This window comes from Rhineura floridana, chromosome 9, assembly GCF_030035675.1.
Source record: "Rhineura floridana isolate rRhiFlo1 chromosome 9, rRhiFlo1.hap2, whole genome shotgun sequence".
NCBI classification, from domain to species: Eukaryota; Metazoa; Chordata; class Lepidosauria; order Squamata; family Rhineuridae; genus Rhineura; species Rhineura floridana.
The window spans coordinates 24,138,853-24,210,941 of record NC_084488.1 but is presented as its reverse complement, the minus strand read 5'-3'; the positions used below and the strand labels follow the sequence as shown (position 1 = coordinate 24,210,941).

Genomic DNA, 72,089 nt, shown 5'->3' with positions numbered 1-72,089 from the left:
CCAATGAACTAGCTGATCTGCCTGGATGTGGTCAGTTTAGAAGTCTGAGATTATTGAATATAGAAATGAACTCAGTTGTCTCACCATCTTCTGAATTCTACCAGACTTGTCAAGGCATCAAAGAGCTAAAAGCAGGACACAACCCATTTGCATGCACCTGTGAATTAAGACAATTCATTAATCTTGGAAAACAAGGACCTATGGAGTTGGTTGATTGGCCTGACTCTTATGTGTGTGAATATCCAGACTACTTAAGGGAAACATCTTTAAAGGATTTTCACATCTCTGAAGTTGTTTGTAACACAAGTCTTTTGGTTACTGTAGTTCTAATTAGTGCACTGGTCTTCATGGGTGTTGTTTCCTTCCTCTGCATCCGTTTTGACATTCCATGGTATTTGAAGATGCTGTGGCAGTGGACTAAAGTAAAACACCGGACTCGGAATAATAAGCCTGAAGACATGCTCAGCAATATACAATTCCATGCTTTTATCTCCTATAGTGAACGTGATTCCGACTGGGTGAAAAATGTCCTGATTCCAAACTTGGAGAAGGACAGGTCCGTACGGATCTGTCAACACGAGAGGAATTTTGTTGCGGGCAAGAGCATTGTTGAGAATATCATAGACTGCATTGAAAAGAGTTACAAGTCAATCTTTGTGTTGTCTCCCAATTTTGTGCAGAGCGAATGGTGTCATTATGAGCTCTACTTTGCCCATCACAAGTTATTAAGTGAAAACAGCAACAGTTTGATCCTCATTTTGTTAGACTCCATTCCTGCATACATCATTCCTGCCAGGTACCATAAGCTAAAAGCTCTCATGGCCAAGAGAACTTACTTGGAGTGGCCAAAGGAGAGAAGCAAGCATGGACTTTTCTGGATTAATCTGAGGGCAGCCATTCAGATTAAACTTCCAATCAGTGAAGAAGTGATATAGATAAAAAGTCAAGTTTTCAGTGAGCTCAATTTATATTCAAATAATTAGATAAAGATTTAATTATGTCAGTAACATACAAGTAGTATGGCTGAATATCGTATAATGTATTACAAGACTTTCAATGGAAATTGCTCACAATGATTAAAGGTCTTACATGAATTCAGGAAATGTTTGAAGAAGCTGAAAGCTGTGTAAGCTAACTGGAAAACAAATTATTCATGTTACATAAGAACATATGAAGGGCCTGTTTGAACAGGCCAGTGGCTCATGTAGTCCAGCATGCATTTCTCAAATACCCATGGGAAGGCCGCAAGCAGGACCTGAGTGCAAGAGCAACTGCTATTTGGAAGCATACTGCCTCCGACTGTGGAGGCAGAGCATAGCATAGCAGAGCCATTATGGCTATCCTTATGGTTATCTTCCATGAATTTGTCTAATCTTCTTTTAAATCCATCCAAGTTGGTGGCCATCACTTCCTCTTGTGGAAATGAATTCCATAGTTTAACCATACACTTTGTGAAGAGATACTTTATTTTGTCTGTTCTGAATCTTCCAACATTCAGCTTCATTGCATGGTAGTGAAGAGCTCTGTTTCTGCAATAATCAGATTTGCTATCGGATTGATTATTATTTCTCATATTCTCTATCTTTGCAGAGAGAGAGATAGGAACTCTCAGTGCCTGGTTTCTGATTCACTCTTTTTTTCTGATTCCTTTTTTTAAAAATTGCTTTGAAATCATCGCTAGTGTGAGTGATACTTTTATCAGTCTCCTTTCTATGTCAGCTCTTCAAATGTGTATTCCCTTTCACTGATGTCAATGAAGTGTTGATTATAACTGACAGACAGAAAGCATCAGGGGGAATGAGGTGTTGGTTATAAGCAGCAGGAGGAATGAGGTGTTGGTTGTAACTGACAGAAAGCAGCAGGGTGGAATGAGGTATTGATTGTAAGTAGCAGGGGGAAGACACTGACTTGATTATCTGCCTTAATCTGCTCTGCAATGCACTTGAAAAGGAATGTAGACAGGCAATAATTACAGTTCAGAATAAAGATGGATACCAGGGAGACTGGTAAATAAATACCTATAATAATATTGATGATTCTCTCTCTCTCTCTCTCTCAAGGAAGATCAGAAAAAATAAAAAGATAGGAGAGAAATAAGGAATCTGATCTTTAATGACCTCTAGGGGGCCACACTTAAAAATGAAACATAAAAAAGGAGAGGATTCCATCCCTGTAGCATGTCCATGAGCTCTAGTGTTATCAAACAGGGAGAACAACTTTTCTTTATCCTCTTTTTCCATGCCATGAATAATTTTATACATTTCTATCATGTCACCTCTTATCTTTTCTCTAAGCTAAAAAAAACCAACCCAAATGCTGCAACCTTTCCTCATAGCGGAGTCGCTCCATCTCGATAATTTTGGTTGCCTTTTTCTGAACTTTTTCGAACACTTCAATATCCTTTTGAAGTGAGGCGAACAGAATTATACACAATATTCCAAATGCAGCTGCACCATAGATTTGTTTGGTGGCATTATGATTTCAGCAGTTTTATTTTCAATACCTTTATTAATGATTCCTAGCATGGAATTTGCCTTTTTCACAGCTGCAGTACACTGGGTTGACATCTTCATCAAGCTATCCATTATGACTCCAAGGTCTCGTTCCTGGTCAGTCACCACCAGTTCAGACCCCGTGAGCATATATGTGAAATTAAGATTTTTTGCTCCAATATTTCTAGAGAAAGGACAAGTGTGATTCAAAACTATCTGTTCATTTTATATAAAACACATGAAAACATGCATTAGAAAGAAAACAAAGATTGATGGCATCTTGATTAATACAGTCAAACTGGCCATTATAATCTTTGTGTGGTATACTCAGGTTGGCAGTGTGTGGCCAAGGCATTCCAAGCACCTTGGCTATACAGCTGACACACAACCTCCAGCCTTCGTCCCAACCTTAGAACTGGGAAAAAGGCAGGGATTGCGACACACTCCCAGGACAATCTCTGCCCTCCTCTGCAGCTTCAAAGGTGGACAGCTGATAGCTCATCATAATTGCCAGAAGATGGTGCTACACTTGCCACAGTGAGTGGTATTGTTGATGCCTGTGTACGTTGGGCTCGCCTTAAAATCTTTTATAACTTAGGCTTTAAGTTTTAAAACATTTCTATCGCATCTTTTGTCCAAAATAAAGCAGCTGGGCTGTTGGTGGTCTTGGCCCTGTGACCATAAATCAATTCTGAAAGAACTTTATTGGCTCCCAGTTTTTCAGGCACATTTTCAAGAACCTTTTTTGTTGGTTGCACCCTGGCTTTGCAATTTCCTCTCCAGCAAGATCTGCTTTGTACCATTCTTGTTACTTTTTAGGTACCAAGCAAAATCCTTCCTGTTTCAATAGGCTTTTGGTTCTTCATTTTGGTATTTGGACTCAAGCTGCTTTGACTAAGCCAATGCAATATCTGGGATGTTGTGTTTTTGACTCTGCTCTTTTATTCAGCATTGTTTTAGTTGAGTTGTATGTGTACAGGCGGGACCCACTTATACGGCAGGTTCCGTTCTGGACTGCCGCCATAAAGCGGAAATCGCCGTAAAGCAGAACCCATTGGTATAATGGGGCGCGTCGCACGAAAATGCCGCAAAACTGGCTTTAAAATGGGGAATTTCCCGCCGCTGCATTAGCGGAACGCCGGAAATCTAAGCGCTGGTAAGTGGGGCCCTACTGTAATTTGTATTTTTAAATGGTTTATTGTATTTTTACATTAGTTTTATTTGACATTTGCCTTGAGTACAATTTGTAGAAAGGCAGCATGTAAGTTTTTAAAGGAAAGAAGCAAAGTCTTTGCAGTTGAATCACTCTGCTGCAATAAATGTGTTCTGTCTTTTCAAAGGCATGTTTAGAAGATGCACCTCTTTCTCCATATCGTTGGGGAGGGGTAAGGTGCATTTGTGACCAGTTTTTGCTGGTTGTAGCTTTTATTTTTCTCCCTGCTGCTGTTTGATTTGACTGTTGATTATGATTTAATATTGTGTTGGTTTTATTTTATATCTTGTTTATTGGGATTTGAAAATGTGTGTTGTACTCCACCTTGAGACCGTTGGGTGAAGGCCGGGGTTATGAATATGTGAAATAAACAAATGAACGAATGAATAAATACAAGGTTGCTGAGGTCCAATTCATATATCACTATGGCAGTGGGGTAGCTTCTAAAAAGTACTCTTGTGGTTTAAGCAATAACATATAGAATGCTTTAGCACAATGGTTCCCACCCTTTATGAGTACGGGACCCCCTCTGTAAGCTCAAAAAATTTAATGACCCCAACATGCTTCTTTTGTTGTAATTTTGGACTCTGTTAATTAATTATTTTATTTTATTTATTATTTGATTTATATCCTGCCCTTCCAGCAGGAGCCCAATATATTGAAAATATACATACTGAAGCGCTAGATAGTGTCACTTTTTATACACCACCACCACAAATATGACCAGAAGGTCCTAGGGCAGGTTACAGCAATATAAAGAACTTTTAACAAATTTTGAAAGACTAGGGGCCTTGTGTGCTACCTCCCCCCACCCAGGGACTGCCGCCCAACCCCAGGAATACTCCTCTCTCTCTCTCTCTCTCTCTCTCTCACTCACTCACTCACACACACACACACACACAGAGGATACTGAGCTGCATGTGCTAATCTTCTATTTGCAGAGAGATGTTGTTTTCTTATGCAAGGCTCCAAATGAAACTGCTATCCCACACACATGCATAGTCTCAAGATATACAGTCCTGTCTCCCAGACCAGTCACAGTTTTTCAGCCTGACCTGCCTAACAGGGTTGGTGTGAGGATAAAATGGAAATGGGGAAAATCATGTGCACCACCTTGAGTTCCTTGGAGGAAAGGTGGAATATAAATGCAATAATAATTAAACAAATAAGTAACTTCAGCTGCAGTGCCTTGACCCCAGCCTCAGCCAACCTTCTGACCTTTAAAAAAAAAAATAATAATCCAGAAGCAGGAATATGGTGGCAGTGGGAATGCTAGATTGTAAAGACAACAGGATGGATAGATTGAGGAAGAGATGCTTTTAGACCTTGGGATCATCAGAACTGATGACTTGGTTAGCATGCACTTGGGGAATGAGAGGAGGAAACAGATCAGCATGCATGTGTGTACACACACCTGCCCCTCCTGCAAGCACTTGCAGCCATCCATGCATTTGGGGACATGGGAGGGGGGTGCCCTCAACTGCCACAGCTTCTTTGAAAGAGAGATGGGGGGCAGGGTGTAGTTGGAAGGGGGGGACACTGGCACACCAACTTAGCTTCAGAGATGGGGGCGAGTCAATTGTGAGCTTTGGTAGGCTGGCCTGAGATAAGATCTGGGTGGCCTCGTGAATAAGAATAATTTTTAAAAGGAGAAAGCAGAAGCCAAGAAAGGCAGACAGGCTGGCTGCCAGGAAAGAGGGAAGCAGTTTTTGCTCACAGCCTCACTTCTCTTTGCTTCCGCAAAAGTCTTCCCCTCTCATTCTGAGAAATGGGGAGCGGGGTTTGTCAGCAGCGGAAGCAGACAATTTAAAAAAATTAAGAAGTAATTCATGTCTTTGCTGTTCACAACCCTGTCTGGACTACTTCCCAATCACCCTGGGGATCACGGCCCCTAGGTTGGGAACCACTGCTTTAGCATATGGGGTCACACAATCAAGACTCAAGCCTACAGCGTGTCCTGGACCTTTGACCCCAAGGTTTCAAAATGTAGTCTTGCCTGTAAGCTTCCTTGAGAATAATTAGATTGAAAGGTAGTGGAGTATAAATCTTCAAAATAAAAATTAAATACTGAACTCTCCTGATTAGGTCACCCATCTGAGCACATTCTCACATTCCCTATGTCATTTAAATTAACCACAATAGTATTATGTAGCACACAGCTAAGAGGTTGGGTACCCCTTTCCAACAATGCTGTGTATGTTAGACTAATACAAGAAATCTTTTAATGGAAAGTTGGTGCCATCTAGTGGTGCATGGTATACATGGCCGCAAAATAGAAGGACCTAATGCTAATACAGAAATTAAACATTTGCAGGGTGGGGGTGAGAAAAGCTTATTTAACTTAAGCTTAATATGGGGCATATGTTTATTGTGAACATGTGCAAAATAATTATGGGTTTAGAAGGGAACAAGTAAGGGTAGGCTCACTGAAATGAAGGTGTCACATGGTACTGCATCCCCCATCCAAAGCCTTGTTGCCTCCTAGCATACGTAGTGAAAGAACATAAGGGATGCTACTAGGAATGGGTGAATATGTCAATTTTGGATTCTCTGTCTTAAGTTTAGTTCTCCACATTTCCATATACGTTTGTGATTTTTTTTTAAAAGGCCTCATGAAAATTAATCAGCATTTTAGTGTGAATTTCTCGTAATATACACATTTTATATTCAATTTTGCCTAGCATACACATTTTTGCAAAGTAATTCCCCCTAATTGATTTTTGTACGCTATTTTTTGTTTTTATCAATATATGCATTTACAGGAATACCTCATTTAACAAAGTAGATGCATTCCTGGACATTACTTCTTTAACAGAAACTTTGATACTAGAGGTAGAAATACAAAGGAAAGAATAGAGACAGATTCCTACACCCACTCATAGATGGTGGGAGCATCTTAAACAGGGGCTTTAAAAGGTGCCTATCCGGCACTCGCTCCCACTCCTTCCCACTCCCTTCCTTCTCCTCCTCTGAATCATATGGGATTCTTCCCTCCCCAGCCTTAGATCTCTTTAATGCAAAGCAAACACACAGGCTTGTCAGTTTCACCCCAGCAAAGCAAAGGCACAGGCTTGAAAGTTTATCCATAGCAAAGCAAAGCTGGTCAATTTCACCTTTAAAAAAGCCTTTGTTAAAAGGAGCTTCATTCCTGGAGGATCCCTTAACTGAGGTATTACTGTATGTGCACACTTGATTCTAACATATACATTTTCGCACATTACTTGACCAGAGAACTGCATTGCAAAATTCGGAGAAGTGTTCAGTTCACATTGTTTCAGAAAGTGTGAATGAGTAAGTGTGAAAATCTCCCGCATCCCTACATTACTATTGGGCTCCTATAACGGCTAAAGATTTAGGATGGGATATTTTGTGCAAAGACTGAAACTTCAGTGGCTGAGTAGTCAGCCAGAGCTTGGAAAAGTTACTTTTTTGAACTACAACTCCCATCAGCCCAATCCAGTGGCCATGCTGGCTGGGGCTGATGGGAGTTGTAGTTCAAAAAAAGTAACTTTTCCAAGCTCTGGATAGTACCCTACACTGTACATCATGCTCAAAAGCTACTACTTACATTTCACCACTACATGTCACCACTGGGTGACATTTTCTGTCTAATTTGGTTGCTGGAAGAGCAGTAGGTGACAATAAAGGCTTTGTCGAATCTGAGAAAAGCTGGCTAGCCAGAAGGGAAACCATTCCAAGAGCTGGACATGCAGACAAGATGCCTTCCTCAGAACAGAAGGCATGAATATTTCTGATTGGACTTCTATTTCTCAGTAAACTCCAACAATTTCTGTTCAGAGTTGCTATTTAAGGATCAATCAAAATCGGTTGCTGCGTCTTCATCACAGTTCTGGTGACAGAATCAATAGTTTGTTCTTCACTACTGAAGTCATAGGCAGCTGCTAGGGATTATTTGTAGGGCTGCATCATTTAGCCATTCATCAGACCTTGATTGAAAACCACGTGTCTCCAATGAATCACGTAGATACTGTTTTTAAATTAAAACTATAGAATAATAGAAGTTTTTAATATTAGTACTTTAAAAACTCACAGGTGGTAGGCAGCATCTTAGGCTGTGAACATGCTAGTTGCTGGATCAAAGTGTTTCCATTTCCCACACCTGGAGGAAATGGGTTGATCAGTTGTGAAATCTCTTTGAAGCTGATTTTTTTTAAAAAAAACAAACCCTCAAGCTGCTTCCACCAGGTTTTACAATAAAAAGGGACAGGGTTTATGCCCTGGGGTAGAAAATGTGCCCCCATTTTCAGAAGAGAGATGCATTGGAACTGCCAAAAAGTGTGTTTCTACCCTTAGAAGAGGCATCCTGGTTTCTCTCATTTTGCATTCTGAGTCAAAAAAGAACTTGGGAAATGATTCTCAAGGTGGAGTACAGGAAAGCCTTATGAACTGGACAAATGTATCTATGAAACAAACAGAACTGTGTGTAAACAGTTTCTTGACATTCTGTTTGTGGGTAGAGAAATTGAGTAGATCATTTTCACCAAATTTCTGCAGGGGGACTGGAAAATTCTTCAGCAGTTTCTTAGGAGTAGGGCTCCTACTCCTTAGCTGTGGCAGTAGTGCAGCTTCTCCCCCAGCAAGATCCCCCTCTCCCCCACCACTGCCACAAGTGGCGGCAGCAGCAACTGTGATGGCAGCCTGGCAGCCATTTTGCATCCTTTCCAATACCCCAGAATTAGCATCATTCCAGGACTGTGTGTGTGTGAGCATGTCTCACCACAAACACATAGTGGAGAATATTCAGAGAAAATTCTGCAAAGTGGCATTCTTTTTCTGGAGGGAAAGAGTGTTAGAAATGTTTTGTCAGAAAAATGGCTTCTAAGAAATTTTGGCCTAGCTGTAGAAACAAGTCATTACAACTTTGATGACATGGCTACTTTCAGGTAAATGTCCATAGGTAAATTGTGACCAGACCCTGCAAGATTGTGAATTGCAATTAATTTTATCATATTGTTTTGATGTCTGCCACAGCTCTGTCACCAAGTAGTCTCATGTTAATATTTTTATATTGTATTGTGGTCGGTTGACTGAAATAAAATTATTCTCTCTATGCAGGTAAATGTGCATAGGATCAGGCTATATTTTTTTGTAAAAGCTTTCTTTTATTTTCCCTTATCCAACTCCTCTCTGTAAATCAAGAATCATCACAATGATGTTATCATTCCAGCACTAGTGCCCACTCACCATGCTACTTTCCCAAAATGTACAATAAACATATGAAGCATTTCTAATGCCTTTATGCTCATGAACTAGCACAACATCCACGTGCAACATATATTTTTTGAGGAAAAACATTTGGATTTAATATTGAAACACGTATTCAGTCTCCCTTATGGCTTTATATAACCTTGCTGGTTAGTGGTATAACTGCATTCTTCAGTGCTAGAATTAAGGTGATTTCAGTGAGCATGCAGCACAAATAATAGTTTATTATTGGGTAAAATTGCGTAACACTTCTTAAAGGAGACTAGTTACAAATTACTGGTTTAAGAGTTTGCATTTAAGGGCTCATCCAGATGACTGCAAAATGTGTGACACACCCGCTATGTGTGTTCATTATTTTTCGGTCGTCCAAATGACGTCTCGTGCTGTTATGCATTTTCGCCGGTTAAATCTGCTCCTTGCAATACCGGCCAAAATGTGATTTGCTGTTTAAAATCGGGAATCATCCACTGTGCCTTCAGGAGTTAGGATGCAATACAGCGGACTTTACAGCTGATGGGCGGTTCTTGGGCTTTTCCCCTTGCCCCTTCTACTCATTCCAGCCAATCACGTATCTGCACTTTTGCGCATGTGCAAGAATAAGCTGGGAAAATTGAGCCAATCATCGCAATGGTGGGGTGTTGGGGGGTGTCTGCAACTACTGCGCAGATGCATTTTATTTTTTGCCAGCCTGCAAACTGGGCAGCCGCTCTGTGCGAGATCTGCAATGCACAGCAAGCGAGAAAGGGGTGGTGGTCGGTTTCAGCCTGCCTCCGAAAGCTTTGTCAATTTCATTCTACTTGCAGGGGTTTTTTGCTTCAAATCAGAAAAGCATACATTCCTTTAAGTGTAATATTGCAAATATGGGCTTCTGGTCGGTTTCAAGCCTGCTCCGGAAAGCTTTGTCAATTTCATTCTCTGTGGGAAGGAAAGGGAGAAGGGGTGTGTGACACGTTTCTTGCTTTTTTGGAGAAATAAGTGCAATTGCCAGCGTATCTCCTTAAATATCAATAAAGGCAGAAAAGCACACATTCATTTAAGCATAATATCGCAAATACAAACAAGGCAGGCGTGAAACCGACCAGCAGCCTTTCCTTCCAAGGCGAGAACTCCTTTACAGCCATATTGTGCTTCGTTGCAAAGGGGGAGAGGAGCATATGTAATTTTTTTGCTGACCAATTGGTTGATAGGGGGAGGTTTTAGAGGCAGCGCTTGGAAAAAGCGAAAAGAATGTAGGGGTCTTACTGCTGCGTGTGTGGGTGCAAAAAAGTGTTTTTTTTTAATTGGGAAAGAGTGAACTAAAAGGCAAAGTGAGGACTATCAGATGACAAACCGAATATGGAAACCGTGAATTATCCTGTTCTGTTTGGATAAGCCCTAACACAGGGTGCGAATAGGTTATGATTTCAAACAGCTCCTGTTTGCCATTCAATTGTGAAAGTACAGGAGTGTCCAAGGATGCCTACAGGATCTTTGTTATGGTATATTTTTGTTTTTAGCAGTGCTGTTAACAAAAGACTAACAAATATCATCAGTATTCTAGATACCTTGTGGGGCACTAACCCTGTATGTCTGTCACCCAGTATGGGCTAAAATGACCATATGATACACTGCAAGGGCAGCAAAAAGGATCCCAGCATCTTTTTTTGAGTGGTGCTGGTGCCTTGGTCAGTAAATTTTTTGGCAGAAAGCAGGCCCATAGCCAATACTTTTGTAGAGAGAGGGAGCTTAAGGATTAACCAGGGAGGAATCTGTGCAGAACTGGAGCTGGTAGCCTAACATGTTTAATTGTATTAAATGAGTTGTATCCAACTAAGTTCCAGCATTCCATCCCTTCTGTGCTAGCATCCAACAGGCTAGTAGTTATTTTCTTTTTCTTTTTGCAGGCTAGTAATTTCTAGGGGGCTTATTTACAAGGCTAAGTGAACATGATAACTTTGGAATAGAAGCCGAAAATATGAAGTCATGCAAAAATGGGTATCTTTAGTTGTATATTATTATTATTATTATTATTTATTAAACTTATATACCGCCCGACTAGCAAGCAGCTCTCTGGGCGGTGAACATAAAAGCATATACAGTAAAATTACAGGATCTGATATAACAAATACATGAAAACACCATTTAAAATAAAATTACAACATTTACTTAAATTAACTAAATTAAAATGCCTCAGAGAAGAGAAAGGTTTTAACTTGGCGCCGAAAGGATAATAGTGTCGGTGCCAAGCGTACCTCCTCGGGGAGACTGTTCCACAATTCGGGGGCCACCACTGAGAAGGCCCTAGATCTTGTTACTACCCTCCGGGCCTCCCTATGGGTCGGGACCCGGAGGAGGGCCTTCGTAGTAGACCATAGTGTATGAGCTGGTTCGTATCGGAAGAGGTGTTCCAGCAGATATCGCAGTCCCGCGCCGTATAAGGCTTTATAGGTTAGTACCAACACTTTGAATCTAGCCTGGAAGCATATTGGAAGCCAGTGCAGGCGAGCCAGAACAGGTGTTATATGCTCAGACCGCTTGGTTCTTGTTAGCAGTCTGGCCGCCGCATTTTGCACTAGCTGTAGCTTCCGAACCGTCTTCAGAGGTAGCCCTACGTAGAGCGCATTGCAGTAGTCCAATTGTGAGGTTACCAGAGCATGTACCACTGATGTAAGGTCCTCCTTACTCAGATAGGGACGTAGCTGGGCTACCAACCGAAGTTGGTAGAACGCATTCTGTGCCACCGAGGCTACATGAGCCTCAAGTGACAGGGAAGAGTCTAAAACGACTCCCAGGCTACGAACCTGCTCCTTCAGGGGGAGTGTAACCCCGTCCAGGACAGGGTATGTATCCACCATCTGACCAGAAAACCATCCACCACCAGCATCTCAGTCTTATCAGGACTGAGTCTCAGCTTGTTAGTTCTCATCCAGCCCATTGTCGCGTCCAGGCAACGGTTCAGCACATCGACCGCCTCACCTGAAGAAGATGAAAAGGAGTAGAGCTGCGTGTCATCAGCGTACTGATGACAACGCACTCCAAAACTCCAGATGACCGCACCCAACGGCTTCATATAGATGTTAAAAAGCATGGGAGACAGAACTGAACCCTGCGGGACCCCATATTGGAGAACCCACAGTGTCGAGCAATGTTCCCCAAGTATTATCTTCTGAAGACGGCCCGCCAAGTAGGAGCGGAACCACTGCCAAGCAGTGCCTCCAACACCCAACTCCGCAAGCCTCTCCAGAAGGATACCATGGTCGATGGTATTAAAAGCCGCTGAGAGATCAAGGAGAATCAACAGAGTTATACTCCCTCTGTCTCTCTCCCGACATAGGTCATCAAACAGGGCGACCAAGGCCGTCTCAGTGCCGAAACCGGGCCTGAAACCCAACTGAAATGGGTCTAGATAATAGGTTTCATCCAATAGTGCCTGGAGCTGGTCAGCAACCACTCGTTCCAAGATCTTGCCCAAGAATGGAACATTCGCCACTGGTCTATAGCTGTTAAAGTCCTCTGGGTCCAAGGAAGGTTTTTTCAGAAGTGGTCTCACTGCCACTTCTTTCAGACAGCCAGGGACCACTCTCGCAAAGAGGCATTTATCACTTCCTTGGCCCAGCCAGCTGTTCCATCCTTGCTAGTTTTTATAAGCCAAGAGGGGCAAGGATCTAGTACCGAAGTGGTTGCACGTACCTGTCCAAGCACCTTGTCCACGTCCTCGAACTGAACCGACTGAAACTCATCCAACAAAACATGACTAGACTGTGCTCCAGACACCTCATTAGGACTAACTGTCATAAAATGGGAATCTAAGTCCCGGCGTATACTGGAGTGATTGCATGTTTACTCAAGTACAGAAGCGTATGGTGCATTTGGTAAAAGTATAGCTTAATAACTAAGAAGAGACAACATCCTTGAACTAATTCTGCTTGTGCATAAAACAGTATGCACACCTGACAAGTTACACCAGAATAGGAATAGGAATCCACAGTTAAATGTGTGTTCTTTTGACAGTAATGTAGTAGATAGGCAACATCCGCCTCTCCTTTAAAATCCACGATTCCTTAGCCAGCTAACGATGCATCTGCAGGAGCCATCTGTATGCACCATAGTGGGAATCTGTTGAATAAGATGATCTGCTGTGATCCAGTCAACCAAATTTCTTGGGTGAGTAGTCAAATAAATAAGCAGAAATTATTTATCACATTACACTAATTTCAGCTCTCTTAAAAGTTGTATCTAGTTAAGGGCAACTACCTTTTGGTGAATTAGAGTCTTCATTTTAAAAAGTTAGTGTAAGTTTTGAGGGATAGTTTTGACTACATTTTGACATTTAATATTTGTCTTGTTTTATTAACAAGTATAATACATATAGCATACTATATATAACATATGAGGACTATACAGTACAAATTATGTTCACAGTTTGACATGACAAAAAGTCATTACTGAATTCCCATTGGACTACCAAAAATAGAAACAGTGAAGTTACATTAAAACATTCACATCTTTAGTGAGAAAGATTACCAAAATGCTTCAGTATCTGCAAATGATAGGAATGCATGCTAGAAACCTTTAATTACCCAATTATTATTAGCTTATAAAATATATTACATTTTATTTTTAAAAATTCTGCATAGTTTTATACAAGTATTAAAGTAAATGTAATATCCCTGCTACATTTGCAGGTAAAGTTTTAAGAGATGCTAAGCAGGAAGATTATTTTGACCGTATAACATTTAAAATACATAAATAGCAAGAAAGTGCTAATATTTGTAAAACATAATGGGAATTATAGCCCTTTTCAAATATGTGTAAAATACTTCTGCAATTCTGTTTAAAAGGAAAGGATTTGCATTCAACTACACCTTGCTAAGCTTGAAAACAAAACACAAGATTCTGCCATTAGAGTTGTTTTTTTAGAAAAACAGAACTATAGTGCATAATTAAAACCACATTATAGAAAATCAGCTTCGCTCCAGACAATCCCTACGTTACTTAAATGAGACATTATCAACAAAGCAGTATCCTAAAAGTTGCATCCTGTACAGTGCAATACTACTAGTGCACATGGCTTATTTAGAAATGTAACTGTAATAAAACTTTTAATATTTGTGCTGCATACTGTTTCCCCAAATACAAGTGAGCCTTCCTTATTTGCTAACTCTATCCCCCTGTCAAAGTAGCTTGAGTCTCCTCTCTTGTAATTACATCTCTCTTCCCCCCATGTGGTACATTCAAACACATGCTAGAATCTGGGTTAGAAATCAGGAAATCTACACTGCTAAAACTGCCTACACTTGCTTAAAACAGGTTTGCTTTCCACCTTAAGAACCACAGAATTAAAGTAGTAGCAGAGCTGCTCTGCATTGTTGGAAACTGCCACTACCTGCAAGCCAGTGGGAGCCTGGGCATTTTTCCTGTAGTCTCAGAGCATGGATTCCTAGCTACAGATTTCAACAGATCTATTCCAGGGTAAGGGGTTTTAGGACTGCAGCTTGTATTTTTAGTCACATGCCAATATAAGATTAAATCCAAAAATTCCCTTCTCGTTGGAGGAAGGCTCCACCAGAAGGGAACCTTTGGATCCAACACATAAGTCTGTGGCCAAGACTCAAAATATATGACCAGTTTGATTTGCTTTGGACTTGTTTCCTAAACAGCAGCCCTTCCCCATCCCCAACGACAGAGAACAAAATTCTGGAAGCCGAGGGGAGTTACAAAAACAGTTTGGGTTACAATGGAATAGCTATTCCCAATTTAAACAACTACCAATAATCTAAAGCATAAAAAAAATCTCATCACACCTAAGCAAGTCTCTGGCCACACACACACACAAAATGTGGAGTCCTGTAACATTTGCCTGATGTAACACACAATATTTCTATGGTGTATTAATAAACCATCCTAAAGGGGGCATTTTTAAATTTGTATTGCAGGTCAGTTGTGTTCTTTTCTGCTTAGTCTGCTCAAACTTTTAAGAAACCAGAAGTATGATCAATACATGGCAGGGCATTACTCGCAATTTAAAAAATTGGGGATAGGTTTACTCCTTGCATTTTATAGTATAAACTCAAATGATGTTATACTGTACACTTAAAACTATTTTGATGTACTGTGAGAGAAAAATGAAACACACCAGAAAATATTTGTTATGAAAGATAATGTGTAGCACCACCACAAATGACTGACTCTTTAAAGACATATCTTAACAATGCATCTGAGGAGCTTAAAAAGTGGTAGCTCTCAGCATGTGGAATTGTAATCAAAGGCACTGGAAGCCAAGTACAGCTAAACATCTGGAATGTAACGGAAAAAATCCATTTCAGCACTGCTTAGACATAGCTGATACTCAGGACTGGTAAATTATGTTCATGTGCTGGTAATTTGTATCAGATATATTTTAATGTTTCAGAAAAATATATCTTATTTTTGGAGGGATCCAAAGGAATCTGTATGAAATCCTAGTATGACTCTGCTTTAGTTCCCACTTCCATGTTGCTGACACTTAGAAGCTCATTAAGCTTCCCCATTTAATTTTTTCCATGTTAGCAACAGAGTTTAAGTGTGTCAACAATGTACAATAATGTGTTTTTTCAGATTTACTTGGCAACACTATAGAAAGTGACAGAAATTTTTGCTCCACTATATTATGATGGAATGGGTTGCAGATGCTTCATTACAATTATTCTGGTTTAAACTGGTTATGAGCAAAGCAAAGTGTACCACAGTTTTAATAGGATTATTCCTTGGACTGAGCTGGTCTTGAACATTCCTAATTTTTTTAAGGTTTGATTGTGAAATAGCCATACATGCACACTTACTGATTACACTGAAGTAGGCAACAGTTCCTTTATCAGTTTAATTTCTACAGCAAAGACACACGTTTTTATGTGGCACCTATAAATCCAAATACGTGGTTTCAAATAACTGGGTTTGGCTTTAAAGTCTAGAGAACTGAAGAAATCATTTTAATCCATTCCTTCCCAAAATTGCCTTTATTCTTGTTTTTGCAATAGCAATCTACAATTAGCTAAATTCTACATCTGTCTGCAGAATATTCTATCAATGCATTGTTCAACATACGTATTGTCTCAACGGTCTGCTACACAGTTCCTCATGTTCCTGGCAATTCTTCCGTAAGTCTTCTGACATCTTGTGTGAATATTTTCTTGTCAGAAGTGGGCAAGTACATGCTTTCTTGAAGGGAAGTAAGTTTCACAGGACAATCCTATACATGTCTATTCAGAAATAAATCTGTTTTCAGTGGTGTTTACTCCCTGGTAAGTGGGCACAGGATTACCGCTTCAATCAATTTAAAGTTATCTGGGATTTATATAGTAAATTGAATTTTCAAAAACTTGACAAGGCCTGGGCTGGGGATGGGCAGATTATATGGCACCAACAATGATGGCCAGGATCCAGCCAAAGTTATTTTGTTACATTGCCTTCAATGGGAAAAAGCTAAGCTATACACCCAGCTGCGATTTATATATCTATGTATCAGGAAGAAAAGAGGAGACAGGACTACAAAAAGTGCTAGAAAATAGTTTATAGAAATGAACTACTGAAGCCCAACAGAGTTTATGGAACAATTTAAGTGCACTACAACTTTGACAGTCTTGAATAAGCCAAGTTACCCCTGAAGGGTGGTTTACCCAAAATGCATTTGATTACATCAGTTGATTTTGATATAGTGTTTCCTAGCACATTCCAAGTTCCTTTCCTCTGATGTTCATTCCCACTATTGTTGCTGGCCTCCCTTTTCTTTACACTTCTGTTTTAAAAAATACAAAAGTTGGAAGTCCCATGATTCTAACAAAAGCCCACAGACTGCAAAGTAAAGCACACTGGTGAACAGAGTAAATCATCTTTCCTTCAAATCATTCCATTTAGAGGATATTGAATCCATATCATATCCATCAACCATGCTGGATTTTGAAAGTATTGCCTTTCTTTGAGTATTGTATCACTCCAAGTATGACCGTAGCTTTTATTACAAAATACTTGAGGGACTTCATGAAGTTCTCCTGTTGAACTTGGCAATGAGAGGGAGATCAAAGTGTACCTTCTCTATTTGTGATATTCTTTGACAAATTTTGAGCTCTACAAAAGTGCTTCAATTAAGATGTTGTCTTCCTCAATTATCTTAATACGGTAGTGTTGTCGATGAAATTCATTTTTAACAGTGAGCAGTCCCGGTTCATTTTGCTGAAATGGTTGCTGTTTCTAAATTGTGCCAGACAAAGGACAGGGGCCTTCTAGACAACAGGAAATGCAGAGGAGTGACGAGAAAAGAATATACCTACCACACCTCCTCAGTGAGGTAGATTATTACATGTATCATTGAATGCCACATCATAGGAGTACCATGTGTGTTCCATTCATACAGTTGGACACAAAACACAGATAACTACATCACATGAAAGTGTTTGCTTAATAAATCTACTGAGGCACTATATCTGGGCAAACACAAGCTAGCATTCTACACAACGACAGACAAAAAGAGAGGCAATGTCGGTCAGGATGTACAACATTATGCATTGACAACATTTCTTCTCATAAACAGCCACTCATCAGCAAAGAATTTTTCATTCACTCCCAGGTTGAGGATTTTTTTTACACATCCAAAAAGTGTCTTGTGGAACATGCTTCTAGAACCAACCATGTTGGAAAGGATCCATTCATTGCATTGCTGAGCATAAAAAGGAGACGTGCATCCTTTACAGGGTACAGAGTCTCTGGCAAGGACTAGCAGGCTGGATTTCCAACAACAGTGACTATGATCAACACATGCTGGCTAATTAAATGGCAAAACTAACCAGCTTGATTACAAGATCTCTTAGTCTCACAAAAATTTATTTGCTGGCAAGCAGGGTTTGCTTAGCATCCCCAGGAAAAAAAAGTGTTCACATTCTTTAGGTCTGACCCGTGGCAAGAGCAAAGAAGGGTCAAGCAAACATCTCTTACTGACCACAGGGAAGGTTTCAAGGCTATAAATCCAGAGATTCAGGCCAGCTGAATCTAACTTAAAATGCACAGGTTAAAAATGAAAGGAAATATGAAGAGAGCTGAATGAAGAGAGATTCAGACTAGCATGTGGCGTTTCCTATGAAGGGCAAGATGGTCAGAGCGTGAAAAGCTACGATCGCAGTCTGGGCACTGGAATGGTTTGACTCCAGTGTGCTTCCGGAAATGCCGTGTCAGTTCATCAGATCGAGCAAACTTCCATGTGCAACCTTCCCAAGTACATTTGTAAGGCTTTTCACCTGAGGCCAAAAAAGAAGAGAAAGATAACTTTTAAAAAACGCATGCAACACTTTTTCATTTTATATAATAAACATACAAGACAAGCAAGCCTCACTTATAACAGTATCCTTACTTAAAAACTATAGGATATTTTTTATATTTACACAAGATGATCACAACTACATGCAAAAATTAATAAAATGTGTTTTTCTATATTCAAAGTATGTCTTAGATTTCCCCCCCTATTTGCTGCCTTCTTAACCTATCTACCACACCTACCTGTTGTTTTTTCATGTTGGGTTGCATCCAACTGCGCCCCTCTGCTCATGGAAAGCTCTTTAGTCCAGCAGATATTTCCATGAACAGATAGTAGTATTTTTTGTTGATTTTCCTATTCCCCGCCTCTGTCTGCTGTAGAAGTGGCATAGTAGTGGGATGGGAAAAAAGGGAAATTTGTAAAAATTGCCCCTTCTGTTTGCAAAAGCCTCCCTTGGAATAAAGAGCCTTCCTTGAACAGAGACGGACACAATTGGATAAGGCCCCTTCTTTAATCCAGAAAGCAGTAGAAATACTGGGACTGGTCTTGTGCAAGAGTAAACTTATGGATAGGAATAACATCCAAGATGCCAGATCTTGTTGAAAGCGATACATATATACGTACATGTGTGTGTATGTATGCATAATTAATTTATTTATAAAGGCTATGGTCCAAAGGCACATAAGGCTAGCTCCCTGCTGAAGCTAAGCAGGGTCAGGTCTGATCAGTGCCTGGATGGGAGACCGCCTGGGAACCATATGTAAGCTGCCTTGGGTTGCAATCATGAAAAGAAAAGCAGGGTAGAAATGTAATCAATAAACAAATAAATAAATAAACATTTGTTCATCACTATTTCATTTTTAAAAAGCATCAAAGTGATTTACAACAAATAAAAAAACCCCACACAGTAACAACCATTTAAAATACAGTAAATCATGATATAGCATTCCTTCACACACACACTCCCATGTGGGAGCCATGTCTCTCATGGTGCAATCCCACAGTGCAGTGATTATCATAACTACTTCAATGGTACTGTCTGTATATGTCTTTCCCACCGAACTGTCACATTCCTAGCTAGTGAGGTGGTAATCCAATATAAAATAGCATGCAACCAGCTCTGCCAACACTTAATCTGGTAGCTGCACTGGATCACACAATGGGGATGCAACTTCCATGCAGGTGTGTATGAATCATGCACACACATTATGTGGAAAGGGGCACATAATTAATTTCTAATCTAGAATCCTTTACCATAGTGGGTGCACCTTTTAGTGTTTCTCAGTTTTTCTAAAGATGCCTTAAAATAGCATCTTTAATGTGCAACTTTTTGAGAAGTATCAAAGCAAATATGTCAAGCTCATTTCTGAAAATAGTAATATTAAATCAGAGTATATGCAAGTAAGAAAAAAGTTAAGAAGCCCTCTACTCCCCCACCCCAGATCTTTCAAGATGACTCTATCCCCTTTAAAAAGAACACCCAGAAACAGGGATTTTTAGATATAACACAGTATATCTGGGGCAAATTTAGTGATGAAGCAGAAGGGTGCGGTAGTACTAATTCCATTGACTCACCATTCAGTATACAAGCAAAATAAGCCAACCACAACTCAGAGAGGCAAAAGAGTGTGCAAAAGAAAATCAACCAACCAAAGCTAAAATCTTACACCAACCAGGGCATAAGCCCCACTGAACCCAGCAAGACTTACTTCTGATCTGAATAAACATGCACAGAATTACACTGTAAATAATTTTAAATATAAGTAAGTATTTCATTTTATATATTTGAAGCCTCAGTCTCAAGAACTAGGAAGTTCAACTCTACTTTTCTTTTCCATCTAACGAAACTAAGGGAGCCGTCAAGGTTCTGAACCGTTGCCTGGTATCAGTGATGGATTGGATGGGAGCGAACAAGCTGAAATTAAATCCTGACAAGACAGAGGTGCTCCTTGTCAGTCAAAGGGCGGATCAGGGAATAGGGATCCAACTTGTGCTGGACGGGGTTACACTCCCCCTGAAATCACAGGTTCGCAGTTTGGGAGTTCTCCTGGACTCGGCCTTGAACCTGGAGGCACAGGTCTCGGCTGTGGCAAGGAGTGCCTTTGCTCAACTAAGATTGGTACGCCAACTGCACCCGTTCCTTGACCTGTCAGACTTGACTACGGTGACACATGCCTTAGTTACATCCCAATTGGACTACTGTAATGCGCTCTAGGTAGGGCTGCCCTTGAAGACTGCTCGGAAACTTAAACTGGTACAAAGAGCTGCAGCCAGGATGTTAACTGGCGCTGGGCTCAGAGAACATACAACCCCGCTGTTGTACCAGCTCCACTGGCTTCCAATCTGTTTCCGAGCACAATTCAAAGTGCTGGTTTTAACCTATAAAGCCCTATACGGCTTAGGTCCAGGCTATCTGTTAGGTCGTGCCTCTATGACCCTGTCTGAGCTTTGAGATCATCTGGTGAGGCCCTGCTCACTATTCCATCTTTCTCACAAGCTTGCTTTGTAAAAACACAGAATAGGGCCTTTTCAGTGGCTGCCCCTAGATTGTGGAATTCCCTCTCTAGCGAGGTTCGACTGGCTGCCTCACTTTCATCCTTTCGTGCCCAGGTGAAGACTATTTTATTCAGATGGGCTTTTAACTAATATTGTCATTTTTTAACTTTTACTGATTTAATCTATTTTTAATTGTTTTAAACTGTATATTACTTGTTTTTAATTGATTATGTTTTTTATTTGTAAGCCGCCCTGAGTTCCTTGGAAATAGGGCGGGGTATAAATATGTTAAATAAATAAATAAATATTTGACACACATTATAGAGTGGCAGGATGGGCTTAATTGGAGGCACTCTTATAGCCAAAGGAAAGACAAGCACCGATCATGTTAGTGGCTATGTACTGCATCAACTTTCCACCACCACAGGGACCACTGATGCTGCCTCGGCATGAAATTACAATAATCTGGGCAAACCACACGATACACTATGAATAGGATACGAGCACCACACTGGTGAAACAGCTTACATTGGAAGCAATAATGTTGCTTAGTTAATAAGTAGATGGGCCCACAGTTAGTTTGCTTTAATATTTTCTTTTATGGCTTCACTGCTTGAACAAAACCATTGTAGCCCAAATGAAATTATATCTATGCCCGAAGTACACGTTGGATTCCTATGGTTTGATTTAAGCTTTAGCAGCTCCAGTAGTGACTTGTGCTGATGCAGCAGCCACCCAGAACATCCCTAAACCTTTAATTACAATGGAAAGTGGCTCACACATACATGTATAGGAATTTGGAATTCCTTTGGGCTATAAAGACTTTGGAATTCCTATGGGCTATAAAGACTACATACTACGAATGGAGCTGGGCCACCCTGTTTCTTCCCCTTCTCTTCCTGAGTACTACAATGGTCCTTGCACGATACTAGTGTGTCATACACTACTATATCTACAGGGGAAGTGCCAACATACAAGAGATCTAGCACTCAGTTAGCATTTAGGTCCCAATGTATTCCTATGCATCAATGAACAACACTGTACAACAACAGAGCTAAAAGTTATCTTGTCACAACCCAATTTACAGTTGCTAAAATAAAAGCATTATTTGGATTTATGTCATACCTGTATGTGTTCTTCTGTGAGCTTTTAGATGTGAGCTTTTAGTGTAAACCTTGTTGCAGCCTTCGTAATCACACCGGTGTATCCTTCGCTTCCTTTGTGTGTCAGGAGATTCCACGGGTAAAGGCCTCTTTCCAGGCTGAACTATAACTGAAGGGTGATTCCTGCATGAAGTTAAGTTACAGGTCAGAAATGACATCTTAGCTAAATCACCCTTAATGTTATACCACATAGCTCCTTTATTCACTACCTCTCTGTCTTCTGGCAGCATGAATAGCAATACAGGCATGTGGAAAAATTCAAGCAAGCATAGCAAATTTCATGGACTTAAGTGGCAATATTTTGGCTCTCTTCCCTGTTGGGGGTTTTATTCATTCTGTGGAATGAACAAAACCAACAACAAAAATGTTCAGAGCATGCTAGGCTTTTTCATTTATTTTGAGATCAGGCTCTTGTTTCCCAGACAAGCATACTTGAAAATGAAAATGGACTGCCTTCAAGTCGACTCTGACTTATGGTGGCCCTAGGAATAGGGTTTTCATGCTAAGCGGTATTCAGAGGGGATTTACCATTGCCTTCCTCTGAGGCTAAGAGGCAGTGACTTGCCCAAGGTCACCCAGTGAGCTTCATGGCTATGTGGGGATTTGAACCCTGGTCTCCCAGGTCATAGTCTAACACCTTAACCACTATACCACACTGGCTCTCACAAGCATACTTAGATTTTCCAAATTCTCAGTTAATGCTTCCAGTGAACTTTTATTGTTTTTGTTTACATATTTTCCTTCTGTTTAGAAAATAAATTTTAAAAAATGAGTTGGCTTGCAGCCTTTTTATATTATTAAATCCATCACTTCTTTTGCCTTACAAAGCCAAGCTCAAGAGACTTTATTGTTCACCTACTCTTTTAGAGACTAATTAAGAATTTCCTGTTTAGGGCTGGCAAAAGGGTGTGGCCTCTTCACCACTGATGTCAATTCCTAAAACTAGGGTTTAGGCTGTATGTGCATGTATCACACTCGTGGAATATCTGAAATTGTCTCTCTGGCTTTCATAAATAAAGATTTCTTGCCTGTATCCTGAAAAATACTATGCAGGCGAGATGCACAATTAGTAAGCACAATACACCTAGAATACAGTCCTAAACACAAGTTTTGCACTGGATTCTATTATTAAAAATAAGACACTGAAAACTGATGAAAATTTGCTTTCAAAAGCAGTTAGAAAAGAACAAAGAATGCATGGTCAGGCTCATTTATATGCAGTAATTTTCAAACTTAACTCACATTTTCAGAAATGTTATAGCTTTATGAGAAATTTACAGTCCTATACATGTCTATTCAGAAGGAAGTTCCAGTGAGTTCAGTGGAGCTTACTCCCAGGCAAGTGTGTATAAGATTGCAGCCTCAAAGTGCCATGCGCAGATTCTTAGAAATTACTTGATGTTTTCAAAGGATGCAACTTAAAGGGATATTTGGAATATATGATATTTTGTTCTATAAGTAAATTTGGAGTCTTGACAGCTGCAAATCTAAAATCTCTCTGATCCTTGGAAACAGGAGATGGCAGAATCACCTATAAATAACAATCACTTTTATCTCTCTTGCAACAGCATGTATTTGGTCCCATATACATGACCAATTACCAATCCTAGGGTTGTAGTCAATTAAATCCTACTCAGAGCAGACCTGTTGAAATTAATGAACCCAAGTTAGTCACGTCTATTAATTTCACTGGGCCTATTCTGAATAGGACTAGCATTGAATACCACCCCTACTTTTTCCTATTAGTTATGTTGTCAGAGGAGTAAACTATATCAATTATAACTTCTCTTAACAGTAGTAAGACTAGAATTGCAGTTATACTACTGGTATCAAAGGCATATACTTACATGCAAATTAAAACTGATGGGTTACTGTTAATTAAAAAAAATATTTATTTGCAAAAAAACCCTACAGGACCACAGTGAAGGTGTACAAGAAGCCTTAGCAATTCGTATATATTTGCTGAGGTCACAACGACATATTGCATAAAATATAAGGTGGTAAGTGCCTATACTAATACTAAATGCTTGTCATTCCATGGGAGTTTGGTCTCGATTACATAGCTGTTTAAGAGTACAAGTATTCTTTTAACACATGGATGTCTTTCTGAAATATGTAACATTAATTTCCACAAAATCATTTCTGTTGTAGTTTGTTTAACCACTATTACGCTCCTACACTGAATGATTATGCTATGATGGTTGCCTATATTAAACTGAATTTCCTGTAAAACAAGACACTAAAAGATTTCCATCTGTGCTGGATGTTTGGGTTTTAATAGGAGAAATGTTTTTGTAGGGACATATAGGAGGGAACAAATTAGAGGTGTGGATCCTATGAGTACATATTATGAACATTAACAGGAGTAACCCTTAAATACAGGCAATAGCAGTTGTCTAGTTCTGTATCTGTAAACGTTTAGGAAAAAGAAAGACAGCTATCCCTTCACCACTTCTAATTAGTTAGCAAGCAGAAAATCCCACTTCTTATTTTCTGCATATCTTCTGCCCTTTATACAAAAAGGGGGATAAAAAACTAGACTTCAGTAAGTTATTGTGCAATTTTTACGAGATGGATTTTTTAAATGGGGCTGTCTGTGTGGAACAAGCACTGGTGTGGAAGAATGTAGATTAACTATCTACATATCAGAGCCTCCAAAGGTAACTGTTGTGTCAGGTGTAGAGAACCTTTGGCCTTCGAGATATTGCCGAACTACAACTCCCATATCCCTGGCTATTGGCCACGCTTGCTGGTGCTGATAGGAGTTGTAGTTCAGCAACATCTGGCCAAAAGTTCCCTACACCTGTGCTATCTCATCAAGCCTAATCAATAAGAAGTGGTTTTTTGGTAACCATCATGATGCAAAACAATTTGACTTTAAAAAATCCTTTCTGACCCCATGATTTTAAAATAACAACCACCACACAATGAATTCTTGAGTATAATCCATACCACCCAACATACTGTCTCTCACTGGAATAGGCACAGATCCCCCATGTGAAGACCTGAGATACTGCATCTGCATATTTTCGGGGTATATTACTGCACTAATGCAACACCACAATTATAATAATGCAAGCCATCTTAAATCCAATAGTGAAAGGTTGAAAGGCACCTCGCATAGGCAAGGGATGTGTGTAGAAGGCCTGAGGCAGGGAAGAAGAAAATTGTTCTGGGCTTAGGGGTGGCTGTGTCCATTAACATGACATCAGTAACATGTCAATAACTTTTAAGGTTCCTAGCCATATTTAAAATTTTTCTGAAGGTGTTTCCCAGGTAAACTTATCCTGTCTGCTTTGGCAACAGGAGCGAGCTGCAGCTTTTTATATGTACTTAACTATGCTGTGATATTATTTTGGATCTATTATTATTATTATTTAATTCATTTATGAATTACTTCCTATGAAGCATCTCAAAGCAATTTCACAATTCAATAAAATGATATACAAGACAATTACACATACAAACACAGTTACATATATAGCAATGTTAAATAATTTCATAAACTGAGTGGATAAAAATCTCTACTTAAACTTGCTAAAAACGTCTTCAACAGGCACCAAAAAGAAAATAAACATGGTGCCTGTCTGATAGGCTATGGGAGGGAGTTCCACCACACTAAAGACCTGGTTCCGACATTGTGCAGAACGTAACTCCTGGTAAGATGGTATCTGCACATTGCCCTCTCCTGCAGAACTCAGTAATCATTTGGGTATATGAGAGATGAGATTATATTTTAGACATCCTGGTACCAAACTGTATACAGCTTTGTATAAGAGTTCAAGCACCTGGATCTTAGCCCAATAGGTAGTAGGCAGCAATTCGTTCACCAGTGATGTAGTAGTATAGTATAGTATACTAGGATAGTATAGTATAGTAGGATATTCAGCCTCAGTCAATCAATCAAGCCCACATTTTGTACCAGCTGCAGACTCCAGGTCAGCCCCACATAAGAGTATACTGCAGTAATCCAATTGGTAATGAGGAAGCAGAATTAATTGTTGTGTTTAAATGAAATATTTCTGGACACCAATTAGCTACTTACTCTTGAAGCATCGCTTGAGGAGGCGACAATGAAGTCATCAATGGAGGGGACATTTGTTCTGGATAGTAGTCATTCCCAGGAGACTCCATGCCTGGTTCTACCTTAATCGATTTCTTTAGTGCTTGCTTCTCGTAAGATTCAATAACAGACACTACAAGAAAAACAAACATAGTAAGTAAATAGTAAAATATAGAGAAAATCTTGATTTTGAACAGTTTTTCATCTACTTCCTTCTATAAAATTTAGACTCTGCAAACAGAATTAGAATGTTCCATTTGTGCAAGTCTATACTACTGAACTATTATGCTATGCTACTGAAATACATGTAAACAGCTCTCGTCTTGGTCACCGGTGGCAACTAAGACACTCCTCCTGGCAACAAGAGAGGAAAGTTTTATAACTCCCCCTCCCCTGCTTTCAGGTAATTGATGTGCCACATATAACTAGCATAGATATTCATGGGAAGATAGACTACTGAATATGCTTTACAAGTTACTAAGTTCTGTATTTGCAATACTGTCACTTATTGTTTTTTTTTTTCTGTCCTTGCTTCGTCCAAGAAGGTCATGGCAACATACCTGTTTCTCCTCCCCTCCCTCTTTATTGTCACAACAACTGTGAGGTAGGTTAGGCAGAGGGTTAAATGACTGGCCTAAGGTCACCAAGGGTGAATCTGCTTTGCCTGGTCTAAGTTAAAAAATCGTATCTACTACATCTCTTTGTAAAAGGATAATGAGCAGCAATTTTGTCATGATAAATTTAGGCTAACTTTAAGTGGAAGAACATTGGGTCCTTTTTTTACTGATCTTTAAATCATACAAAATGGGAAGGGAAAATCCACAAAAGCAGAACTTTTACCTGGCATGCTACTTGGATTTTCCAACTCTTCTGAAAGGACTGTGGACACCATTATAGGCTGCTGAAGGTGAGGGGCATACATAAAAGGAACAGGCTGTACTACAACTGGCTGTATAACTGGAAGTATCCCAGGGCTTCGAAGTCCGTGGCGTGAAAGAGCTGCCATTACCGGAGGAATAGTTAATGGCATGGTGAAAGGCTGCATTCCAGGTGGAGTCAACTTCTTCATTGGTGGGCTGTGTGAAGGCAGATTTAATCCAGGCGAGGCTCTCCTAGTCTGGAATTTCAGAGGAGAAGGAGAACTTCCAGCTGAAGGTGGAGAGCTCCGCTTCACCGTGAGGTCAACAGGCTCCATTTGGACTCCATTACACAACCCTTCTGGAACTTGGTAGAATTTACTGGGCATCATATTTGGGGTTGAATAAATGACACTGTATTTGTTGGGCTTCATTTGGTCCATGTAACTAGAGTTGAATGACTATGTAAAAAAGGGAAAAGGAGGGAAGAAAGAGATGAAATTGAAACCATGGCACAAAACTGGCAAAAATATATGCTTTATTCAGTATGGATTACTTATGGATCATCTTTGCAATGCATTAACTTGAACTGTATTGGACTTAAATATGAACTGAAATCTTACACAGATACTCTTTGAAATGGGAAGCACATACTGTAATTCTGGTCATGCTGCCTCACGCAACAGATGGCCTACAGGCTATCTTTGGTCAATGTTCACTGCTTTTGCCACATTACAGATTTTATTTTATTATAGATCTTCTGTTATATAAGTTGATCAGGTAGAATTAGTACCTTTTGGTGAAAATGGCAAGTCAGACCTGGCTACAGATTCCAATCCTAATGTGAAGAAGACTGGGCACAGTCTCATAAGTCTTTTCTCTAAAAGCTTCGCCACCTTTTCATGGAACAACTGGCCCACAGAAAAGTGGTTGTAGAGCAGTAGTGAAAGGCTATAATGGTCTGGAGGAAATCTAACTTGATATGATAAGGCCCTTTTGCTGTCTATTCTTGTTCTATTTTACTTCCTGCAGTAAGCAAAACTCCTTCAATATCCTCATAAACATACTCCATTGATTAACTTTGACTAAAAGTAAATCTGTTGCATTAAACAACACTATCTCTATGGAAGTAACACTTAATTGAGATCTTTTGACATCTACAGTAAGTTGCTCATGTAAACCAGGGATGGGAACTTGCGGCCCTCCGGATGTTGTTGGACTCCCATCATCCCTGGCCATTAACCATGCTGGCTGGGGCTGATGGATTTGAGGTCCAGCAACCTCTGAGGCCCATATATCGCCCATCCTTGATGTAAACACTTATAAAGTATTTGTTCAGTAATTTTCTAGGACTCAACACACCAGTGCTTTTGCCTCAAATATATTTCATTTGTAATCTTGTGCAATCTAAAGAACTGTAAAGCAAGAGAATTATGATAATTATTAAAGTTCTGAGTGATCAAGGGTACAGATTAGGGAGACACTAATAATTAAAATAGCACCAAGCATCTAGCTCCCAGAGTTGGTCCAAGCCAAACAGCTCAGCATTCCCTGCAATACTGCCAGGGAACCTGGGCACACCTCTTGGATTGCACACCAGTTCTCTGCTGCCCCAAGCAACTGTGTGGGTTGCTTGTGCAGTCAGGCTTGCTCTGGTAATTACTGTAAAGTATGGCTGTGTGCACCAAACAAGATTAAACTGCTGCAATAAGGCTCAAATTAAACTTGTATTACTACCTCACACAATAAAATCTACAGGGCTTTGCATTGCTATAGTGTTAACAAGTAGACAAATGCACTGAGATGGGTCTAATCATACAATCAAGTGTAGTTCAAGAATACTTTTCACCCACACAAAATAGACATGTTCCTGTTTACCCAGGCGTTTGATGACTGAAATAGATTGTTCATAATAACCTTGAAATCAGCAGCTGTGAGGATATTTGATTAATTTGAAACAGTTTCAGATTATTTAACTTTTTTAAAGAATGCATTGTTCAGCTGTTTTGTTGTTTACTACCCTTGTCTTATGGGAGGAATGGCGAGATAGAAATTTAATAAACAAATAAATAAATATTTATGCAATAAAGTGTCTTATGCCCTGGTACTACAAGCTACTGCAAAAGCAATCGTTTACAGTGATATCGCATATGTAGGCAAACTAATTAAGGATGTCATACTAACAGCACAGTCCAATGCTAGACTAGCAGCGATGAAGTAGCATCATATTAGGCAGAAGTTGTTATGTGGCTAAGAACAGAGATAGGGTGTGGCATTTGTGGTAGAAACAGAGACAAACACAGCATCCAAATGGGATTTCAAACACACAAGAGCCAACTGTGTCAATGGAACCCTATGTACTCAATACTGGGTTGTACATTTTTTTACAATGGGAGCACAACTTGGCAGACCACATGGCAAAGATGAATTTGCCCCAGTAGTCAAACACAGGATACAGTATCCTTTAGTTACAGCAGCGCAAGACAATCAGTACATTATTTCATGGACACATAGCTATAGGATTGGAACATCAGATAATTAATTTCAAATGTGAGTGCAAAGCTGGTTCCCATCCTGAATGTTTTAAAAGTACGTTTTAAGAAAAAATAGGATAGGAGCCGATGCTGTTATATATTGCAATGTAATGCATATATTGCTTTAACTTTTAATTTTTATTAACTGTTAAGTCACTTGCAGTGCACATATTTGTGTAGGAAAGCAACTAACAAATTAAATAAATAAATTTGTTTCACCAATTTTCAAGTTTAAAATTATAATGCGTTGAGGAATGTCTTTTAGGGTAGACAGACACTATTGTGCCTGTTCTGGTGCGTCTCCACCTCTGTTTTCTGAAAACAGGGGACACAATGCTATTCAAGCTCTGCCCCTTTTTATCTGAAACCTCGTTAGATCAGCTCAAGTGTTTGTTTTTCCAAAAATTCAGCTTCAGACAGATTTTGCAACTGATTGGTAGATCAACCCATTGCCCCTACAAGCGTGGTCAATGGAAATGCTTTGCTGTAGGCTCAAGCAGACACAGCGACTGGCCCAGCACTTTGCTGTGGGAAGTCCTGAAAGATCTGAAGTCAGCAGTGGGGAAGGAAGGCGTGTCCAGCTGAGGACAGAGTCGCTTCAAAACGTAGCCAGAAAAACCATTCTTGCTGCTTTTGAAGCGACTAGTATGCCCACATCCTTAGAAAGACATTAACAGATTTCTAAGCAAGCACAATTTTTCCCCAAATTAAAATAACCCTTCCCTTCCTTCCATTTTAATCGAGGTAGTTGGTCCTAAGCATGTTTCCTTGAAATCAGAGGAAGTTACCTCCGATTAAACATGGCAATAAAACTGTGTACAACTGTACAGACCTATGCAAGCTTTGGTGCCATTGAAAAGTATAGGGCTGACAGGACAGAAATCCCATTCATTTCCTTAATATGCACCTTGTAGCCCAGTGTTTTCAAGATAGGTCTAGTATGTATAAAGCAATGCACAGGACTACGGCTGAGCTATAATGTAGCATATTTTTTTTAAAAAGGATGCAGGTCAAATGAATCTTGCAAGCTAAATTTTTTAAATCTTGTTTGCATCAGATATTAAGGCAACTATGCAATACTTAAATAAACTCCACTCTTGATTTGGTGGGAAATGCCTAACTGTTAAGGGAGAAAAAACACAAAATTATTAAACATGCTAGGGATTCAACTTGCACTCTGTTTCTCAGCTTGATAGGAAGAATTTTCATTATGTGTAGCTATGCTGGCACAGAATTAATCTAAGTCAGCTGTTTTTGTGCCAGTCTGAAGAGGCTGCTTTATTTTGACAAGGTTTCTTTTCCATATTTCTACTAAACTGCACATTCTCAGCAGAAAATCATGAACATCATAAAAAACAAAAAAAATGGAGTGCAAAAGTAGGAGAAGGGTTATAGGACAGCAGAAGTAAAACTTACAAAGAGAGAAATTCTCACATCTAGTTATTTAACTCTTATCTAAAAAAAACCCATAAATAGTGTGTAACCCGTTATGTGCTATAAATGAACAAAACTATGGACAAACCTAAGTTAACATCCATTTAATGGAATATAACATACACACACAAGGTGAAAGCGACTCTGACTAGTATGAGTTTAAACTTAAATGAATTTAAGTCTTGTGGCAATTTAAAGACTAACATTTATCGCAGCATAAACTTTCATGGAGTAGAGTTACTTTGCTGCAGCTGGCAGATCACACATACACAGAAAAAAGTATTTTTTATAAATAGCGGGACCAAAAAATGACATGAAATGCAAGTAGTAACTGTGAGTTTGTAAACTTTTCATGCATAGATGTATTCAATATAAGAATATAATGACCCATTCACAATAGTAATCAATGTATGAATGCTATCTTTCTAGTTGTGCTGTGTTAACTGAACATTTTTAAATTTAGTACAGTGTAGGTAGAAATAGCATGATAACAGTGATTAACAAAGCAACCCCCCCCAACATGACTTAAAAGCATGCCACTCATCTTGTGTCTTAAACCTCCAATAACAAATACACCCACTTTCAACACAAAGACAGCATCATTCACCTCTCCATAGTTTTCAACATACAATTATAGCAGCCATGATTTGCACAATTATGTAGCCATTCTGCCACTTCCCATAAATTCATTTCAAAAATCATACAAAATTTATAATCCTGAACTCAGAAATGCTTGTTTAACAACTCTAAAGTTTTCATGGCGATACACAAAAAGAGTTCAATGTCTAAAGCAAGAGTAAAATAATCTAGACCCCTGTTGGACTTTTTTGTCAGTGGTCTCGTAATTTGTTGAAATTAATTAATAACCCATGTTCACAGAGTACCTGTAATCCTATTACTGACCTTGCCCCATACTTTGACCTTCATCTTCTGCAGTTTAAAGGTTTTTTAAAAATCATGGCTGATTTTTAATTAATTTAAGAAAATTAACATTGGGGTCTATGATGGTTCAGGCATGCTCAGGAAGAACCAACAGTGTTTTAAAGCCATACTAACAGCTGCTGGGTTTGGCTAATCAGGGGCCCACAACCACAACAAACATTTATTCCACTTGAAACAGTCATGGCTTCCCACAAAGAACCATGGGAAGTGTAGTTTGTGAAGGGTGCTGAGAGTTGTTAGGAGACTCCTATTTCCCTGACAGACCTCCAGTTGCCAGAGTGGTTTAACAGTCAGCTTCTCTTTCCAGAATATTCTGGGAGTTGTAGTCTTGCGAGGGGAATAGGGAGTTACCAAATTCTTCCAAGCTACACAGGAAGTGGATTGGACTGTGAACGACCAACCCAAATTGTGTTTGCATTGTTACAAATTTGTTGGGCAGTCCAACATCTCAGAGAGGAGGTCAGATCTCCTGCTCCCCTGGTGCATTCACTATAGCTGCCCAATTGTCCCCCCTTTTAAAGTTTGATAGAAATATCTGTTGGCGATAGGTATGTTCTTAAATCGTAAGGGTTTTTTTGCCTATTAGTGAATAACATGCTAAATACAAGGTGGGGTTCAATATAATCCATTGGCAAAGTCCATTGATGTAATTCTTCTTTAACCATAACTATCCTAGTAGTACAGGAAACCAGCAGCTGCATTCAAATGATCAAATCCTAACTCAATGAGCCAGACTATGCATGAGCTCCGTGAACCCACTCACAAGCAGCTCCTTTGCTCCTCCCTTCATGTGAGCAGGGAAGCAAGCCAGGAAGCTGCCATTAACCAAGGCTTCCCTTTGCATGCATCTGAACCAGGAACTATGGTTAATGGTTTGTGAATTCTGGCTCATTTATGAGCCATTAACCATATTTTTTTGGATGTAACAGGAAGCTATGGTTTACTGCTGCTTTCTGACTCTCTCTACTCACACAAAGGAGCTGCATAGAGGTTGTGCATATCCCATCTTATTAAACCAGGATTTAATCATTCAAACCACAATAGCAAAACATCTTTAAACTGGATTATTATTAAAAAACAGCCTAAAGATATGCTCAGGGATAGGCAACTATTGATGAAGTTTATCATACTTATCACAGATAAGATGCTTGTTTAAACCACAGCAGCCTTTGCCAACCTTTGTGTCCCCAGATGATGCTGGACTACAGTTCCCATAATTCCTGACCATTGATCATGCTGGCTGGGGCTGATGGGAGTTTTACTGCAGCAACATCTGGAGACCCAAAGGTTGGGAAAGACTAGTGTACTATTTCCAATAAACGCTGACTCCTCGATTTTCATGAGCAAAGAAGTATGTGGCAAACTTCAGACTCAGGTGCTCTATTTTGCAACGAGCTCACAAAAAGAGAGACAGAAAGAATGCCCAACTTAAGCTTGCTTAATAATTATAATAAATGAATAATAAACTAATTGTAATAATGTTTGCAAAGCAGCACAAAAGTTGATTAGTACTGCTTCAGTTTGGAGACACTGGCCATTAGGGGCATTAAGTGCTCAATTTGTAGCAGTGCAGCTTTTCAATTAGTTTTTTTTAATAAGTGCATAAGGGAATCGAGCTAAAAGGAGAAGCATTTCAAGGGAAAGATTACTCAGATTCGTTACTTCCTGCAGTCTGACACAGCAAACATTCTTCAGGAGTCTCTCTTTTGGAGTCCTAATTCTATGTGCAAGCATTATGGTGATACAGAAATATTAATAAGTGTGTCCTTGATGGAGGCTGTCTAATATATGCCATCAAATTTTTAGACATCAGTCACGTGCCTGGGATTTTTCCAGGTCTATCCTGAACAAGATTGCTTTTCAAATATGTTTAAGTTGGAAAGCAATATAATCAAAATAAATTGGGAGTTGCTATATTTCTCCACTTACCACACCTAGGATAAAGCCTAACTAAACAGGTCACAGTAATGTGATCTCCAACCAGAAATGAATGCTCCCATAAAGAGGCAACTGGGCTGTTAATCTGACATAACTTGCTATATAGTATACTGCCGGGGATAATTAATAATCGTCACTAAAAACTAGTATTAAATCTCCTTTCACAAGGACGATTCATGCAGGCCCTCTATAACCATCAGTAAACCCTGTTCTCCTGTGAGATATCAGTGTATTACTTTTACTTAAAGCACATGCATCCTGAGTGTCCATCAAATGAGGGCCTCCAAGGCATACAATGATATAGCAAAAGCATCTGACTGTTACAATTTGTGTAGCAAATTGCTTTTCTGGTGGCATGAAAAATTGTTTACTCCAATAAAAAGTACCACAATGACTGTTTTACATTGCACATAGTCAACAAGGTGGAGCTCAGGCAACACTGTAATTAGATCTACTTTATAGTTATCATTCATGTGTGTTGTAACACAGTCCAACTGCCTAGTCCAACGGAGACAAAATGCCCTGGGTGTGTCCTCCTATTATGTGAGTGAGGTAAATCTTTTAAAACCACACCCCTATGGTGTTGCTAAAATTCAACTTGTTTTTTTTCCCCAATCCAAACCTTATTATTATACACTGATGGCACTCTGTTCTCCCTCCACCACCCCCCGCACATTTTTGTACATACAACACATGCAGTACAGAAACACCAACTATTTTCAAGAGGAGAAAATTTGACAAATTCTCAAATACTGCAGCAAACACAATGCACTTGATTAGAATCCTAAGACTGGAAGAGGAAATGAATGTAGCTTTATCTACCCCACCTCCCAAAGGCAGAATGTTTAACTACAGTATTTTCCCCACACTGCACACTTTGCATTAACCACTCTTTCTCCCCACTACTACCAACAGTTTAGGAGACTGCAGGAACAACAATGGCCCGGTTTGCACAACACACTAAGCCAAACCTTAGCTTAGTGAGACCACGTGAATGTGTGGGATCCTTGGCTCACAAACACTTTGCTCCTGCCCTGTCCTTTGTGCTGCCATTCTGTGACAAGCCAAGATTTGGTTTAATGAGTTATCCAAAACAGGTTAAGCTCACTAACCACAAGCTGTTAAGAAATTTGTAGAAATTTTAATATACAGTACAGTTTCAATGCAAAATGTTATTACACTGATTTTATCATGTCAGCATACTTCAGCCAAAAGGTAGGATAAAAATGAACTAATAAAAGAGTCACTCATCATATGAGAAATTGGCCATGAACCTCAGATCTATCTATGCTACTCCTCTCTTATTTATACCTGAAGTTTCTGTCCACAGTCATCATTTTTTTACACACACACACAGAGCGAGAGAGAGAGCGCATACACACACACACACACACACACACACACACACAGAGAGAGAGAGAGAGAGAGAGAGAGAGAGAGAGAGAGGGAGAGAGAGAGAGAGAAGCCAAATCATCACTGGCCACAATCCAAGATTGATTTAGAGATACACCCTGGCACTGATGCTATCAGCAACAGGTGTAGTGTTACAAACAAAGTATTTGAGGCCTCCAACATTCCTCATGAATATTGCTGCCCTCCACAAACCGCTAGATGTGATGCAAACCAAGCTCATCCCCCCTTTTTGTGGCTGGCTCTTTGGCCAGCATTCATTAAATGCAGTCAACATTACATGTGCTCTGAACTGTCCTAAATATCACTGAAATTTCATACTACCAATGTGGCAGCAAATCTTGCCAAAGCAATAAATGGCAGAAGAATTTAAGGGTGCTACAAATGTGCGGAATTAGTAGACAAGACAAGGAGCTAAAAAGCACTTGCCAGGCACACATGACATTGTGGTAACATTAACCTCAGAAACTCTATGTACTTTATGCCAGAGGTAGGCTTTAATTATCTGGCTGCCTATGGATTGTTGCTTATTTCTAGCAAATTACTTCCAGCCTCTCTGTAGAAGTAAGCCGACAACTACTTTGACGAAAACACAGCTGTTATCTTTTGGAACAGCAACCAAGAAGTAATTTGGTCTATAATAAACCACCTTAATTACTTAAGAGGATATTTGCATTGATTACCCAGAGGGGAGTTCTTAGTTTTCTTGATCAAAATAATGTGAAATAAAGAAGAAGCTTTAAAACTGATTTCTAAAACCAATTCAGTTATTAAAACATATCCAGGAAAAGAAACATTTATTGGAAATTTTGTTTTTCAAAAAACAAACATAAAACCTGAACATTTATTTGGATACTTTCTAATAAATATCGCAAATATCCATGACAACTTTGCTTCAAAGTGACCCTTACATCTTGTATAACCACTGCTGGAAAGAATATCAACAGCCAAACGCACATAGATGATCTAATTGTATAAGCTTCTCATTACCAGCAAGCCTTCAAATACAATCCTCTATTCAAATTTTCCCCTTTGCAACTATTTTCCAAGAATGCAGAGGCAAACAAAGCAAACAGGCTTATGGCACCAGACTCACCCTAGAACATCTTAGAGTAAGCTTGTTTCCTTAAATCATGCCAATGTGCTCCTTCTTTCCTACGCTCTCTCTGTAGGTCTGGCAGAAATTCTCAAAAATCAACATGAAAAGAAAACATGGGCATTACAAATAAGTCTAACAGCCCCAAATACAGAAAGAGAAAAACTTCAAATATAGCAGCTCAGAAGTGCCAGGTCACACGGTTGCCACTTTTTACTGTCCTCTTCACTGTTATCTCCATGTAGGATAACTAAACCTGCTGAATTCCTGCCTGTTAAATACATAAAGCCTCCATGCAGGAAAAAGGTGGCTATCCTAACTTTGCAGGTGGACAAGGGGTGTTTGTGCAAGTGTCTTTTATTCTATTCTACAAATCATCTCTCTGGTGATCTGCACTCTGTAGCCTTTCCAAGTGCCCTCAGGTGGACTTTTCTATAAGCACAGGAAGTTAGGGAGGCTGTTTACTATGTATCTGACAAGCTGTTCAAAAACAAAAGTGAAGGATGTTTTTTATCTTTTAAAGAAATCAGTGCAGAAGGTTTTTTAAAAAAAAAATGGTAGAAGGAAGGATTTTCTTAAGCACACTGATCTCAGGCCCTTGTAACCAGCTTCCCGAGCTCCCCATACTTCAGTTAAAGCTTAGGGGAAGATGTCTTGAAGTAACTCTTCCCATAGGTATTTTTTAGATCAGGAAGTGCCGGAGAAGCTGCAGAGTGCTAGATAAATGTTTAATGGAAAGAAACACACACACGACCCGACTACCTCGTAAGAATTAAGCAAGCTCAACCAACATTCTGAAGAAATTTGAAAGTTGAATGAAAATGAAAGAGAAAAATAGAAGCCTCACTCACAGGTAAAGAAATATTTTGAGAAATTGGAGGGCAAGTATTAACATTACTAGAAAATGATCCATGCGAATAAGACTTTTAAATACTGACCACTGGAACTGGTTCCATTGCTTCTTGTTTGATAGGGATAGGGTCAAACATTAGCATCTTCCTAGTCAGCACTACTGATGTTGTCGTCCAGGTCTCTAAAACACAAGAGAAAAAAGCAAGAGGCTTTTTTTAAAGTAACAAAATAAAAATGAAGAATGAAAAAGCATAATACACATCTCAGCTCTAATTGAGCATATTTCAAAATGCTACACATATAACCACTACAGTAGGGCCCCGCTTTACAGCGTTCCGCTAATACAGCGGTTGTGAATTGTAGAAAGGCCCCGCTTTACAGCGCTTGTTCCGCTTTTACGGCGGGTTTTTTGCCGCCGGGCGCCATTTTGGTCAATGTAAGTCAATGGGATCCGCTTTACAGCGGGGGTCCGGAACGTAACCCGCTGTATGAGCGGGGCCGTACTGTATGTATGAGTTACTTGCGTATATACAGGACATGCTAGAGCATATATCGGAGCTAGGCTGCTATTTTAGCACCAGTGCTGGGTTGACTCATATTCTTTCTTTCTTTAAATGAACTATGCATTGTACAGGTCCCAACTGCGCAGAGCCTCTACACATGAGAAACAGCTCATGTGTTGACTTTTCTATGCAACCAACCATGTAAAATGTGAGATTATTTAAAAAGATGACCCAGCATTGGGAGCGAGGCTAAAGGCATGGCTCCATTCTCATTCTCATCTGTATTTGTATATGGCCTACATGCACATAATCTTTAGAACGACCCTGTATGTTTTGATGGTATTATCTCTACATAACAGCTGAGGGTGGGTGCCCCAAGCTAATAACAGCATGTCTAAGACCCCCCCCCCCGTGTTTGTTAGATATTAACTGGGAACTTCGCAGCTCAGATATTACTTGAAGCTTCACCTGCTCTCATGAGTACATCACAACACTATATTCACTTAAACATAACATAAGAACATAAGAAGAGCCTGCTGGATCAGGCCAGTGGCCCATCTAGTCCAGCATCCTGTTCTCACAGTGGCCAACCAGGTGCCTGAGGGAAGCCCACAAGCAGGACCCGAGTGCAAGAACACTCTCCCCTCCTGAGGCTTCCAGCAACTGGTTTTCAGAAGCATGCTGCCTCTGACTAGGGTGGCAGAGCACAGCCATCACAGCTAGTAGCCATTGATAGCCCTGTCCTCCATGAATTTGTCTAATCTTCTTTTAAAGCCATCCAAGCTGGTGGCCATTACTGCATCTTGTGGGAGCAAATTCCATAGTTTAACTATGCGCTGAGTAAAGAAGTACTTCCTTTTGTCTGTCCTGAATCTTCCAACATTCAGCTTCTTTGAATGTCCACGAGTTCTAGTACTATGAGAGAGGGAGAAGAACTTTTCTCTATCCACTTTCTCAATGCCATGCATAATTTTATACACTTCTATCATGTCTCCTCTGACCCGCCTTTTCTCTAAACTAAAAAGCCCCAAATGCTGCAACCTTTCCTCGTAAGGGAGTCGCTCCATCCCCTTGATCATTCTGGTTGCCCTCTTCTGAACCTTTTCCAACTCTAGAATATCCTTTTTGAGATGATCCTGTAAGTATAAGTATAATGCTCACTTTGTGGTTGCAAACACTTTAGGATAACACCACTTATAAAGTTGTGTGATCTTTACTCACAGTTTCTGAAAATCTCTTTACACATTAATCACATAGGTGCCCCACTCACACGTGCAGTGCCCACAATGAGGTCTTACAGCAACAAATCCTGGTTATAGGGAAAATCCTGTACAGTTGGTTTATATACTGTATTATTGGCTGGAAACCTTTATGCTAGCCAGTAATGTCTGAAATTGATTTGCAATATAATATAATCTATCTATAGATTAGATAGACCTCCTATTGGAAATGGAAAGTCTTGAATTCTAGGTTCTACTAAGCTCTAAGCTCTGAATTGGGCCTCAATTTCCAAAGATAAAATGGGAATTAACAGTGCTTTGTGAGGATAAATGAAATTAGTACTACCATGTGCTATGAAAGCAGCAACTGAAATAGCTCAAAGGAGTTAAGGGTGAGGTCATCAGACTGCATGGCACAAGAGATATGCCGTAAGATGTAAACAATCCCCTTGACTCTTATGTTAAGACAGTTTCATTCAATTCCTGTGGGAAAATCTCACTACTCCAGAAGTCTAATGAATAAACTTACGATTAGCGTACAAGGTAAGAAATGAAGGATGTTGTTGCTCTCCTCCCCCACCTCCAACGTTAACACTTCTTTAACTGTTGGCCCTTAAATAGCAAGTCCTAAATAAAAGGTCATATTGCTTATACTCTGAGTAACAAATCTTACAAATTCTGTATCATTTCCTAAAATAGTCTAGTAAAGAGTAAGAGTTGCCATCTTTACCCTCTCAACATCTTATGAAGATAGCTAGAAGTAGACAGGCATTATCCTAGCACTGTACTATGAGGATGAAAAGTGTGTGCATGTCACATGTTTCCATGTAATATAGAGGACTCATCTATGCAAATACAAAATGTCATTACTCATTGCTGGCACACAAATGGCTTTTTTTTGTCCTTGTGCATTCACTAGGGATAGGAGAGAACTCAGTGTTTAATTTCTATTTTCACAGGCAGTAACAATAGCAGCTTGCTCTCCGGCATTGGCTCAACAAGGAGAAATTGATACGGGTAGTTAGCGAGGGCCCCACCACAATGATGCTTGCAACTTTTCCTTTTTACAATGAAAATCAATTATTATTATGTCAGTATTGTATTGTTTACTATTAACTATTAATAATGGAGTTTAAAGTGACTATGCTTGAGGCATCTGCGGGGGGTTGCCCCCCCATAGGGAGATAAATTCAATTCAGTTTACATTTAAAGGTGAATCTACCTAATTCTCACTTTCTGAAACACACAACTGAACTACAGCCTCCCTCCAAAAGTCACACCTTTCCAAATTTTGCCATGCAGTTCCTCAGCCATGTAATATGTACAACAATACATATATGAGAGCTAAATGGGCATAAAATGCATACATTAGTGAAAATAACTTGCCAAAATGCATTATATTAAGGAAATTGCTTCACAAAAATGTATATGAGGCAAAACAACATACAAAAATGTGTATATTAGGAGAAATATGCACTAAAAGTACTTTTAAAGAATTCAAACTGATGTGGAAATGTGGAAAATTGAACTAGAAAAATGAGAAACTGACATTGCCAGATTCACCGATCCCTACCCCTCATGCACCCAAATGAACCACAATCCCTGGTGGAAGTAGGTCTCTAGCCCTTGTAGAACCCACCGTAACATGCAAAATGTGCAGGCACTAGGGATGGACAAGAAATTTGATTCAGTTCACATTTAAAGCCAAATTTAGCAAATTCACACTTTCTGAAAAAATATGAGAACCAAAACATAGTTATCATACAAAATTCGCACTTATCAGAATTTTGTGATGCAGTTCTCCAAGCAATGTTTATAAAAATGCATATATTAGGGGGAAAGTGTCCACAAAATGAGTATTTTGGTGAAAATATACAAAAATGCATTACATTAGGATACATTGCTTGTATATTAGACAAAATGCATACAAAAATGCATTTATTAGGACAAATTCACACTACTATGCTGAAGAATTTTCATGAGTATTTTTTAAAGTTCTCACATTGCTGCAGAAATGTGGAGAACCAAATTTAAGATCAGAAAAATGAAAATCATTCCATCCCTAGCAGGCACCATTCTCTTTGCTTTGTGAGAAAATCAGCCTGTTCCTGCCTTTCAGCAATTTTAGGCCATGAATGAACTATAACAATGACTGACATTTAGGAAAGCAGATCTAGCAATCAGACTAAGATAAAGTTGGAGTAACACACCCACTGTTTAGAGAAAGAGCTTGTTGGTTCATTTTTAAGCTTGTTTTAGGCTTCCTGGTAGAAAAGTGACTGCTGCCCCATAGGGGGAAAAATCAGATAGCCAGGATTTTAGGGTAACTAGAATTGGGCAGCAGTGTGTCAACCTAAAAAGGAATACAGTATAGTAGCAAAGATAGAGGTTCATGATCTTAACTCAGGTCCTATTTCATACAACAAATGATTTCCCCCCCTTGAGTTTGTAACCATTTTTAAAATTACCCTGCCAAGGCAAATAAAGTATATCATTATTATATCCATATTGCAGGGGGCAAGGCTACAGCTGAGACTGTGAGTTATGCCAGCCCTGCAAAATAACCCAGTGTTATACCCATTTTGCTGGGGGGAGAGAGGAGTTTGAGTAGCATATAACAACCAGGAAATATAGTCCAGTGCTGATGTCAGGGAGTGTTGGAGGGTTCTTTTAGGGAAATACAGTGGGAGTCCATGAAGTTGTTTGTAGAAGAAGTGCTATTAATTAAGGGCTACAGAGGGTACAGGGAGCCAGGAAATTAATGGAAGGTTTCTGTAGTGGGTGTAAAGATGTTATCTGGATGCCAGGTCTACCTGTAGACTAATGGCTAGTCTACCCATTGAGAAAAATGGAAGTAGTAGGTAAACCTGGAATACAAGTTTCTCAGAGGCTAGGTCTACCCAGGCCTTGTTACCATTCAATCACCAGTTTTACCAGAAAAATTAGACCTGTTCCCTAATGCTAAGTTTATTTATTTATTATTTGGAGTATTTCTCCTCATCCTTTCCCCCCATCCCTAAAAAAAATATGCAGATGCATGTATCTAGAGGAAGGAGATGTCTTGGGTGTATAAAATGAAACACCTTTCAATATAACATTAACAGCAATAAGAGAAGCGAGTAGAGAGGACCCAGTCTCTGCAGGAAGCCTATATTTTTACTGCTGTCACCACTGCCAAGATACATCTGGCCAAGGACATATAATAACAGGAAGAAATGAAGGGCTCATCATACATGATTGCTTCCTTAATATGAAGGCTGTGTGAAAAGGCAAGGTATGAACCTCACAGGCTCAGTTCCAGGAATAGATCAGGCCTATGAACACAGATTATCCTCTTGGTCCAAAGTGTTCCTTAAGAGGCTTGGAGAATTCCAGTGGGAGAATATCCTTTTGATTATGCAAATACTTATTATCAATATTCCCTTACATCCAAGATAAGTAGCCCCTGCAGTCATGGAAACATTATCCTGTGATATTTAGCCACACAAATGCTCCTGGAAAGGCAAGAGTATCAATGAGTATTTGTAGATGTTTAGCCAGAGGTGAGCAACATGTGATCTATAGCTTCCATTCAGTCAAGGAAGCATAGTTTTGTGACCCATAGCCTCTTACTAGCATCTAAAGTATCCCAACTTTTTAAAAAATTAAGTACCTTTCTAGATTTCAGTCTTGCAGGGCTGTCTGAAGACAGGGGTCAATAAGTACTAAAGGCATAGAAGATACTACTTTAAAAGATGATAAAATATTATCTTTAAACCCTCACCCTGAATTATGAAAGGCTTGTTACATTCAAAGAGCTCTTTCAGAATAAGTAGCACAGACTAGGTACAACATATGCACCTCCAGTACGAATCCTTTGTTCAGGAAAATTACCTGCAACCCCATCTGCCGCTTTCTGCATATTCCCTGCAGCACTATGGTTCATGGTGTTTTTTTGCTGAGGCCTCAAGTACTAAACAATATGCCCACACCTTACTTAATCCTGTCCTGGACACTGTGCAACTTCTTAAGAGTGATATGGTCCATTTGTATCCATAGGTGGTGCTAGAAATATGTAACAAGGAACAAGCCATCGCATGTTATGTTAAATTTCACTGTAAGTAAGCATAGAATTCAACAGCTAACAAAAATTATTTTTAAAATCCTTTCTGTATTCCACCCAAAGAATCAAGGGGAATTTTTTCAAAATGAATATTTTCAAGGTAAATAGACAAGTTCCAAAGAAGATTCTAACCACAACACTAATGATGAATCACATTAGTCCTCTGGAAATTACTACATAATACAACACTGTGAGAACAGTAAGTCAAACCCTTGACAATTTGTTTTATTTATTTATTAAATTTATATCCTGCCCTTCCTCCCAGAAGAACCACCAACATCTCAGGAAGATGGAAGAGTCAAAACAACAGAAAATACCTCAGGATTAAAGAGAAGAACATGAATGAATTTGAATTCCAACAGCTAGTAGAACATCCTGGTGTACATGGGGGAAGATTTTTCTTAAAAAGAGAACATGAGTCACCTTTCATTTTTATTTAAAATGGAAAAGAGAAATCTCTCAGGACATACAGTTGTGATATCCAAGATAGATTTTAGGATGCCCGGGGGGGGGGGGGACACACATGAAGGCAAAAGTTTAATTATCACTTTATGCTTTGCCTAATCAAGCTATTTAAAGTTTCAAGTATGGAGCACGTGATATTTTATGAAAAATTACATGCAAGTTAGATTAATTAAATCCAACTCCATATCCAGCATTCTAGTTCATGATGTATTTTTGCTACATTCCCACTTGACCTAGCCAATCCTATCCTAGACAATATGCAGCCATTAGGAACAACACATTCAAAGAGTCAAGCCACAATGACTTATTTAGTCTGATATTTGATATCCTAACCAGCAGCAGTTACCCAGTTTCCCAGTCCTGAAACACCAGATGCTTTGGCTCACAACGCCAGGTGTTGAACCTAGGACCTTATATATGTAAAGCATGTGCCATACCACTAAGCCTCCCTTCCTAGCTAAGAAAAATATGCTTCTTCAATGGATATCTGCTCACCCACAATTATATCTATCTAAACATCAACCCTACTAATGACATGTTTTGGCTAGGTAGATGAGATTCTTTAATGAACATACTTGTACAGATTGTTTCAGCCCCTAAGAGAGGCTTGAACTTTTGCACTTCCGCTCTCTGTTCAAAACTTTAACCACCTGAGATATACGAGTAAGACTGTGACTAGTTTCACTTTCTTCTTTTAGTAATTCAGTACATTCTACTGGCTGGGGGCTGGTTCATGTAAGCAAAGGTGATCCTTCTGTTTACAGGTACAGCTTGAAAGATCCACACCACATATTTAAAACACATCCAACACATGACTTCCCCCAAAGAATCCTGGGAACTGGGGTTTTCCTCTCACAGAGCTACAAATTCCAGCACCCTTAACAAACTACTGTTCCCAAGATTCTTTGGAGAACATCATGTGCTTGAAATTTGCGTTGGATGTGCATTTCAACTGATGTTCCATGGATACCCTCCCTTTGAGATTTCCACAACTGACGCAGCATCAAAAAGCATTTCTTGAACTAGCGGTGAGTATGCACCCATGGAATACCAGTTCACACATTTCTCTGTGTGATCTCTCTATACCCTATGGGTGGTTGTTGGGAGGAATCATGTGGAGGCCATTAGCAAAATATGAGATTCCTACATGGAATGCATTTTTGCTTGGGTATATTTCTGAATAAAGTACTTATGGTGAGCAGTTAAATTTTGACTTAGGATAAGGAGATTTCCTTGGATACATTATAAATAGTAAGAGTTCCAACTCCAGTGGTAACTCATTATGGCAGTATGGAAAAATATTCTTAAATGCTTATTTGGTGATATCAAACCATCTGTCAGTGCTCATAATAGTCTTTCCAAGTCTGAGATAACGAGTGAATCTTCCATCCCTTTCCAATACCATATTTACCTGAACCACCAATGAGCTACTTGAAGAAACATTTCATGAATCTTGAAAGCAAATAAAGCAGCCAGAAAGTTGTAAGAACATGGATGAGTGAAGGAGTCTTGAATGTGCAATGCTGCAGAGCCTCTTCTTTGTCTCTCATAATGAGAGTTGTATTGATAAAAACAACAGTTTATATAGTAGTTGCATTGATATAAACAAAACCTGAAAGTTCACTAAAATTAGATCAAAGTAACTGCACAAGGATAATTATATTAATAACTGAAATTGTACCAAGTTGGAGCGGGGGAAGGAACTTTTCAGGGATAATCATTGAGTAAAGAGAGAAAAAGTGAGAAAGAAGATAAATTACAAAACTATGTTAAGGATATTCTGAGTATAGTGTCAATTTTAATGTTAATTTGCTTCTCTATGCAGTGGAGAATACATTTTACAGACATCTAATTTTTTAAAAATTAAATATTGTTGGAAGACAAAAAATATGCTTTCAATTATCTAGGCCACCAGCTCAGACAAGATACTTTGTTTTTACAAATGAGACAAGCTGTTTTGCATCAAAAATGTATATAGGTAAAAGTATGTATGCTATATGTAATAAGAAACTAAGTAATTAACCCTGATCCTGGAAGCAAACATTCTACTGTGTGTGTGTTAACCAGCCACAGAGTTTTATTTTCTAGCCTCCTCCCAGCCACTCCACCCGATGGATTTTTGCCAAAGTAATGCAACTTCTTGTCCAAACAGGACACAAGTTGATAAGATTCTGCTCACACCCTGTACTTCGGCAAGGCAAGTGAAGCAATTGATTTCTGTATGCAAATAAGGACAGGTGTAAAGTTAAAGTCCAAGCAAAGTTTCAAGGCACTTCTGTTACTGTAATCTACTAGAAAAGATATGCTAAGAAAACAGGAGAAAAGAAATATAATTTATGCCTTTAATTAAAAAGAAAGATTTACAGGCTGAGGGAGTCAGGATATGCCCCAGCAAGGAAGTACTTTGGTTGGATCATGTTCTGATTCTTTCAGAATACAGTTCCTGTTGAATCCAATGGCTGAGATTTAAACAGATGTTTTATGCCCCATGCGTTTAAGTGGAAAGTTGAACTCAAATGGGACTTAATTCTGAGTATATATGTATAGAGAACCCTTGTGGAATAGTGGTTAAGACGGTGTTGGACTATGACCTGGGAGACCAGGATTCGAATCCCCCCATAGCCATGAAGCTCACTGGGTGACCTTGGGCCAGTCACTGCCTCTCAGCCTCACGAAAACCCTATTCATGGGGTCACCATAAGTCAGAATTGAAGGCAGTATATTTACATTTAGACATGTATAGAACTGCACTGTTAAAATGCTCAACACTGAGGACATGATCCAGCCAAAGTTCATCTTTCCATACTTTTCCTCATCAAGACTACATTTTGTTTCTTACTGCACAGAACAGCTTGGGTCCAAGCTATCTGAAGGACTGGCTCCTCCCATGTGAATCTGCCCATTCTTTAAGATCTGTTTTATGTGGGCCACTGCTTTCTAGGAGCACAGTTGATGGTAATAGACAAAGATTACATTTTCTGTGACTGGCAGCACCCTGTATGTAAAACTCTCTGCCCTAAAAGGTTATAGGACATTCTTTCTCCTTGTCCATGTAACATCTTCAGATGTTAAAGAATCTTTTTCAGCAGCTTTTGAATTTACTGCTGAATTTACAGTTTTATGCTGTTTTAATGCAGTTTGTTATTTAGCTGTATTCCCCCTGTCCCAGTCTACTCTGGCAATACCATTACAGACCTAAAATGCCATCCACAACATCAGGAGTCCATGAACCGTCTCATCTTCTAATAAGATATACCAAGAATGCCATTCTGCATTTCACACTGGACAAGCAGGCCACAATAAATGCCATTTCTAATGTCAATTCTGAAAAACCAGTGGGGAATTATTTCAGCCTCCCAGGATGGTCTGTAAATGACCTTAGGATGGTCATATTGGAACTTCAAAGGGAGATTGCACTGTGAGACTGCTGAATTACAGCACATGAAGAGATTCAGTGCCATTGCTTGTGGACCAAATTGGCACAATATATTTTTATCACACTACCATTGTTAATAACAATTATCACTGTCTATATTTTTCTCCATTTCATTTCATTCTAATATCACTGCTTACAAGCCCCTCCCCCCCCAAATCTATCTACCTCTACAACTCAGGGTGACACTTTATGCATCTGATGATGTGGACTGTAGTCATGAAGGCTTATACCACAATAAACTGGTTTGTCTTTAAGACGCCACAAGTCTATTTGTTTTTTGCTGCAAGGGACTAATGCAGCTATCCCTCTGGAAAACATTTTTGGTCTGTTTAGCCTTTAAATGTTGCTGTAGGGAAGAGAAATTTCAAGATAAATATTTTATGAATCTTTTAAAAAAGTTTATAGGTAATCAGCTTTCATATAGTTTTAAATGTACAAACTGTTAAAGGCTCTGATCAAGGAGCATGGTATATGTTCCACTACACATAGAAAGAAAATTCAGGACAGCCACAAGGAGGCACAAGGTACAGCCAATGTCTAGAAAAGGAGATAGAGGTAGAAATATAGAGCATGGTGATCCAACATCTACACATTTCAGGATCTGTGGTGCATATTTTAGCCATTCTAAAATATATCCACACCTTGGTCCACACTACTATGTTAAAAGGGCTGAAAAAGTTCTCTCTCACATTCATGAACAGACCATATTTAGTTCTTAGCGCAGAGCCTTCTTAATCAGGATGTGACCAGGGAAAAAGGAAATGTCTTCTAATGGTGCTATGAAGATGACTTACTGTTTTAAAAACTTGTACCCAAGTGCTGTTAGGAAAACTTAATTTGGATGTTTTAAGAGTAGAGCTCTTCTGATGTTTTAAGACTCTTATTATCTACCTTCTCCCCACCAACTTAACAAATACTTGGTAAAGAGCCTATTCTTGGAGGGACTTATAAAATCCCCAATTAAGTCCTCTCACTATACACAGAGGTGCATCCCTGTCATTGTATTAAGGTTGCCATTTGTTTATTTATGTTTTTATTTTACAAGTTTATAAACTACTTCTCAGCCTGAAGCCACTGAAGAGGTGTACAAAAGGATAAAAATGAGATTTATTCACTGTATCTAGGTTTCCATATCTTTAAGGCTGCAATCCTAAGCAAATGTTCCAGAGAGTAAGAGGGTTTCCAGATTGGAAGTGCTACCTAGGCAATGCAATTCTGTACATTGCTTACAGGAGGAAATCATCTGACTTCCCACAATTCAAGAGATACAGCATTTGTGGATGTGTATTTATATCATGCTGTGTTATGGCCACACTATTAGTTGTGTGGGTGAGAGAGGGAAAATTGCTTTTAAAAAAATATAAAGCTGATTTTTAAATTTCTGGTAAAACCTTTTCATTTAAATACTATTGTATACATAATTTAACAGTTAAAGATAGGCAAAAGCATGTTTCAGTGCAAATCAAACATTTAAAAATATGAACACACTACTAAAATGGCAACAACCAGAAGGTAATAGGGCAGATGTGTTGAAGTATAGGTGCATTCTGATAGACTCAACCACCCAATGCGTCTTTGCACATGGTGAAACCATGTATCTTCAAAAAGACTGAAGAAAGACACTAAGATCTATACCTGCAGAGATGGTGACACTGTACCATTCTTTTAAAAAGGGCCTTTTTTTTTTTAGATTTCCAAAGACATGGAAGAAGCACAGGAGAATAAATGACCTTTCTGAAATAAGTGCCTAGTGTGGAAGCACTCTGAACTCAGTGAGATTTGCTTATGAGTGTTAAGACTGGGCTGCATGTTCAGTGGTTAGAAACAATTACAGTTTTCCTTCTCTGTTAAGAGAATGTAGTGCCTGCCCACTCCCTACTGTCAATTTTGTGTCCAGAACTGGCCCAGAGAAAACAGACAAAGAGGAAAGACATGCTAGGAGGATTCCACCTAGTCCTACAAAACTTCTTAAGGACATTAGAAGCATAGAGTTGGTTGAGAAATCAAACATTACATTTGGAATGACTACTGCCTCTGGAGGATTAATTTAAACATTAAAAAGCCAGGACACTCACAGTGAACTGAGCTACTTCAAAGTTTTTTTCAGCAGCAGGCCATTCTATTCTATTCCAAGATTTTTTCTTAAGAACAAAACATCCTAAACACAGCAATTCAATATATATAGATTCTCGGTCAAAATTCTTCAGCACATCTTGAACAAATATATAAACAGGTGGAAAAACTGTCTTTTAACCAAGGTCTTCAGCATATGCTATAATTCCACTGTCTTCACCCAGATCCACTTACCCCCATTTAATCAATTTATTAAATGAGTATTCGCATTTGTATCAAATAGTTATTAAACATATACAGTGACATTAATGGCAGTGAAGAGAAAACCAACAGGGCCTATGAAAAGCAACTGTAAGAGAAAGAGGGTTGTCGATCAACAATTTTTTTTGGTAGCTGAATAACTGCTTAATAGATGAAAGAAATTGAAACATGTTACTAAAACCACAGAATGTGCCTTTGCAAGCTACTGAAGAAACCAACAATAAAAAAACAAGCAAAAACTACCATGTTAGACTGAAGAGCTATTAATTTTTCCCCTCACCAGTAGCAAAATAGATCCACAAAATAAACAAGTGTGCCCTAACATCTTGCCCTATTGATTAAGTTTGGTTCTGACTTATTAATAAACTAAAGCTTTAATTGATTAATATATCAAGTGTAAATTGCAGTCGCAAAGGAAAGCTATGAGGAATTGGGAGAAAAACAGGAAATAAGTTTCATTATGCATAAGGGCAGAGGACTGGGGAATACCTACTTTAGTTTGCCATGATACTACTAGGTTACAGGAAATGTTTGATGATGACATCACAAACCTGCAATTCTATTTAATGTACAGTAGAGCCCCTCTTCCCAGCACTTTGCTTCCCAGCGTTCTGCTAATGCGGCGGCTTTCATTCCCTGTTTTAAAGCCGATTTTGCGCTTTTGCGGCATTTTGGCACGACGCGCCCCATTATACTCAATGGGGTTCCGCTTTATGGCGGGGGTCTGGAACGGAACCTGCCGTATAAGCAGGGCCCGCCTGTAGAATATTTAACCTGAACTAGGATAGCAACCTTAAGAATATAAATCTACTACCCATATACTTGGAATGGGATGGTAAAAATATTTGTAATAAAAGCTGCTTTTAGATGGGTGCTTATAGACAGTAGAATTAATATGATTTAGCAGCTTCCACTAAGAAAACCTTTGCTTTCACATGACCCCATGTACAATTGCCAGCACCCCCCATTTTTATATCTATTAAATCTTACTGAGTGCCCCTAGTCACCTCCATGGGACAATGTGCTTCCTTATCAGAGCGGAATTTTATCTGCCTTCCTGTCTTGAGCTACTTATTTCACAGAGAAACACAGACACAAAGTTGAGCAAGAAAGAGAAGCTTCTGAAAACAAATAGAATGGTATAACATTTTTTCTTTTCCAAGTTGAAGGCAAAAAGCAACTTTTAGTTTTTTTAAACGAGGAGTTGACTTTGAAAAAGAAATTTGAAGGACAAGCATATAGGAGCTGTGCACAATTTAGCTGTAGTAAAATCAATGGAGCAAGTCCAACTGATAACTGGGGGGGGGCACACTGTTCCCTCACCATTCTTTGAGGCACTGTTTCAGCCCCAAATTGCTATAAAGTGGGTTGGGTTGGAGGCTTCTGGAGAGTAGCGGGGGAAATTTGAAACTCCCAGTGATCCTTGTGGATACTATAAGCTGTTGGGGGCTCAAGCAGACCAATTTCTTCTTCTTTCTTTCAGTTCCTGTCTTTTTCTTTTAATTTATAAAAATACTTCAGCATACCTGGGGGACTCCCCCAAGGATGCAGAAACCCCTACCGTATTTTTGGATGGCCCAATTTTGTTTCCAAATTGAGGAATTTGGATAGCTGGCCATACCATATCATAAAGTCAAAAATCCCACCAGGCAGACCTAAGGTAGTTCTTTGGATCTCAGCCAAGATTTCTATCCCATAAAAAACAATCACATCAGTCACTCTTACAGCCAAGGAAAATGTTTGCATTTCCACTTTGGCCACACAACTAAGGCATACATTTTAGGCTAGTGCAGATACACACTTAACCCTGTTTAATAAATCATTAAAGGGCCATGGCATCACATGCTCCTTCCCCCTTCTTAGAAGCAAAGTGCCCCCTGCCCTCTTAACTGTATTATACATTAACCAGGATTTGAAGCCAGGGTTTAAAGCTGGTTTTAAATCATGTTTAAACAAGACCCCCAATTTAACTTAACACAGTAACAGTTTACCAATATACAAGGGCGGTCGACCCATAAGGGCAAAAGAAGAAGCAATCCATCAATCAATCCTCACACCAGCAACCCCCAGCCCACCCCCATAACCCCGGAGCTTGAGCCCACTCTCCCTCTCCCTTTCTCCCACATTGTTATCACACACACTTTCTGCTTGTCTTCTTGCTTGGAGCCTGCAATTCTGTGGCCTGGCCCAATCCCCATAACTCTCCAGAAGGAGGGAACACACACCTTTTCCCAAGCAATTTCCCACAGAAAAATAGCATTAAGGCAGGGCGACAAGACCCAACAATCCCCCAAATAGCCTTCTTTTCTTGAGATTGGGTGGGGGAAACTAGCCAATCAGGAGGACACAGCTATTCACCCCAATTTTCATAAAGTGGTTTGTTTCAAGCCAACACTCACAACCAATCCACTGTAAGCACTTCAAAATATTCACTCCAAGTTTACTCTGATTGGTGTCCCTGGACCAACAGAATTTATTCAGGATTCCAACCAATCACATTGCTGCTACTGCACTTCTGTTTTGAGAAAGAGAAGCTTAGCCAACATGCCACTTTGAAGGCTGGTAGGGAAGTGGCATAAGGAGCAGACAAGTTGTGTTGTTTTGGTTTAAAAGAGGGATATGAAACCTTGACATAATTGGTTTCTGTGCTGCCCTGCGAGATGTGAACTTCCTTTCATGTAGTGCAGCACAGAAAAGCTCTCCCTTCCCCATCCCTTAGGCCTCGCTATTTCTGCTGCTTCCCAGCCCATCATCTTGCTTTCTCTCCTCTATTCTATCCTCACTTATTTCTTTCCCCACACAGCCCCTGGCCTTGCTCTTCCTTTCCCCCACCACTTAAACACTGCTCTCTCTCTCTCTGTGTCTTTGGCGTCAAGCGTACTTTACCTATCGTGATCTCCCTCTGGCTCCACTTGCTGCTAGTGGCTCTCTACCCTGTCTTTGATCCTACCACCTCCAGTGGGCAGCCACCGCCAATACACCAATACAACTCTTGTGGTTAAAGCAGGATAAGAAAAAAGTTGCTCTAAAAGGGAAGGGCTGGTGATAGGGAGTGTTCAGTCCCATGATCCACTCTTATTCTCTTAACAGTTGTTAAGTGTATGTCTACACTGACAATATGTGAAATCATTCACTTTATTTATTTATTATTTTATTTATATCCCACCCTTCTTCCCAGTAGGAGCCAGGGCAGCAATTCATGCAAGTTAAAGATAGAAACAGATAAGAATTTGTACTTTTGGATCTGAGTAAGATGTGAAAATCAGAATGAAACATTGCATAAATACGCATGAATCATGGAAAATCCAACCAGGGAAGAGGCTCAAGAAGGATGATGGGTATGGGAAAACGATTAAACAAACCTTTTCCTCTTCATAGAAGCAATTTGGTCATCCCCTGATGTGCTAAGACTTTAAGCTACATGCTCATTGCATGTACCAGACAGACACACATCATTCTTTTCCCATTATGGATAACCTTAGTATTTAAAATCTGTAGCTGTTTCAACTTTCTATTTAGCTTACATAACTATTATGCTAGCTACCCTTGGAATATATCAACAGTTATTAAAAACCCTATAAGGAAGCCTTGTCACTAAATGAAGCCTTAATATAGGGAAGAGTTAAATTTGTTCCTTAGACTAACCCTGCCAAATGTCAAATTATGGATTGGACGCAATCAGCCTTGGAATGAAAACACAAAACTTTAATGCTGGCTGCACAAAAGAGCTTTTTAAAGAATCTCCTACTGGTTAGAAGAGTTGGTTAATGTTATAGCCTCTCTCTCCAAAATGTATGATTTAATTATCATGCAAATTTAAGCACCAGCAATTATGTATATTTTAATTATGTGAATAGCAAAATCAACTACATTCGCAAACACTAGCTTCAAACATCTGATTTCAGTTTATTGCCAAGACTGATTATAATAAAATACACACACACAAAAAAATTATTTTTTTTATTTTAAAAAGCAGTGGCAGTGCAACATACAACCAACTATATTATTTTCAGTTTTTGATGTCTGATTGAACATATGCAAAATTAGCTACTTCACCAGTTTACCAGTACAATCCTATACATGTCTATGCAGATGTTAGCTCCACTGACTTAAATAGAATTTACTACCATGTAACTGTGTATAGGATTGCAGCCACCATCTAAGAAATACATACCTTTATACTGAACTGAATTCAAAATAATGGTTGATCAAGCATTTTGAAATACTAAAGTAACTAAACCAATGCAACAGCCGTCAACTTTCTTGCTCCAAATTAGTTCACTGACTTCGCACTAGTCGGGGTAGCTAACATGGTGCTCTCTAACCCCAGCCAGTGGTGAGGCACGATGGGAGATGAGGTTCACAGCACTATACCAAATACAGAATTCAGGCAGGGGTCACACGCTTCAGTGCTCATCTACATCAAAACTATTTGCCTATGGAAAGTTTAACACATGAGGGATACTTTTTTTAGCATACTCTTCTCCCTAATATGCTTACAGAAAACTAGCAGAAATTTTTTTAAAAAACCAAATGTGTAAATTAAAAATACAATCCCCACCTGCATGAATTGGTATGATCACAGGAGAATAAAGTACATCCCTTTTCTGAATTTAAGCAATGACTCACATGGCATATGCAGAGGACTCACAGTCTAATATTCCAAACCTAAACACACAGAGGAAGTATATCATATTGCAATGACTGCAATTCAAAAGGATGAATTGCCCAGTTGACTATAGGAAGGAGATTGTGGGAAACACATATATTCACAGTTCTTATAATGGCAGACAATGCCCTCAGTTTTGAGCTATATGAGCAGTCTGATGCGTACATGGAGCTGCTGTGTATGTAGATTTCCCTATTCATTTCAATATAAGACAAAAACATTCCAATGTAGACATTCTGTTTTTGCATACAGAACTCCACTGGCAGCATGGAAGGTATTTCAGATGACATTTTTTGTCATTGTTTATGTGCATGATGCACATTTTTAATATTTACTCAATCAGAAATCTAACACCTTCACAATAAAGATTTTTTTGCAAATACAAACTTACCAAAATATTAGCTTCTCTTTCATACACAAATATGTTCTTGAAATCTGTACTTCTGAGTAGAAGAAAAAAAAGCAAAATACCGTAAGTTCATCCTCTAAGCAGAATGGGCACAACAATCCAAAGTTACTACTTTTAAATCACATTGATTTCAATGGGAAAGAGCAGTAAGCATTTGCTTGAAATTAATGGGACTTATATTTATTTTTGCTAAATTGTGCTATATAAGCCCCAAACCAGCACTTATCATGTGTAGTTTGGAGTAACTAGTTGCACCAGATCATGGTGGGATACATGCATCTGAATAAACATCTAACTGAAAGCAATGCCTTCCAGATAGATCTCATGTGCATCCAGATGTATATGCAATTTACACCAGTGACCCCAGTTCCAGCAAATGTTAGGAATGCAGAAGCCCACTTCCATGCATAAATCTTTTTGTCTAGGTTAAATACAGGAATACAACTAGCTGCAAAATGCTCAATCAGTGGTAAAACCTAAGAATAATAATGCAGATGGTTAAAACTCTTTCTGAACTTCCTAATGAACATTTTCTTCCTACCTCCTCTCACTGTGAATGTGTCCTTGCTTCCCAATCTGATATGCTATTTTATTTGAAAGAATGCTTAATGTTTCCCACTGTAGAGAGAAATTGTACTTGCTTGCTCCACATGAAGATTAGGAAGCACTTCCATAATGGATAGACTACACAGAGATCTCTTTTACTGGAGTTTTAAATTAAAAAACTGGACTACCATTTGCCGAGAATCATGTGGGAATATGACATATTGCCTTATGGTAGGAGTTAAACTTAATGAAATCTGGAGTGCTTTCCAACACTATTAAGTTCCCATTTTCTATGGAACTTTTTGCTTTGGGTAGGGGTTAAAAAGTTTTTAATGTGCTCAAACTAAACACTGTTTCCTGCAAAACCTTTCAGAACAGATACTGAATATAACATAAATTAATGAGTGGCCTAATTTTTTAAAGAAACGTTAAGATGTCCAGACTTGAGTGGAATTACTTCCAATTTACACTGCAGCTTTTTTTTTTTTTTAAGAAAAGTCAAACCTGTATCTTTCCCCTGTATAACAAGCAAATTCATAATAAGACTCCTTAATCATCCACTGGAGCACAGCATGTGCAAGTAAAAAGGTTAACACAGGCTTCTTGTGGTGACATAACACAGGCAGCTTAGGCAATCATGAGTGTGTAGAGAGACATGATAATTCACTGGGTGGGGACTGGGAGTTGTAGGGCAGTGACAACTGGCTGGAGCTGGGCTACTGATCTATCAGAAAACAGCCTGAAACAGGAAAGAGCACACATATGCTACTTGGAATGTATGACGCAAACCCCAGCCTTGAAACAAAGAACAGGAAACAGCTCTGCTGGCTGGGCTGGAAAGAAAGCACAGAGAAACATTTAAATGGCCCTCCCTGACCCCTATATTCATGTGCAGCTGGAATGTAACAAACAAACAAACAAACAAACAGTGGGTGTGACATGTAAGTGTTCAGTCTCTGGGTGTGAAAAAAACTACTGTCATACTGTCACTATACAGGAGACCTGCCCTTGACAATCACCAGACTAATATCTATACTAGACAAAATAACCACAACATGCGATTCCCCCCTCCCGCTCCAGACAGCTCAGAATAATTAACCCTGGACTCCTCAAGCATTCCTCTTTTTAAAAATTACAAAATTATTAACAACCACAACTTTTGTTATTAAGCTACAAAGGAGACTCTTGCTCCCAATTAATTTTTTTCAAAAAGAAAACAAAATGAACAGCCAATCATCCAATCTTAATTTTATTGTAGTTTCTAGCCTCCCTCCTCCATTTGTACAAGATCTCTTCAGTAAGACAGACCACAATCAACAATCTAGTGTTCTAATGACAGCAACAAGAACTTACTGAAAAAAGTTTACATACCACTCAGTGGCCTTGCACTACATGCTAAGCCAAACTATGGCTTAGCATGAATGCACAGGCTCCAGAAGAGAAGACTGCAGCCATTTTGTGCCTCACTTGGTCATTTCGCAGCACTGCTGCACTTTCTGGCTTGGCATGTCACCTGAACTCAGACTCATCATTTAGCTCTCTCCAGACTAACCACAACCTATAACCAAGGTTTGTCCTATGGTTTATAGCAGATGGTTTGTCTGGGAGAGCTATGCCACAAGCCTGGATTCTGATGACATGCTAAAACAAATCATGGCTTAGCTCAGTGCAGCACACCAGCAAATGACCAGGGAGGAGAAAAGTGGCTATGATGTCCTCTCTGTGAGCCTAGACATTTGCACTAAGCTTAGTGTGATGTGTGAACCTGGCCATTATAAGAAGAAAACACCAAGCAGACAGTGGGCTGGTTCAGATACCATAGTAAACTATGGTTTAATCATGACAGGAATGAGACATAGCAAGTCTTAGGTGTTTGCTTCTTCTTTTTTACCACTTTCAATTTGTCATTTCATCCAAACTAAACAAACTGTAGTTAAATTTAATTATGGCTTTTTTTGAACAAGCTAACTTCAAGCCATGAGTTATGAAGCTGTCTTGTTTGAAACAAAACAAAGTTAAGATTATCTACATTCTAAGGTTTGGATGTAACGCTAAACTGTATTGAAGCAAAAGCAAAAGCTTCCATCTCCTCTGGGAGAAGAAAGGGGAGGGGGGAAATATATGTGTCTCAGGCTCACTCCCATCACGACAAACCAGGGATCCACAGACAGACCACAATATCTTCCAGAAAAATATCACAGATTATTGTTTTATATGTGGCTGATTTCTATGTATACTACTTTTTAATATATTCCTTTTTAACTATAACCTATTATGAACTAGATCAGTAGCACAGGTCAACATAGCTGCACTACTATGCCCAATTATAGGGGCAAAGGGATGTGCTACTTTGTGTTGGTTAGCATCATAGCAACCAGTGCAGATTTTGTTATAGGAATGTTGATATAGCTCTCAATCAGTAATCTGGCTACTAAAGATTCCTAGTAATATTAATCTAGTTCCAGTGATTTAGCACTCTTAACTCTTTCTCACCTAAATCAACCAGGTTTTAGAGTGTTTGGACCCATGCTCCTAACCAATATTTTCTTTGGTTTCAGCATTCAGAAATATAAGAACCAACTCTATTAACTATGCAATTCTATAACATTTACTCAGAAGCAAGTCCCACTGAATTCAATGAGGCTTTATCCAAAGTAAGTGTGTGCATAGAATTCTGGCCATAGGCTGGCAAAAGTCTGCCCCTTTTGCCAAAGAGGTAACATCTGCGAATATTCATCTATTGTAACTAGAATATCACAACGCTGGTGTTTGCAAAAAAACATAATGCAGAACAGCAGGCTGCTCTTACAAGGTTTCAGTTGCTATTGTCAAGTATTATCTTATTTTTCATACCTTTTGGTTTGCCAGTATATTCCTTTCATTTACTAATATAAAATAAATAAATAAATACGAGTCAGTCAAAGCAAAAAGTCTCCTTGGATACTTTTGCTTTGGTGGGGAGGGGTGGGGGAGAAAGTTAATCTGAAAGCATTCATGCTACACAACTAAACAATACATTGTAAAGCCTGCAGCACAAAGTTAGGTTGATGTACATTATTCCTAGGTCAAGATGTTGATCGAATCCAGATCGGACCCCTCACATGCAAGCAATTCATCAGGCAAGTTGTGTAAAAAGTTCTCAAAACTACTCTATGGAAAAAAAGTTACAGTGGGTTTTTTTTTGCTTTTGTAACACTTTTACAGAATCAAAACTGTGTTTTAAACTACTGAAGGTCTCAGCATCTATGCAAGGTTCAGATTTTCCCCAACAACTAGACAAAGCTGAGCCCTGTGAACTGTGGCACTTCCTGCCTTTACAAAAGGCCAAACAGAGCTGTGCAAGAGATACTGTACACACACTGTCAGTTAAGAGGCAGCAGAAGAATGAAAAGGGATATGACAGATTTTATCCATAAATTTCTGCAGTAAGAAGAAAGCTAAATGTTAATCTAAATGGAAGTATTTGGTGAATTTTAGTACAATTTCCTAAAGAAAAACTGGGATTCTTGCTATAGCTATGTTCCTACATGGCAATCAAGTACCAACATCCAAGATAAGTAGTAATATATTATCTTGTAAGCACACGGAAAGCAGCTTTCATAAAAGAAGTCAAGTATTGATGTCCCTTCCAATTATTCACATTTAAAGTCATGCGGGAGGCATATTTTAAATTTTACCCTAACACAATTTAATACCAGAACTAGATTGCTTTAGAGAGAGAGTGTGTCCTATATGTTTAAAAAATGTGAAGACACACTGATCTCTGTTCTACTCTTCTACAATGCTATTATTCTTACCATAACTTTTACTGAAAATGCTACACATGACATTTCCATGTGAAGACAAATACGTAATAGAAACAAAGCAAGTGACTTCATGTTCAGACTTAAGTTTTGCCCAAGGACCATTTGCTTTTCCCAAATGCCAACTAAACTGGTGATATTTCTATTTTTAAAAGGTACCTAAAATAATAGAACCTTAAGAAAAGGTCTCATGTTCCATATCAATAGACATTGCTTGAGACTCGGCTGGGGCTATTCTAGGAACAGAACCCGAAAGCTACACAAATGGATACTGTTCTCCAGCCTTGGCATGTAGAATGCCCAGAAACGTATGCCAGCGTCCACACAACTTGATATATGCTTGCCCCCCCCCCGTTGTAGAGATAACAAAGCTGGAAGCCCCTGATTCGCATACTATACAGAGTACCTCAACTGACTTCTTAATGGTTTAAATGGGAAATCTCCAAGGATGCTATGCTGCAGGCAGTTGAAGAGTTGCTTTTTTTTAAAAGCACCCTATTCACTGAAGACTGAAATCAACATAAAGAACACAAACACACACGGAGCAATATTCTTTCTCACTTGAGGAGAGTATCCCAAGTTAACTGCAAAGTCTCTCATAATAAAGCAATCCAGTGGCTCCAGGTGTTCCTTTTTAAAAGCCCCTCAAGAAAGCTGTACCAGCCAGGATTTGTTTCTGAGATGCCTCTCATTCCACATCCCCACAGCTCCAAAATGACAGGATGAACAGCTCTTATTTCAGAAGAGAGGGGCAGAATACCAAAGGACACGCGAAAACCCAAGCAACCCCCAAGTCAATTGCAGAGCAGCGGATACACGTGAATGCAAAAGCCGCAGCGTCTCTTTAGCCACGGAAACTGGCATCTGGTAATCCAAATGGCAAGTCGTCTCTCTCCTCACCCCCTCCCCACTCCCCGGAGGTTCTGGAAAGAGATCCTAAAAGCGCCCCCCCTTCCCCACCACAACTTCTGAGCTGCGCAAATGTTCTCGCTGAAGTGGCAAAAGTCACTTGCCCAGGCCGGAGGGTGCGTCGGTGTCCTCAAAGGAGCGCTCTCTTCATGCAAGTGCGCGCATGAAACTGGCTCTTACTTCTTCCCCCACAACCCCCCCGTTCCCAATGCTTTCCCCCTCCCCCTCCCCGCACCAGACACGTCGCTTTCCTTGGAGTCACCACCACCACCACCTTGTTCTCCTCCCCTTTCTCCGCGCGACTTACTTTTACTTGTCAAGCGAGGCAGTCAGTGCGACACTACCAGCCCGCGACAGGACGCAGAAGTTGCCGCTGAAAACTTTGTGGCGCTGTTTGTTTGCTTGCTGTTGTTTTGGTGGTGGTGGGAAAAGGTTGCTTGATTTTTCTTAGGGAAAACCGAGGAGCTTTTCTCTCCCCTCCTTTGCGTCCCCGAGAAGGCAGGAAGAGGTGGAAGCGCGGCGACGGGGTGCGTGTGCGGGGATGGCTGTCTCTGGAGTGGCGGTTGCTACCGGAGCCTGTACGTCTCTGCCCTTTCCACAGAAGCACCACCTCAGTTCGTCCGTGCGTCAGTCGGGAGCGCTTCTTTCTCGCCGTCTTCTCTTTCCCCCCCTTCAGGCAGGCTCTTGGCACTAGGCAGCGCTGTCACATGACGCCGGCGCCGCTCGCTCTGCCAGGCTCCCTTGGCCGACGGGGTAACTAAGAGGGCGGGAGGGAAGGAGAGAGGGGAGGGTCAGGGAGGGGCGCGCGAGTCACTCAGCCAGCCAGTCGGGCGGGGAGGCAGGGCGGCTCCCCTCAGCCTCGCTTGGGCGGAGGCCTCCACACACCACAATCCAAGCCAGGGGTCGGGGCGAGGCGAGTCGCTCTTTGACTCCCTCCCTCATACACAAACAAGTCGGGCACGCACTGATTCTTCCCTTCCCCCGGGAGGCAGACAGGAGACTCCTCCTCTTCCTCGCACAAGTTAGCCACTAATTACGCCCCCCAGCACCCGAGGAGAAGAGGTGGAGCCGCCCCGCTGACAAACTTGCCCTTCCAGCTGCTGCGCGCGTTACCCTCCCTTCTCCTCCTCTCTTGTCAGGCAGAGAGGCGTGTGCACCTGGCACCCGGCTTGGTATTACACACATAGTCACGCCACACACACACACCCTCCCTGGAAGCAAACCAGCAACAGCGAAAAAATAACAGCAGGAGCAGCAACACCCCCCCCAAAAAGCCCAAAGGGAAGGAAGGGAGGTGTTCGCTGACAGAGGTGGGAGGAGGCTGCCGCGCCGCCTCTCACATCTTGAGTGCCACAAAGGCGCAAAAAGCTAGACGACACGTAACCCATAGCAGAGTAGAGGGAGTCCCATTCACATATAGATCGATTAGGGGCACGGACATGTGGATTTATTGTTATTGAGGCTCCTCTGGGCTCGTCATTTTTGGATAGACAACCCACGTGGCACTCCCCCCCCCCGACCTCCTACTTCAAATATAATAAACAAGTGCCACTTTTTTATGGCATCATAAGCTGCTGCCAGTAGTGGGGCATGACTCTTCACTTTGAGCACATGTTGGCTGCTTGTAAAGTCTGTAGGATCGCCCTCAACGTGTGGTGAGGCAGTGGTTTCAACTGTCTTGCTGTGATAGGGGTGGGAACCTGTGGTCATCCAGATGTTGGACTTCATCTCTTATCAGCCCCAGGCAGCATGGTCAACTGTCTGGGATGACTGGGACGCAGTCCAGAAACATTTGGCAAGTCACAGATCCACCATCCTTGCACTATTGACTGGATAGCACCCCACCCAGTTGCCTGTTTGAAGAAGCCCTCAAATGTCACATCTCAGAATCCACAGCATACGTGTAAAGCACATTCAACATACCTTTAAAGAACATGACTTTCCCCAAAGAATCCTGGGAATGGTGGTTTTCCCCTCACAGAGCTACAAATTCCCAGCATCCTTAACAAACTACAGTTCCCATGATTCTTTGGGGGAAGTCATGTGCTTTTAATGTGCATTGGATGTGCTTTAAATGTATGGTGGGGACCGTCATGTGACCTGGGGCCTTCTACTCCACATGGTAGAGGACAGTTTCCTGATCAGGATATGTGAAGAGGGCTGTTTGAGGGTGAAGGGAAGCACATACCTTCTAAAGTGTTTCATCTGTTCCAAGGCAGAAAATGTGTGTTCAAATCACTCCATCAGACTTTAGAATATCTGTCTGTTTTCCTCTCAGAGTTCTGATTCCAACAAATAATTGAACTTTAGAGTACTCAAAGAACAATATCAAGTATGTTATCCATTACTCAAAGAACATTATTTATTCTCCTGGACCTCTCAGAGGCATTTGATACAGATGACCAAGGTATTATTCTGGGCTCTCTTGTTCAGGTAGGGCAAGGGAACACCACACTGTGGTGGTTCTGCTCTTTCTGCTACTTTACCACTTGGCCATTTGCTTGAAGCTTGCTGTGAGATCCCATCTTGTCCCCTATGGTATTTAATATCAATATTAAATTTGCTGGAGCATCTGAAGATCTGAGGTATGGTGACATCAATATGCTGACTATATCCAGCCCTACTTCTCCTGTCTATATAGTCTTGGGATAGCAGCTGAGTTTCTGAACATGCCTGGGCTAAGGTTATTAATGGTTGGGGGGGGGGTCAGATTATTTGAGAGTAGGTGTACAATTTGTTCTGGACATGGCCATGATTCCTCTTAAGAATCTGCTTCTGTTCCAGCACTGCTCCTGGATATTCAGAAGGAGGAAATAGCCATGGCTGCATTTTACCAATTTAGGCTCCACAAAGAAGAATCTGGCTAGGTCATTCATGCCCCATTAACAGACAGATCAGACTACTGCAATGCAATGTCAGTAAGGCTACCAAAGCACAGTCCACAATGTGACAGCAAGGGTAATCAGGGCTTGCCCTATGAAGTATATTGTATCTTCCTGGCTTCTAGTCCATTTCAAGCCCAAAATTTATATTAGCTTTAAAGCCCCTAATGCAGCCTTTCCCAACCAGTGTGCCTCCAGATGTTGTTGGACCACAATTCCCATCTTTCCTGACCATTGGCAATGCTGGCTGAGGCTGATGGGAGTTGTGGTCCAACAACATCTGGAGGCACACTGGTTGGGAAAGGCTGCCCTAATGGTTGAGGGCTAGGATATTTGATTGCCTTTTCTGGTGTCAAACTGTCTCTTCCCTCAGATAATCTTCAGAGCCTCTGTTTCATATTCATCAGAGGTGAGGTGAGCAGTTTTATGAGACGGCCTCCTCTGAAGTTGGTCCTATGTTGTGGCATTTCCTCCCAGGAGAGATTCACATGGCTTTACCCTTTTTTTTTTTTTGGTAAGGCTTTTTAGGAGGTGGATGGATAGCTGGTACTCTTGCTTACCAGTTTTTGTGTGCAATCCTATGATGAAGATCCACTGGCTGAGAGTTCATTGAATTTGGTGGCAGTCCAAATTCCCACTATAGTGGCAGAATATCTCAGATACGCTGGCTCCACCGGTAGAGCCATCCCATTGACAAAGTTGTGGGAACGCACGGCAATGTTTATTATATTCCTTCAATCCATGGTAACACTGGCTTCTGCTGCACTCAGGAGCTCGATGGCAGTGCCTCTCCCCTCTGCACGCTCAAGAACTGTACTTTGACAGGGCAGGTATTTCAGGATGCACATGGGATAGGTGCTGTTGCAAGGGTATATGAGGCAGAAGGAAAGGGGACAAGGACAGGTAAAAATAGGGATGAGGATAAATGAGTCCTGTTGGGATGGTACCTAGCAGACCTGACTATCAGGCAAAAACAAGAATCCTGGGAGCTCCCTCTCTTTCTCTCTTGCCATGTCATTTCCTCTCAGGTTTGCAAAAGATGAGTGGGCCATATTTACCCCTTTCTCCTAGCAGATCTCAAACTCCCATCTCCTTGTTAGCAGTCTCATGCGAGCCACTGGAGATAGCTGCTTCCAGGGTCTGTGGCTGCCTTATTGTGTCTGCTGGGCAAAATAGTTTTTCCACCCTGGGTGGGTCATGAACCTTAGTCCCAGGAATGGAATGTGTAGTCTCTGCAGGCATTCTCTCTAGGGAGCTATGCAGGTGCTCTGTGGTGTGTGTCTTCTTCCTCCCCTTCGTGTGTAGTGCTCAAAAATCTCCAGTCCTGGTGTAACAAGAGTATAGGATTGCCATGTCTATGTTGTATTGTTCTGTGCTGTAATTTTGTTATTATGCTGGTTAAAATGTACTAGTTTCTGTTTTGATGTAAACTGTGTTGTACATCATTTCATAGAGAGTCAGGGTTTAAATGTTTTAAATAAATAAAATAATTCTGGCAAAACACATAATCCACTGTTATTATTGGTTGATCTTACTGGGCCAGTGAGAATCTCCCAAGCCGATTAGTCAGAAATGATCTCAGACATAGATCCATTGCTCCTTCCCCCCCACCATGGAAGGCTATAAATTATAAATTATATTTAGATCTTGTGACTTCTACCTAGGTTTGATTCATATGTTAACTACAGTTACCACTTCTCTATTTTAAAAAGAAAGAACACAGGAAAATAATTTCTTCCAATCATAGGGTTAGTTTTTTTTACTTCTTTTTTCAGAAAAAGGTTATATTTTGTATAGCTCTCTTTATATTTCCTAATCATGTGCATGGTTCAGCATGTGACTTCAACTCAACCCGATACTGGGGGTACAGTTCAAGACATAAACAGAGAAACAATTCAAATTAGAGAGGTCTACTTGTAAACTTTAGCCAATAGTACTTTTATTCTTTCCCTAGTGGACCACTAGGCAAAGTATTTACAGGTATAATTTTCAGTACATGGACAGGGTGATCAAAAATTAAGTCCATTTTTTCCAATTAAAATTTTTCCAATTAATGTTTTCTAATTAAAAATAAGCACTTGAACTTACTGCTTTTCTTAACTCTGGTATTATTTGGAGAGGCAATGCAGTATAGTGTTCAGAGTGTTGGAGTAAGATTGTGTTCAAATACCTGCTAAGTCCTGAAGCTCACTGGATAACCTTGCATCAATCACTGTCTCTTAGCCCAGCCTACCTCACAGGGTTGCTGGGAGAATAAAGTCGGGCGCAGAGGAGACCATAGATCCAGCCTTGGCTTCCTTGGAGGAATTGAAAACATAAAATAATATGTATGTATAATTTTGCCAGCTTGGCTAGAAATGGAAAAAAATAGATATGACTATGTCTGTGGGTTATTGGCTTGCTATTCCCAGATGTCCCCAGAGCAAAGATGCTCAAATACTTATCCTTGGTAATCTGATATGTTGTCTTAATTAAATCATTAGTGTAGTTTGGGGTTTTTTTCATTGTGAAGGTGTTCTAGAGCCCTAAGTGACATTACAGTACCATACACTCAACTACCATGTGTAAGTGGAATTATTTATGAAATGAGGAGCACTCCAAGAAGAGTAAGGCTTTTGGAATTTGTGGCTCAAGTGATGTGGTATGCCAGTCCAACATTGCAATTACTTGTTTTGTGGGATGCTTACTATTACACGGCACAGGAGGTGTGGTTAGATAATCTGATAATCCTGTTTCACTGCACGTGACAAATTGAGCACAGGAGCAACAGTGCATGGAACTATCAAAAAAAGAATTGTGGTTGATTTGCTGTGGTTAATTTCTGAATATATAGAACATGCCTCTATATTCCTTATTGATTTAAACATGGTCATAGTGTGAGCAAAGCAGTCGCCATGTTTACATTCCAGTGCTTTAGTAAAAAGTTTCTGCAATAGACCTATGTATGGTATGTTACAATGGAGATATTCTGTGGTCACTGAGGGTGCTTCCTGAGTGGACCTTTATACTGCAAATGGATTGTTTTTAGCTGATATTTCAGTGTGTGTGTTTAGCACATTAACTTCCACACATTCCTGTTTTTTCAGTTGTGGATATTCGTTGCTATTCTCACACTTGCTGTCCTCACCAATGGATGAAAAGTATCTGGAAGTAGGTGTGGTTTTTTTGTCCCTCCCCATAATCAACTCCTCCATTGCTTTTTTCTGTTCTGGGCCGGTGTGCAGATATTTCTGTACATTTATGCGACTACCTTTTAAAAAAAAGGCCCCATGAAGTGCACAAGAATGCAAGAACAGATGTTACCAGCCTTGGTTATCATATTTCACAACGGCAAAATAGATACACATGCTTTTGGTGGTGGGACAATACCCATTTCCATTTGCTTTTTAATACTGAGACCTCACACAAAAGTGTTATTTGCCTGGCTAAGGCTTGTGGAAGAGTGAGGGTCTTACACTAGACATCTCTATTATTTTTTAATTCCTGAACTATGTACTGTGACTACAGTCTCTGAGGTAATCCCCCACATATAATGTGTGGAGATCCTGAGAGAACAGCTCCCTAACTGGGTTGTTGAAAATTGAATGTGCCTTCAGCATACACCAGTTGATGGAAATAGGCACACTCGTATCATTTAAGCTGCCAGAAGCAAATGACTAGGTTGTGTTTTGGTGAGGAGCAAATGGAAGTTAGAGATATGGCATTATAAATCTCCCCCACTGAAATGTCACCACACATGAGACAAACCGTCAATAACAAAAAATGTGTGAACAACCTTCCCACCAGCTGTGACTGCAGACGTATAGGTTGTTTTTACTTATCCAATTTTCAGTGATAAATGGGAAATCCACATTAAATGTAAAATATGTATGGACAGAGATTTTAATGACAGTGTCATATGGACATGGCAAAAAACTTGTGCATGAGCAGCACCAATTCCCTAATAAATTCGCATCTGGAAGTACCCTACAAGCATGGAAGCTTATACTGAAATTCATAGATTTCAGATACCAACTGTTCTGTTGGTGCAAACCTAGGTGCTGACACATTAATTGTGGGTTCCTCATCTTGATCTGTTAGATGAGTAAATTGTGGACAGATTCCTGGTATCATTTGTGCTCTGTGTGATGAATTTGAGAATGTTTTGTCATCTGAGTTACAAGTACTCAAGCTCTCAGCCTCCGTGCTACAAACTTCAGAGTCCCATACAAGCTCAGGTTCTCCTGGTGTATACCAGCATTACTCCAAACGAGGATGGTTCCTCCTTCAGGGATGGAATGATTGTGGGGAAAAGTGCAATGCCCAAAAGATGTGCAGAGAGATTAGTTCTGCAGAAGAGTCCTGACCTCTTTTGTTCTTTCTGCATATGGCTGTATTTTGATCCTGCATGCTGAGCTTAGACCTGGCAGTGGATTTTCAGCAAAGCCATGGGCAAGTTGGTTTCTCATCCTCCCCTCTGTTCCTCATATCAGTACAGTAATGATGCAAGGATGCCAAGAGGAATGAAATGAGGACTTTAAAATATGTTGTACAGTGAAAGTACAGACAGAGCTGTGTCCCTACACACAGCTCATTGTACTGTATGTGAAAAGCATAGCTTTCCTAGGAGAGGTGTTAACCTTGGTCTAGGGACATTCAGCCCACACAGCTTCCTTTTTGGCTTGCTCTGCATTGTGGAAAAACTCAACCAGGGTATAGGACAAAATGTGGTTCAGGTACAAGTCTAATATTGCCCTAGCAAGGAGCAAGCTGAAACAGAGCCTTTTATAGCAGCACCACCAGATGCAGCCTAATTGTTAGCACCCCCTGTACTGCAAGATGCTACTCTACTTTAAGGGGCCCAGTCTTCTTTGATAATCTCCTACTGTGATGGAGCAGGGGAACTCAAGTCTTCCAGGTTCTTCTATAGTGGAGTCCTCAGAGACAGAAGACAGCAGTGTAACTGCCACATCCTCGGGCCACAGGAGGGGGGCACTGGCCCCATGTGTTCATCGGATAGCAGCCCCTCTGGTTCTGGTCCTACATGCCCTTCAGTCTCATCTTTTATCACCTGGTGAAGTGGAAACCAACTCCTGGTCCCTGGCATTTTTCTGCTTCTTTTGTCAGAGGTTGTCAGAAGAAAAAGTTTTGAACACTCCCTTCCTCTACCAAAAATGCTTTACCAGTGCAAATCAGAATTGGTTGTATTTCTTTTCATCTCTTTGGATCACCCTGAATTCCAGTATTGTGAGAGAAAGAAAAATATTTTTGCATCCACTGCATTACACTGTTACTCATTTTAGACCCCCCCCTTTAGTGGTATTTTTCCTAAACCAAAAATCTCAAATGCTTCAGTATTTTCTTATACAGAAGGTATTCGAGCTCCAATCACACTGCAAATCAAGCTGTTCAGGTGTGTTCCTGTGCTGTATAGACAAATGTCCTATCCTAAAAGAACTAGGAGGCCAGTTCTGTTAATTTGCTTCATTTGTAGACTAATTCATAAAGTTTTATCTAATATATCTAATCTAATGCATGATTTATTTTGGTTCACCAAGCCGTTCTATAGACATCATAGTACTGCAAAATCTGACTCACAACCTTGAAAAATATTGCACCTACATCTTGGCATAGCTGTAAAAAATCATTGTGACATAGGATATCCTGCTGAGCTATTATACATCATACTATTAACTGGCAGTATTGAAATATGATCATGTCACTCTTAAAACCAAGCATGATTTTATAAAGCTATAGTTTGATTTTATTTTTTAAAAATAACCTTCTCATTCAATGCCCAAAGAAGGCTCAGAATACATCTCATTAGGGTGTTCCATTGATAATGCTGGACTCTTGCTACATATGTATGCTCAGATATAAGGTGCAATAAATTTAATACTACTAATTATAGTTATGGTTCTGCCTTCTTTTATACAGGTAACCTCCCATTCATCACACAGATAGTTAAACCAGTGAAACTGAGGACAGGATTATCAAGTCATGCAAAACTACCAAGAAATGTGTCAGATGTGTCAGACGCTCCTACTGAATGTAACAAGAGTTTATCCTTCTAATGGCTGATTTCCCCCCCTCCTTTTCATAATAATTTCCTACATTAAATTACAATAAATTTACACTAGTCTAAACTATGGGGTTGAGTCCTTCTTCTAAAGAAATCATTTTAAAAGCTGCCTAGTCTGATGAGCACCAAATTCTTTACTATTGCTGTTGATGGAATGGCATCTCCCAAATAAACACCTGCTGTGCATGGTGAGTTCCAGGCACTGCAGAGATAGTCTCATGAGGGCCAGTGGCTCAGAAACTGACTTTTATCTTGACACTCTCACAGCAAATTTTCAAGTACTCACAATGGTGTGCTAAAAATCAATGGCCACAGAGTTCTGCACATGCATCTGACATTCATATAAGTTACCTCCATGTGTGACACCCAAGTCTTGGAACTTAGTGTGCATATCCACTTCCTGGTCCTGAGAATCAGGCTGGTTTGGTCCCAATCATCCTAGAATGCTACCTGAATTTTAAACAGTGCATATCACTTGCGCTCAAATATTATGGACTGTCGAACAGGGAAGGTTATGCATAACAGTTATGGGGGGTGTTATTTTCCCCCCACTGTTGTTTAATGGAGTTAAATTTTACTTTTAAATTTTCTAGTTCTCAGAGTAATAATGACTGATCAGTGTCAATATTCCAATTGCAAAGAGCCCTGTGCTGCAGTCCCAGGAAAGCTCCAATTAAAATTAATGCAGATTTTGTTTGCCTAACAAATGTGTGTACATGCCACAGATAACTGGCGGAAAAGTCCTCACGGTACCTACTAAGAGAGCAATACAAATCCAAGATCTGCCAGTGAAGTCTGCATGGGGGTACCCCAACACATTTCTGCTTACCAAAACACACAAGTTTCAATTGTGTACATGTTCAGATGAGCCTATCTTCTCAAATATGTGGAAGTCAGCTGCAATGAAGAGGAAGGGCATTGGATGTGATCTGAATTGTGAATGTGATCTGAGTTTCCACTCCACATACATATATCTCTATTCACACAGAACACCTGCACAGGGCTGTGGTGTATCTGACAGTGTACTGGTGTGTTCCTACAAGACTTTGTTTTTGGGTGTAAGTATCCAAGTTAATTACAGGAGCTGCGTGTGAAAAGTGAACGGCACCTGCAATATTATTATCCCCATTCCTCCTTAAAACACATATTCATGATAACCAATCATAGGAACCATGCCATGTTTAGTATGATTTTATTAAATTGACGTGCTTATGAGTTTCTGTGAAAATCAAAAGTTCACATGCTGCATTTTCAACACTAGTTGTGGTTGCTCCTAATGAAATTATTATTTAATTGAAACAAGTGCTTTTTATCCTGCTGCAACCGAAATGCCTACCTGATTTTAATCTACAGTACTTTATAAAACCAAATTTAGCTGTTCGACAGGAAACAGTTTAGCTTGTGTAATCCTGTAATGAAGCATAGAATCCATGAATCTGTGAATATGTTTATATTTTGAGAGCCATTGTGCAGTTGTAATTGGTCCTGCTATCTTCAGGAATTGAAGTTAGAAACTTCTAGCCCATAGGGGCTGTTATTTCTGTATGACTGTTTATATTTCAGATTTGTTCCAGGGACATCAGGAATTTGTCTTCCAGCAGCAACCACAAGTAGTAAATAACAGCAATAAAACTATAAAAGCAGTAGGTCTACAGGGGCCAGATTCCAGTGTTAGTTACGGTGATGTAAATTCAGACTAATACCATCACTACTGTCTTAACAAGGACACATTCTCATTCTCTATGTGCATGCATAACTTTTGTTTGCCTTTATTTTAGTTGACCTATTTCTCCCCCAAAATAGGTAAGATAAACAACAGTAGCTCTATGCTCAGCAAATCAGAACACTTTAATGTCTTATCTTACTATAATAGAAAGGTAAGATGTAACTCTGTCACACCATCATGATGTTACACAACGTGACATTGGGGGGTAGGGCACAGCAGCAGAGTAGCAAGACACAAAAATGGCTTACTGGGTGGAGGGTGTCGAGGGTGGTGGCGGAGGAGCAACAACCAAGACAAATGGGTTGGAGTGGGGGCTGGGGGTACCTGGGGGGTGGCAAGGGGACGGGGGTGGCAAATGAGTGAGCCAGTGGAGGGGGGCGAGTGAGCGAGCAAAGCAAGGATGGCAGGCAGGGAAGTGAGCAAGTATTGGGAGTAAGCAGGCAGCGAGCAGGCAAGCGACCAGGTGGGCAACCATTGGGGGTGGGCAAGTTGCCTGAGGGGGGGACATTTTGTGAGTTGCTAGAGGGTGGGGTGGCCTTTGGGGAGTTGCCTGGGGGTGAGGAGGAAATTTTGGGAGTGGTGGTGGCTAGGAGAGGGCAGTCTCTGTGGCAGCCCATAAATTGTGGAACTCCCCAAAGAGATGCATTTGGCAACCTCTCTGTACAGTTTTCAGCGAATGCTGAAGATGCACCTCGTTACCCTGCCCTCTGACACCTAAGATGTATATTTTTGGACCCACCCTATTTTTTATGATGTTTGTGATTTTACGTTGCTTTTAATTATGTATTTTAAACTGTTGTAACCTGCCCTGGGACCTTAGGGTGAAGGGTGGGTGAAGAAGAAGAAGAACCACTACCACCACCACCACCTTTCCATTCTGTCTTTTGAGGAAATCTGCATAATTGACGGGTAGATTCTAAATAAAATCAACATCAACAACAACATTCTCACATCAACAGTGGCTGATCCACAGTAAATATTATTATCAGGACAGTGATACTCTGTGAAAATTTAAAAAAAGTTTTAAATATACACATTTAAACCGTGTGTGTGTGTATATACACACACCTTCATACAGCAAGTACCATCTTAAAAGATGCACTCCTCCTCTTGTATCACATATGAAGGGATACCCCTTCTAAGAATATTGCAGGTATGATACATGCATGCATTAGCCTGGATCCTAAAGTAAGGTAACTTAAGGCAGTTCAGTGAAGAAAGGTTCCCCCTCCCCTCCTGAAGCGGCCTATGCCGTCAATTCTTCCCTGACTTGATAGTCCCTCAAGTACTATCCTATTGTCCAGGAAGGCCCCCAACCTTCTGGGAAGAATAGTGGGGTGTAGGTGGCTGCAGGAGAAGAAAGAGGTTTCTTTCCATGAACGTTTCTTATGTTATCTTAGGATACAAGCCCTTATCTAAAAATAAATAAAGTGTGCTTTATGCTTCACAACGATTGCTTTACTCACATGCAAATTTATGCAAATGTTATTGATATATTAATTAACTAATATTCATAAACTTAAGTGATTCAAATGTCTTTATTTAGGCAATCCTAATACCTACAAACTTAAATCTGCTATAAATGAGAGAAGTCAGCAAAAATACAGTTCAATAAAACATTTAAAATGTAGAGTTGATCATGTATATAATACATGAATATTGATATTAGCACATGTACGTTCACAATTCAAGACATGCTTTGAGAATGTCTGAAAACTCAATGATACACCACTAAATTTATTTATTTATTATTTTATTTATATTCCGCCCTTCCTCCCAGCAGGAGCCCAGGGCGGCAAACAGAAATGCTAAAAACACTTCAAAACATCATAAGACCTTAAAATACATTAAAACAAAACAATGTTAAAAACATTTTTTAAACAAGCTTTAAAACATCTTTTTTTTTAAAAAAAAAGGGTTAAAAACGTATTAAAAAAACCTATTAAAAGCAATTCTAACACAGACGCAGACTGGGATAGGTCTCAACTTAAAAGGCTTGTTGAAAGAGGAAAAGTCTTCAAAAGGCGCCAAAAAGATAGCAGAGAT

The 72,089-nt window shown here is 40.0% G+C and overlaps 2 protein-coding genes across 7 annotated transcripts in view; one reads left to right on the top strand and one right to left on the bottom strand.

Moving 5' to 3' along the window:
• Window positions 1–1,445, top strand: part of LOC133364045 (toll-like receptor 6) — a 16,552-nt gene extending 15,107 nt beyond the window's left edge. For all 4 annotated transcript variants that reach the window (XM_061584025.1, XM_061584027.1, XM_061584026.1 and 1 more), the window contains exon 2: window positions 1–1,445. This exon is cut by the window's left edge and continues 1,490 nt beyond it. In XM_061584025.1, coding sequence (XP_061440009.1) covers window positions 1–935 — 935 coding nt within the window. In that variant the 3' untranslated portion in view covers window positions 936–1,445.
• Window positions 1,446–16,444: 14,999 nt separating this feature from the next.
• Window positions 16,445–60,478, bottom strand: KLF3 (KLF transcription factor 3). 3 transcript variants are annotated; one of them, XM_061583434.1, is made up of 8 exons: window positions 59,682–60,478; window positions 54,099–54,150; window positions 37,065–37,159; window positions 36,127–36,216; window positions 26,756–27,233; window positions 25,898–26,048; window positions 21,815–21,975; window positions 16,445–18,176 (listed from the first exon to the last, which is right to left on the bottom strand). In XM_061583434.1, exons 5-8 carry the CDS (start codon window positions 27,213–27,215, stop codon window positions 17,995–17,997), a joined length of 954 nt encoding a protein of 317 aa, XP_061439418.1. In that variant the 5' UTR covers window positions 27,216–27,233; window positions 36,127–36,216; window positions 37,065–37,159; window positions 54,099–54,150; window positions 59,682–60,478; the 3' UTR covers window positions 16,445–17,994. The 3 variants fall into 3 exon arrangements, with proteins under 3 accessions (XP_061439418.1, XP_061439416.1, XP_061439417.1); XM_061583432.1 differs by lacking the exon at window positions 36,127–36,216 and having other exon boundaries at window positions 59,682–60,472; XM_061583433.1 differs by lacking the exons at window positions 36,127–36,216; window positions 54,099–54,150 and having other exon boundaries at window positions 59,682–60,471.
• Window positions 60,479–72,089: the final 11,611 nt, after the last annotated feature.

Excerpts from the sequence above, each read along its gene's own strand:
- KLF3 (XM_061583432.1), bottom strand. The coding sequence starts at position 37,121 with ATGCTAATGTTTGACCCTATCCCTATCAAACAAGAAGCAATGGAACCA. Across the intron at positions 26,049-26,755 it reads AAATCCAAGTAGCATGCCAG|TGTCTGTTATTGAATCTTAC; the intron begins GTAAAAGTTCTG and ends TTTTTCTTGTAG. Across the intron at positions 18,177-21,814 it reads TCACAGAAGAACACATACAG|GTGAAAAGCCTTACAAATGT; the intron begins GTATGACATAAA and ends TTTTGGCCTCAG.